The following is a 60,948-nucleotide window of genomic DNA, read 5'->3' as shown; positions in this document are numbered from 1 at the left end:
ACTCCAATTCCCAAAATGCCCATGTGCTGTAAATTCTATGAAAATGCATCCAAGCTCAGGAGAATCTTGCAGTTGCAGAACCCAAGAAGAACCATCAAGGATTTCGTTTTAATCCATTAATAATCAAGTGTTAGGTGGTGTTTCAGAGATTTCCATGGAGACACCCTGTGAAAGGAGTTAAACCCAGTAGTGCTTCAGTTACTGTACATTGACATTTTGGGGATTAGAGAGACAGAGAGGAGAGGAGCAGCAGCTGTTAATGAAAGTTAAGAATTTTAAGGTTACACTGACTTGAGCAGTGGCCACTGCCCACTGCCCCCAGACCCCAGTAAAGCTTTGGGATTTGGGACCAGACCCCACGTACCAACTAATCTTCCACTGCGCGTGGGGTCCACTTAAGTGCATTGGGAGCTGGATAAGGCGTGTTTTGGGTGACGTGGCGTTCCGTGCAAGAATCCTGGTTGCATGGACTAGGAGTCCGGGACCATGGAGTGGAGTTGGTGGGGGGTTTTGGTATTTTAGAAAAAGAGCTCAACGACATCTCTGAACCCTCCGATAAACCCCCCACTTCTCTCTCTCTCTCTCTCTCTCTCCACAGTCACAGGTCTACCCACATCACATCGTGTCATCCTCTACCCACCTTCCAAATGTCACCCACCCTATTTCTCAGAAGACTCCTTCCTTTCTTGCCCAACAAAAACCAGATTTAACTAATCTACTTTCACACTTGCGCCAAACAAAAAGAAAAAAAAAAAAAAGGAGGAGAGCTTTAGCTGTAGCTCGGTTTTGCAAATTTGCGATGCAATCAGGAGGTGCCCAAGCAGTAGTTACCTGCCATTCCCAATTCTCTGCAATGCTTAGTGTCATCAATCGTAGGCTCCGGCGCTTCTGCTCAAAACTACGGTGGCCAATCCGGCGGCGTTCCAAGCACAAAGTTCTCATCAGGAGGTTCGGAAAGTCAAACCCAAAACTTCAGCCCAAGGATGAGACCAACGCCAATGGGTCAATGATCCATGCAAATGGTCAGGTCGGTGGTTCTAAATCTGAAAGGCCAATTCGGATTGCGACATTCAATGCTGCTATGTTCTCCATGGCTCCTGCTGTCCCCAAGGTTGAGAATACGGTTGTGCTTGATTATGGAGGGGAAGGTTATGTGAAGGTCAGGCATGATGTGGAGGCTGATATTCGAGCAAAGTCTGTCAACGATCGCCCCAAGAGTATACTCAAGCAATCTCCCCTGTATCCCACTTCCCTGACTAGTCCTGAACATCTGTCTAGGCAAAAGAAGTTTGCAAAATCAAAATTAAGGGTCTCTATTAATCTCCCTGATAATGAAATCTCTTTAAAGCGCAGTAGACAGTTAAGTTTTGATGAAGAGGACAGAAAGGGGTCTTCAAGCAATAGTACAATCAGGAACCAGAGAGGCAAAGCCCCACTAAAGTCCAGTTTCAGCCTACCTAGCAGTATAAGAACTGGTGGAGATGGTGAGAACTTCAGAAGCAGTAGAACCATTCTGGAAGTGCTAAGAGAGGTGGATGCTGATATCTTGGCTCTGCAAGATGTGAAGGCAGAAGAAGAGAAGGGAATGAAACCTCTGTCTGATTTGGCTAATGCCTTAGGCATGAGGTATGTTTTTGCCGAGAGCTGGGCTCCTGAGTATGGGAATGCTGTCCTGTCCAAGTGGCCAATTAAAAGGTGGCATGTTCAGAAAATCTACGACGATACAGATTTCAGGTGCACATCCTTTTTCACTATCCATAAAATACAAAATTAGTTTGCAATTTCTAACTAGTCCTCGAGGTTCTCTGTTTTGTTGGTTCCATTTCTTTGAGGACCACCTGCTCGAGGAAAGTAAAATAATAAGCTTTAGATGGAGAACATTAGTTCTTAGTTTTGATCGCTAGATCTTCTTGGTTGAGCCTGCTACTCTGTTTGATGGTCTATTGTGTCATTATCACAGAATTCTCCTTTTCTTCTTGTAGGCCAGTGTAAAAAGAACAGAGAAAGTAAAATTCAAAAACTTGTGGATTACTGAACACCAAATCCAGATCCTTTTTCTACTCAATTTTCACCAAGTGACTAACTGAGGAGACATTTTGCGTTACTTTATTATCAAGGGAAAATTAAACCCAATAATGAATTTCTTGAATTTAATCCTGCTCCTGCCTGGACATTTTGCAATGGTTATTAACAAACAGCTCAAGAAGTGAGGAGAAGAGGAAGGCTACTTTTCTTGATATCTACCTTTGACTGGGTGGTAGCCATATGCAAGTATTATGCAACCAAGCTCCATCAGTCCCGTCAGATTTCCATTTGCAATTTGTACTGGCCAAGCACTGTTTGAAAATTAATTTGGATAGTTGTTTCTGGAACAGTCTACTGGAATAGAATCACTTGTGCATCTACTGGAGCAGTCTGTTACTGGAGTCCAATCATTTGATACTGCTCATTCATCTCATTTTATATTCATGAAAGGGGGCATTACCCAGTTTGGGTCCAGAGATCTTGGGAAGGATGGACAGAATATGGACCTAATCTTTGGCATTGGCCATCCTCGGATTCAAACCCACGTTCTCATTAATCGTTAGCCCATGATTTTACTGTTGCACCAAACAATGTCTCAGTTCATTTCATATTAGTCTATTGTTCTTTTAAAAATGAATTCACCATTAATACTTATTTCAAACACCTTATGCTTGAGAAAGTCTGCCACTGAGATTTTGATTGCTGATTCAAAAACTGCTCCCATCTGTCATTATCACTTCAACCCTGTCCTAACTATTTTAAGTTCAATATTCTACTTTCTGTTCCAGCATTCTAAAATTGTAGACCATAAATATAGTAAAACTTGTAATCAGCAAATGCATGAAACCCAGAAAAATATGGACAAGTTTAGTTTACTTCCATTAAAAAAAAAAACAAGAAAACTGAAAATTTCTGTCTTATGCTCCAATGAAGTTTAGAACAATTTCTATTTTTTGAAATTTATTTGTGATTTCTTGATATGGAATATAGGAATGTGCTGAAAGCCACAGTCGATGTGCCCCAAGCAGGAGAAGTGAACTTCAATTGCACCCATCTTGATCATTTGGATGAGAATTGGAGGATGAAGCAGATAAATGCAATAATTCAATCAAATGATGGGCCCCACATCTTGGCCGGGGGTCTCAATTCTCTTGATGAAACAGATTATTCAGCAGAGAGGTGGATGGATATTGTGAAGGTAAAAGTAGTATGATTGCTGAATTTTTTTGTTCAATTATTAAAAACAGGACTACTACTAATTACAATTAGAAATTCTATATATTGCAGTACTACGAGGAAATAGGAAAGCCAACCCCAAAGGTTGAAGTAATGAAGTTCTTGAAAGGGAAGCAGTATGTAGATGCCAAGGACTATTCAGGGGAATGCGAATCTGTGGTCATGATTGCCAAAGGCCAAAGTACAAACCAGCCTGGCTCAACCATTATAATGTTCTCACTTCAATTATATTACCTTATAATTTAATTTAATTGTTGAATTTCCTTCTGCAGATGTGCAGGGGACTTGCAAGTACGGGACGAGAGTGGATTACATATTGACATCATCTGGCTCTCCATATAAGTTCGTCCCAGGGTCATACTCAGTCATTTCATCAAAAGGGACTTCTGATCACCATATTGTTAAAGTTGATATCATAAAGGTAGACAGTAACACTCAAGAAAATGTTGCAATGCGTCGGAGACAACCAAAACAGAAAGTGTTAGGGATAAACCCTTCTTCTTCAAGGGGTATATGGAGGACAAATACATGAGGAAACCTTTCTTTTTCAATTTTTATATCTTAATTTTGGTCTATTTTTTCTGTACATGGGAGTGATTGGTGTGGGAAGTCTCAACTTACTGTGTCTGTAAATTATCATATAAACATTTGTTCAATGACACTTAATTTGAAAGAGACTATGCAAAGAAACATATTCTTCTGTACATTCTTTCTATTTGCAGTTGCAGTTAAGAAGGGGAGAGATTTCTGGAGTTACTGTTTGGTCTACTTTCTAGATATGGTAATTGACTGGATTAGGGAAATCTGGATGAATTTCAACCTGTTTCCTTTTTCCCTGGAATTAGTAAATGCACCTCTTGCAGAAATGATAACTTATTTTGAAAGCCCAAACAAAGAAAAGAGATTGTTTGTACCTCCTTTCCACTGCAGTTATTGTTAGGAAGGGAGATGTTTGATTGTTTGTAATGTTATGGTTCTTGCTTTCCTTCTGTTTGTTTCTGAACTGACGTTTGTAGGGTATATTCACCTTATACCCAAATGCATATCTATATGACGATAGTTCCCTTTTATTATTTCATAATATTGGGGGGGTGGGGGGGGGGTGTGAAATAAGGCACCCCAAAGTTTTAAAACTTTTAAAATATCTGTCTATCAGTGTATTCATGCATATCTAGGTGTACTGATATTGATATTGTATCAATATTTTGATCCTTGCTGGTATAATTTGTGGGAGGGCAGAGGAGTATGCATATGGAAGAGAGAAGCATAAACTGTGATGCAACAATTACTGTAGACCACAGAAAACTTCATTCTAACGCCTGGTAAAGTTATATTTGTCTGATTAAATCCTATTTTATCTCCAGTCATCTTTAATATTATGTACTTGGCATTATTAGACTTCATATTCATAGAACAATGCTTCAACAGAGAAGAATGCTGTCTAGAAAAAGATTATGCTTGCAGAGGAGAAATACCATCTTGCCATTTTCATCCGGAGACTCGAGCTTTCCAAATTTTGGGGACACAAGTAGAGAAAGAGATTAACAAGTAGAAATGCTCTGTTCATTTGCCGGTACCTCACGGGGTGTAACCAATTTCCCTATGTTCTTACACTGCTACAATGAGCCCCATGGTAAGTGAGTTTTCTAGGCCTTGTTTGTTTGTAACATTGTAACTTATGGGTAAGTGCACTTACCCAATTAAATGTTACCCGGGAAGCATTTATCTAGGTAAGTGCACTTACCCCTGTTATTTTGATTTTTAGGATTTCCAGTTAAATAATAAAGTGACATTTCTACTCACAAAAAGTAACTATTAAAATGGGTAAAATGGTCCCATCATATTTTATAAAAATTTCTCCCAACTGAGACAGTTACTTATCTGGGAGATGGGTAAGTTTTACCCACGAAAATAAAGGTAACTTTATTGTGGAGCCCATTGTTTAATGTAAAAAGAATATAAGAAAGTTGGTCAGTAGGAAAAAATTATTCATTGACCAAATTTGCCATGCATGTTTACCTGCAAAGAACTGGGCCTAAAGAATATCGGTTACCCTCTCATCTGGGGTGGATAAGTTGCTTACCTGCCTATTAAACGCATCAATCCCTTAAATTATTCAGGTAACTTTTTCCCAGGAAGAACGCTGGCATCAAAGTTATTCAGGGAACACTTGCCCAGTGCGTACGGGCCAAAGTAGTAAGCAATACAGGGGGAAGTCACGGTGTGATGCTTGAATACAACAGCATGGAAAAGTAGGAAATTGCGTAAGATGTTGAGATTTGTGTCAGGGTCTTAAATTCAGTGCAATTTATGTCAGACGATTGCAATGAGATGAGGTGAGTTTATTTGTCTATTGTGAAATGTCCAAGTTTTCCTTCTGTTACTGATTTTGGCAAGAACAGTTAATTCCTTCACGTCTACTATCTGCTGATTGATTATATACAAGATCATGGAGAACAGACAGTATTTACTCTGTACAAATTGTACAAATAAAACTCAATTTCTTTTCAGGAGAAAGAGTGGGAAAGGATCACGACTCACAGAAGAGACAAGACCATGCAGAGGCAGACAGGCACCAGCTCAACCCCTCTAGGAAACAGTAATTCCTTGGAGGGTAATTTCTGTGATATTAACGAACTGCAGCTGTTTTGTCTCCTGGTTGTCACTTTTCGGGGAGTGACGCGACCACCCACCCAACAGGCCAAAACAACAGATCTATTCGAATTCTAGCACCTTTAGCAATTGGTGAACTCTGTTCAATTTCAGCGGAGGCCTCATGGACTCATGGTTTTCCTTTTTTTTTCCCGATGAATTTAGCAGAAAGGTAATTCGATTGATGGTTGCCTCTTGCATTGCTTCAAATCACATGGTGGTGACACAGTGGCGGCTCCAGAGTGGCCGCACCTGATGGTGGTGGTGCTGATGGTAGCTACTCTCTTCGTTGCACCGCAGGAAACCGTCTCCACTCGTGAACGGAAACCTCCATTGCCGAAGCTCAATTCTCCCACTCTCCCCTCCTTTTTCTCTTTGAATCTCCTTCATGTCTTGTTTTTGTTCTTGTTCTTCCTTCTCCTCGTGTCTGTGTCTGGGTAATAATACATTTGCTTGTTTCCGCTCCCCTACTTGGAGTTGTACCTCCTCTTCCATTTCTCGAGACAACTCCTTTTCTTTGTCTTCTTCTTCATTCTCCTCCTGGTCGATGGTCAATACATTCTCCTGTTCCTGTTCTTTTACCTGGACCTCCTCTTCTTCCTCTTCTTCTTGTCTGATGGGTTCTGATTTGATTTGATGCAATATCAACCGACCATCCTGGCGGGTAGCTCTGAGAATATGGGGACTATCGATCCTGACCATGGTGAGCTCCAACCTCCCATTATTCCTCACCGGCTTGAGAAAGAAGGTGGGGCGGCCGTTGTCGTCCAACGACGTCAACGGTGGCGGGAATTTCATATCCCTCCGCCTCAACCGTGTGGACGACGACGTCGAATAAGACATGGGAGGCTCCCTCATATCATTCTCCTCGTCGTCCATTCTTCCTCTTTCGTCCAAGCTCTCGAACCGTTGACTCTCCGTGAATGGCGTGAACCCACCCACACCTCCATTTATATCGGCAAACTTTTCATTGCCTTGGGCAGGGGTGGCCGTGGGTTTCGGCTTTCCCACCATGCCGGGTAAAAGTCGGAGAGCGCCGGCCGATAACGAGAGGCTTCGGCGGTGGGTTGGGAAGTCTCTACTCGGTTCCCCTTCGGAAAGAGAAGAGAAGTTCAGAAAAGAGTGAACAGTCTTCTTGCAAAAACTTAGCATTTTGTCCGTTTTGATCCCTTTTTTTTCCTTCTCAGAAGCATAAGAGAGAAGAAGGAAAGGCGAGAAAACGAATGGATTCTGGTTCTGGCCTTGGAGGAGAGAGGGATGAGAGATTTGAATATATAATCTATACGTAGAGGAGGAAGGGGGAGAGGGAGAGAGAAACGAATTAACCAGAAATGGTGGGAGTCATCTGTCACGGCAAACATGAGAAAGGGTTGGAATTGGAAAGAAAAAGACAAAAGAAAGACAGGAGAAAAATGCTAGGTGTGTTGCGTGGTCACACAGCTATTGACTGTGGGCACCATCGCTGGATGAGCTGTGTTTGGTTTGATTAGCCGTTAGCCTTCCACATCAATTGACCCACTGGCCCCACTCTACTCCTCTGTCCCTACCAAAGCAAAAAAAAAAAATTATTTGGGACCAAGTGTTCAAAGGAGAGAGAGGGAGAGGGAGAGAGAGAAACACAACAGCTTAGCTCAATCCCTAGCTTCCCGCCAGATATTTGATTTGTTCCTTTTTCTACTCCACCTCTCGTGTCATCTCATCTCTGTCTCTGGGCCTCTCTCCCTCCCTCTTCTCTCTCAGTACAAAACGAAAGACGCATTTATCATTGTGCTATGAATTATGATGCGCTGGGCTGCATCTCTCTTTGTTTGCAGATGTCGTTGGTGCTGGATTCACCTGATTTCTCGTTCTCGCTTCTCACTATTTTGGCCAAGTGACAAGGGCTTCTCCCGTTTGACTAGGCTTGCAAATGGTTCGGAGTAGTTGAATCGGATCCAAATTTAACTCGTTTTTATTGGAATTCGAATTAATTGAATTAAAAAAAAAAAAGCCTTTGAAATTGTCATATTGTATTTGACGAATAAAATGAAAGAGTAAGTGGACTGAGAGACACCTACCTCACAACCACACCCCACCGTTTTATTGGGAACATCTGGCATGAATAATAAATACAAATATAAGAGATATTTCCGATGTATGATGAGGATATGTTCTGAGGGCGGTGTAAGGCACGTTATGTGAGGAGCTAGGGGTGTCCATGAAAAACTAAAACATCAAACTGAACTGAAAAAAATAAACCAGAAAATGCAGTTAATTAAATTGATCGGTTTGATTTTGGTTTAATATTTTTGAAAAACTGAAGGATCGGTTTAATTTTTGGTTATTCTAAAAAAAGCAATGGTTAACTGAACCAACCGATATATATTTATATGTATATTTTTTTATATATTTTAAATATATCTCATATATTTTCTATATATTATATATAAATATATTATATATTTTTATAATATTTATAATATATTATAGATCATTTATTATTTATAATATGATATTATATATATATATATATTTATATAATATATATTATGAATATAAAAACCGAAAAATAGAAGAATCGAATCGGTCAAAAACCAAAACTGATGGACCGGTTAACTAGTGGTACTGGTTCGGTTTCGGTTTGAAAAAAAATAAAAAACCAGGACTGATTCGGTTTGTAAAAAGTGTCCATGGTTCAGTTAACCGAACCGTGGACACCCCTATGAGGAGCAGATTTGGTCTCCATAATCAAAGTTTTAAAAACAAACAAAAAATTGTTGAATGGATCGAATAAGTCAATGATTCAACCACTTAAGTTTGTGGATTATTGACTAAATTAACAGTTTTTGTCCAATAACCGGATTGAAGGTGAAATGGACCCAATTGCTTATATACTTTCCAGTCCAAACGGTCTGACCGTCTGGACCAGCGGCAGTTCAACACAACAGTTCATTATGATGGAAACAAGTCCGTGGGCTTCTCAAAGAGCTGAAACTACGACACATGGATTCCAACCATCTCAGATAGTACAGCAATACGGTCATAATTAGCAAGTTAAGGCGGCTGAATTGCTGAATGGTGACAACTCCTGGAATCATCAATCAAGGGATGATACACCGGCTATTTATTGATCCCCTGTTTGTGTCCAACTAGAGGTATCAATTGGACTGGGATTGGTCCGATCCCATTCAATTCAATATGAGCCCATTACAGATGGACTATGTCTAATCCATTTACACCTGTATTCTTGTCTTCTATCAATGAATAAGATATTAATTCAATATAACCCAATTCAATATAAATCTATTACAGATGGATTAGGTCCAATTCAATTCCATAAGTACTTTGGACTATTTAAGTCTGGACTGGCTCAATTTAATGTCTTATGGGTCCATCCAATTTGTACAGTTCCAACTCAAAACCGGTCCATTGAAGAAGCCTATAAAAAAGAAACCTGTAAGTTGACTTCAGTCTATCACTGAAATGGTAATGTCCCTCCCCAGTCCCCACCACTTACTTCGTCACCTCCTTTCAACCGAAAGTTTCTATCTTAGACAAATGTTCCTCCTTAGATTTCAGTTGTTATTTGAAAACTCTTTGGGATGGTATTCTTACCAAACACAAATATGCTCCATGGGACGGGGAAGCTTGCATACGTTAATTATTAAATAAGAAGAAGAAAGGGGTTTTCAGTTCACCATTCAGTCCACCCCTAGGTGGAGCTACTAGTAGACTAGGCGTGGACTGAATCCTATCCATGGATTAATGTCAAATTCATGGGTAGGATGCAGTTTATAGGGGGGTATTAGAAGACTAGGAGGGGGCTGTAAATTAAATTTTTGAGGAGGATTGCAGTCCAAAAATCCCAAGAAAAAAACTTGTAGCTTCTTCATATGAAACTGATTTTACTTCACCCAGTTTCTTAGAACTTCCAAAAACTGTCTAATAGGTCTCTGTCATTAATAGCCCGTGCCTCCCGTGAAGTTCAGGGATTGACCTTGCCGGCCATGCCTCCTCTGAAGTTTCGGACCCTTGCCGAAATCTCTCTTGAAGTTTGTTAACTGCAATGAATTCCCCTAAACTTTTTAATACAGTTGCAAGTAGACCCCTTCTGTTATAATCTTCTAACAAAATTCACTAAAATGTCTAAAATACCTATGCAATTATTATTGAGGCTGTTTTCTACAAAAAGAAAAAAAAATACAAACTTTATAAACAACAAAAGGAAAAAAAAAAGGAGAATTTCAAGTTGTTGTTTTACCTTTGAGTTACTAATATGAAGGGAAAAAATGGAAAATAAATTCATTTCAGAAAAGTGATGAAAGGGTTTGGACTAGCTATTTATACAAAGAAAAAATTTGGAAAATAAACATTTTGGTCAAAAATAGCCACATGCAACTATGTTAAAAAGTTTAAGAGAGGTGATTGCAATTACCAAACTTCAGAGAATGCTTTAGCAATAACCAGAAACTTCAGGGGAGGTTTTAACAATTTACCCCAGACTTTATTTGAATAATTCCCTTAAAATTGGTCGTGGAGATTGAAATTTGGAACAATTAATTTCTAAGGCTCGGTTTGGAGAGGGTGTAAATATAAATATGTACAATATAAATATAAGTTTAGAAATATATATATATATATATATATATATATATATATATATATATATATGTGTGTGTGTGTGTGTGTGTGTGTGTGTGTGTCTATGTATGTATGTATATATATGGTTTTGCACTAAACATGTTTGTATATATTTGCATTCTTCCCATTACACTGAACATCACATATTTGTATATTTGCACCGGAACACCATATACAAGATTTTGCATTGACCATAATTTACAAATTCACCTAAAATTCTCCGGTTTAATCCAACATTTTGACAAGGCTCCGCTCTGTTTGGGTGTGGCTCCTTAATTCTTATATTCCCATGCGTTTTTGCTTTCAGCTCAGTTAGTTTTGTACTTTTGTTAACAAGTTTCGGAATCCAGCAATTTGCCCTTTCCCTTGGCATTCTGTTAGGCTCCGTTTGGTTTGTGGGAAATTTTGTGTGGGATGGGATGGGATGGAAAAGTGTAAAAATTTACTCTTCCATTGTTTGGTTTTATATATGGGAAAACAATGAGAAAAACACTATGACAATAGGAAAGCAAAGATGATGAACAGTGCTTTGTTTCACCAAGAGAAAGACAAACAGTAGTTTGCCGGCGGAAAGCGAAGACAATGAACAATGGGGTGCTCTATTTCAGCAAGAGGAAGACGAACAGTAGTTCGCCAGTGGCAAGGGAAAATGATGAGCAATGCCGCCAGAGACAGTAGTTCGCTGGTGGAAAGCGAAGACGATGAATGGAGAGGTACTAGAGGGTAAATGATCATGGTCACCGTCGCTGGTATTTCATGTGTTCGTTGTCAAGAAGACGATGAATAATGGTTTTTTTTTTGGGTGAAAAACGGAAGAAGAAGAAACAGACGAAGAGAGGAGACAGGGAGGAAGGGAGTGGCTGAGAAGGGGTGTCAGTGTCGTTGCTCTATTTCTGGGTTCGAACGGGGAAGGGGAGGTAGCAAATCGCCGATGGTAATGGGGAAGGCACCGGTTCTCTCCCTCCTTTGTTCGTCGTCGCTGGTTCTCCACAGTGGTTCCTCAAAGTTTTCCATCGGAGTCGCATGGTTTTGGTGTGACCCCAAATCCATGATTTTAGGATCTGACATCCCACACTTTTCTCGTCCCATCCTTTTATTTCCCTCAAAATAAATGAGAGAAAAAGGAATATTTTTGGAATATTTCCTTTTTCTCATCCCCATCCCACAAACCAAATGGAGCCTTAGTCAATTCTGTGCCTTTAAACATTTTTAAAACCCCAAACTACAACCATTCTACTTGGTTATGTTTATTTTTGTCATTTTTATACTGGGTAAAATACAAAAACCTCCCCCGAATTTTCTAATAATAATAAAAACTTCCTCTATAGTTTAACTTTAGCAAAAACCTCCTTTCTAGTTTAAAAAAAAATGGTAAAAACCTCCCTTCCGTCAATGACCAAGACAAAAAACGTTAAACGGATGATAATTTTTTTTCAAAATACCTATTTTACCCCTACCCCTATACGAGTTATTGTATACCTATGTTTACTAAAATACCCCTGGACGAGTTATTGTACACCAATCAATGGCTAAAAGTTGTTTGGTGTAAAAGCCAACTCCAAAGAGGCAGAGCCCATTGACTGGCGAGGTGGGTCATCTCCTCTGATTGGTGTATATTCATTCGATCCTAACAGATAAACCAAAAAAAAAGATTGAACAAATCATGTTGAAAGAAGCTGCCCAATATGTCGTCATTGCAAACTGAAGCTTCTCCCTCTCAAGAGGCCCCTTCTCGTGGTCCACAATCTTGCTTTCCCAGTTCATTCCATCTGTGATGCTCTTGATCTCCAACAGAACATCCACATCATCTCTGAAGATTACAGTGCCTTCTGGCCTAAGAATTCTGTCCATCTCCAATAGAATATCTTCCATTTCACATCAAACAAACTACTGAGAAATCTCTCTGTAATGATAAATCACCTGCCCTTGTAAAGGCTAAAAACTGAATCAGCGTGAAGGAGATCATATGTCCTAAGATACGTAGACATGGCTTCACACCTTCAATAAGAAAAGCAGATTAATAACAATATACACGATTAGCGACAAACTCCATATTTTGAATGAATTAAATACGAGTTCTGAGTAGAGCACAAAGCTTAATTACCAGTTGTGATATGTTCCAATCAGTCCACACTCATAATTGCTCAAGTGTGTTGAGCTTTGCCTCTGTAGGGACTACATTCACGACCCAAACCAGATCATCGATGGCAACAGCTGCAAATTCACCCAGGTGAGCATTCATATCCAGCAAATTCCGATACCTCCCCTTCTGTGTCCCAGTTGATTGTTCACACTCTTGTAATAATCCATTCTCCTCCTCCTCCACAACTCTGTATCCTCCCGAAGGACTCCGTTGTAATTCCCTCTAGACTTCCGCTACTAATTCTGGGTAGGACTGAATATAACCTCTCAGGCTTTGGTTTCTAATTATCACCTGGTCTAAATCGTTCTTCCTGGCTTCGTCATTCCTCTGTTCGTTCCTCTCCAATGGGACCGAAATCCTTCTTCCAAGGTTCGTCGTTCCTCTCCAGTTGCCCCCCTTCTTGGTTCGTTCTTTCCTCTTCAGTTGCTACTCTTCAGCTGTTACTCTTCCTGGTTCGCTCTCCAGTTGCCCCTCTTCATTGTTTGTTCCTCACAACCAGGATAATAAAGAGGGCAAAGGATATTTTAGTAAACATAGGTATACAATAACTCGTATAAGGGTAAAATAGGTATTTAAAAAAAGTATCATCGATTTAACGTTTTTCCGTAAGGGAGGCTTTTGTCAATTTTTTTAAAACTAAAAGGGATGTTTTTACTAAAGTTAAACTATAATGGAGGTTTTTGTTTTTTACCCTGATATTTGATGATGTGAGTCCTTGGAATCTCATATTGATAATTTAATAATTTTACTTTTACAAGTTCAGGGGGACGGTTCACCCATAATCCCCAACCAAAATATCTAGTGCAACCAGTAAGACCTTAGCAACTAGACAGATGTTTAAAGTAATATAATAATGTATTAGCACCGACCCGTGCAATGTACAGGTTGCTATTTAAAAATATAATTTCAAACAAAAAATGGAGTGACTATAGGGGTGGTAATTTTTCAGCCAATCCGCATAATCCACCCAACCTGCCCATTTAGTTGGCGGGTTGGAAATGGGTTGATCACCCATTGAGTTAATTTAAATGGGTTAGGTTAGGGATAACTCTAAAGATATTCCTTAGCTATCTTTATTTTAGTTTTTTTTATTTGAATGAAATAATTTATAATTAATGCATTAATTTTCTATTAATTATTGACTAAAATTAGTTTTGTCTTGAATCAACACACTTCACCCAAATCGACATAAATCCAAATCAATTTGACCCGATTTTTGACCAACTCAATTTGGTCTAAATATGAACAGACCCAATCACCTTAGTTCAGTTCATTAGGGTCGGACAACCTAGTCTGAACCCGACCCAAATCTGGAACGGATCATGGCAGGATCGTTCGGCCCGAACCGACCCAAAATCTGCTCCGCTTTCTTTGCCCGGTTTAGATCATCTGGTTCGGCCTGTATCCACACAACACAACACGACCCAAATCTAGACCGGTTCGATTTAATTCTGTTGGCCCACTTCGGGCCAATCGATTTGGTCCCAAACTCATGCACAAACCTAATATGGGCTGGTCCAAGTCAATCCACCATTGACTAAACCGGTTCGGTTTGGTTCGATCGAACTTACCTAGATCTAAACGGTTCAACCACCCTTTATGTGATTAGCTCGAAGACAATCCAATTAGATAGTACAAGTTGGTCTGACCGTTTGAACCTAAGTGGTTCGGTCAAACCCAAAACCCGAATATAGTCAAATGGCTTCGCTGCTTGTGTAAAAATAACATGCATGTAATGTGCTTTGAACCTTCACCACTTATGTAAATAGCAACTACTATTACCACCAAGCTATGACCAACTTATTTGTCAAGAAAGAGTTTTTTTTTTTTTAAGTACATAAATATAAGATTAATGGATTTGGGTGGGTTGGATTGGGTTAAAGTGGGTTTGGGTTGAACTTGACCCATTTAATTTTATATAATTGGGTCATTAATGGGTTGGCGGGTTAGGTGGGTTAGGTTGAAGCTCAACCCAAACCAAACCCAACCCAACCCACCCAATTGCCACTGCTAAGTAATAGTGATTGAGCTTCAAACTTATTCCTTTTTATATAGATTATATATCATGAAAAGCATACAAATCAACTGCTTAGCATGAGAACCAATTGATGGTGGCTTAATTGCTAGGTTCTTTGGCTAGTTGTAGTGGAGACCTAAGATTAATCCAATTGCCATTAGGGTTGGGGTTAAGGGTTTGGGGTATAGGCTATCCCTCCTTCCTGGCCGCATGGTTGTATAGCCCTATGAAGCATAAAAATGTGCTTAGCATGATATCAACAAATAACCAAGTTAAAAAAAAAAAACAATTAAAAATTGAAATAATAAAGATAACCAAAGGAAAGAAAAACCTGATGACATATGGAAAGGAGCAATAGTTTCTTTAGACTTTAATAGAAGAAGAAGATTGGTCCACCGCATGTAATAGGTGGGCAAATTTGGGATATGACATTAGATTGGTTCCAAGCTAAGGTTCATATTTAGGATTGACCCTTAATCTAATCTAATCCATCTAATTTGCACCCCTACTTTATTAGAGAGAGTCAAAAGGGTTTAAAATATATTTAAAAGAAAATTAGGGATTTAATGGGGAGGGGAGATGTTACGATCATTGACTATTAAGAGAGAGAGAGAGAGAGAGAGAGAGATTTAAGAATGATCTTATTAAAAAATAAATATGGATTTTATGAGATATAATGAGGACACTCGAGAGTTTTAATTTTAATGATTTAATTTAAAAATAAATATTTAATTTTAATGATTTAATTTAAAAATAAATATGCACATGTGAGAAAGAATAAGAGAATAAGATGTATGAGCTCTGTGATTAGAAAACCTCTCACTTCCCCTTTTCCCTCTTTCTATTATACATATAGATTATATAATATAATTCGAGTTTCTTTTGGCAATAAATGCATTCCTGTTTATTATATATAATTATATAAATTTGATAATTAATAAATTCAATATTTTTTGCACTTGTGTAAATTTATCAAAATAAAATAAAAATAACTTTTAAATCTTAAATGTTTATTTCAATGATAATAAATCTAATAGATAACATCCGAATGGATTTTGGATTGGATAATATATAGTTATTTAATCGAGAAAGCATTTCTTTGTTACCATGCATGTTGCATGTAACCCCTCATGAAATGTGAACGAAGCAAGAAAAACTTTCCTGCAATCATATTGCAACTCGCATGCAAACCCAATCAAATGTGAAGACACTTGAAATATAAAATCAATTGATGCGATGTCTTAAATTTATTACAAAATGCTAACACGTTTGCATTTTAGGCTCGGTTTGGAACATAATACAAAATATAAGGTTTTACACTCTACATATTTGTATATATATTTATATTCCTCCTTATATTCAGTTTAGGAGTAGAAATACAAATATGTATAGTATAAATATATACAAAGTACAAGATTTTTCCCTCTGCCTATACATATTTGCATTTATACTCTTTTAAAACTGATCCTAATGCTGTATTTGATTGCAATGCAAATTTATTTACATTAATGCAAAACCATGGAAGTGCAAATGATTTCAATGTAAACTATGATTTTTTTTATTTTAAAATTTACCTTATTTTGTTTTGATTGGTGTTCAAATGAAGTAAAGTTAGACTTGAAGCAGAATAAATTAAAACCCAAAACAAAATTAAACCAGAATTTGCATTATTTTCATTTGCCCTCTCAATCATTTGTACTAGTGCAAATAAAATTATACTGCAACCAAATACAGCCTTATATTTATACTCTTCCCAAATTAAGCCCTACAAACCACTTTTGCTACAACAATGTAGAGAGCAAAATAACTAGATCGAAGCCTTTGATGTGGCTTGACCCCATTTAAATGAGATGAATTAATGTCTTGATGGCAAGCCACAGCAATATATCTAAAGCCATGATTGTTAGTTTTTAATTGGGATATGCTCCTCACACAGGGTGCCTCACAGCGACCTAACAGGCACATCAAACCGTGCATTGGGAACATCTCCCGTAAATAATAACTCATAAATACAGGAGATATTTTGAATGCATGGTGAGATGTGCCTATGAGGTTGGTGTGAGGCGCCATCTGTGATGACCAGATCCAGTGGTCTCGTTAGTTTTAGGCCTCCACTACCACATTTGTGAACCTTTGAGGGGTGTGGAGGTGGCGGTAAGTGCGAACTCTTTGTCAATGTCATGGTATGGTTCTATTTGAAATCCTGTCCCGTCAAATCAACAGTAGGCTCAATTTGAAAAGAGTATGAATATATACAAAATATAAGGTTTTACGCTATATATCTGCATTTGTACTCTTAAATTGAGCATAACTCAGTTTAGAAGGAGTACAAATACAAATTTATAGAGTGCAAAACCTTATCAGCACTGGTCTAAGTGGGTAATCTGGTGGTAGCCATTGCTAATTGCTTTAAGAGAGAGAGTTCATTGTTAATGTGATAATACCATCGACAGAAGCATGAATCATTAATCAAACACTTACGGTAATTGACAAAAGAATCAAGGCATATATATAGTGACATGCATACACAGACAAGAAAATAATTCAACCACTCCAACCCCTCCAATCTTCACAATTGAACAAGCACATCTGTAAGTATTCAGCAGGCTAGGCTTAAGAGTTAAGACTCTGGGGCGCGCTAGGGCTAAGACCCTAGCTAGCTTGAAGGGTACCCTATGCCATGACGCTTGTTGGGAAAGATGACAAACACCGAGCTGGAGAGGGCACCCACAATGGGAGGCAGTATCTTGAGCAACAGCTCCTGGTTGGAGTTGAAGGAGGGATAGTAGCACTCCACCGTGTTAGGGTCCAGCAGAACCACCACCATGAACACAATCAGCGAGAAGAAGGCATGAACAAAGTCCCCCATTTGAAGCTTGTAGCTTGATACATCCACCGACTCCGAGTCTGCAGGGGAAGGCCAGAGGCCATCCTTGGTTGCGATCCCATAGTGAGTGCTTCCATTCCTATCTCTGTAGCTGTCTGTAAAGCATGAAAAGCAGCAAGAGAAGCCACAGCAACTCAGCAGAATACCAGTCAAGTACTTGTTAATGGTGTGGCACTGCCCATTGTTGCTTAGGACTGGACTCAGGAATTGGAACAAAAACACAGTTCCAGTGGGGAGAAGCTTAATCAGGTTGCCTATCCCAGTCAGTGCTTTGTCTTGGACGATTTGTAGAGCCCTCACAGTTGAGTTTGGGTATGTCTTCCTGCTGCCACCCATTTGGATATCTCTAGTCTTCTCTGTGTTAATGGCTCTCTCTCTGATCTAGCTACTCTTCTTAATTTTTTGTTACAGACAACATGTTTTAACATGAAATGGAATTAATATATATATACACAGAGAGAGAGAGAGGGAGAGGAGGGGAGGGCTTGCTTGTACGTAAAAATGGATTGAGTAAGAAAATGTTTGCTTGTACTCCTAGGAATGTGACCCTTTGTTTCCAATCCAAGGTTTGAGAATTCCTTGTAGCCAATCCCAACTCCCAATTGAATTTGATACAACGACAGTTAACGCTGTTGGTCCTATATATATATTGGCATGCATATATAAATAATAATAATAATAATAATTAATAACATTTCTATTATTCCAAGCAAAGCCTTAAAATTTTATTAATTTGTATGGATTATAGGATATGAACTTTTGGATTTAATTTAATTGTCAATGAAGCTATAGTTTCTTACAATAATCAATCAGTTTTTTAATATTATCTCTTATGGTATGACCCTCGGCAACTCGTTCATATTCCTTCTTAGGTTGGTGAAGGAATATGTGTTTGTTTTTTGTGTTATATCTATATACATAAACATGATACTGAAAGGGATTTGGCCAATCAAATGCCCTTCCATGAATTTTGATAAAATCCACCTGATTGATTGCCATTAATGGTGCATTTGTTTTTCGGTAAATGGAGGACTGTAAGTTGGTGGGTCCATAAAAAAATAAAGGGATTTTTTATCTGCAATCCTCCTCAGAAATTAAATTTGCAGCCCCCTTGTAGTCTATTAGTAGCCCCCCCCCCCCCTATAAACTACATCTTGTCCGTGAATTTGGCATCAATCCAGGGCAAGATTCAGTCCACCCCTAGTCTAGTAGTAGCTCTACCCAGGGGTGGATTGAATGGTAAAAACCCTAAAAATAATTTGCATTTGCATTTTGATAGTAACAAGTCTCACAAAATACAATGATTCCTGAGACTTGGGATCGTTTAACTAGATAAGTAATATCTTCTTGAGACTTGGGTAAATCATTTTTATGCCTCTGTAAAAAATTGCTTTGGCACATTGTTGTTTTTTCAATAACGACAGCTTTTATGGATAAAATGGTTATTGTATAATTTTACTCGAGAAACAAAAAAAAAAAACGTAAATATTCATTCAAGTAACACATTTACCCAAATAAATGACTTATTGTTTAACGAACAAAGCTTAAGTATGTGCTTGGTTCCATGGGCATTTATGGGTAGGGCGTTTATTTGCAATTTTTCTACTTTAAATGTTTATTTATACTTTTTCACTTTAAATGTTTCTTGTTTTTGTTGTTTAGTTGAACTTTACTTTAAACATTTTTTACTCTCCATCTAAGATTAATACCCATTAAAATGTGTCACATCAACATTTGGTTTCAAGAAACGCTGGGGCATTGGGGGAAATAAGAATTTGACATTTCCCCAAATGCCCCATGCACAAAAATCAAAGCGTTTCAATTTTCTACCATTTATTTGATAAAATGTGAAACCAAACAATTGTTTCATTTTACTTCATCTGCAATAAACGCCAACGCTTATGTAGCACTAATGTAACATCGTTTTTTTCAATAAACGCCAACGAAACCAAACATCCCCTAAATTTTTCCAATATCATGTCCTTCTTAACTTTATAAATCATACCTTTTTTTTTTTTAAGCGTTAAAGGTGAAGTTCCATAATTTTGTTATAGATCATACTCTTGATTCTTGAATGCAACCTGAAAATATATGCAATACTAGCCAAATACAATAATTTTGTTATTACTTAGCGAAGATGGACAAATTTAGAGTATGGGTGGAGTCCTGATATGATGATCTAGACTTGGAATGAATTTTGTTAAGTCATGTCGTTCAACGTCAAACGCTAAGTCCTAAATCCCTTAAGCAGAAATACCAGAACAATACTTAGATGAGTTACATCAATCAGTATCCTTTCATTAACATTTATCAGCCAATAAAGCCAAGCCTTACCCAATTCTAAGCATCTTTCTCAAGCAAGCCCACAGCCCAGCCAACATTTTCACCAAGCTAGGGGCCTTTTTTCCAATTCCTCGACAGCCCAATAAGGGCCCATTTTTCGCTTAATTCAGACTCAAGCCCACCCTTCTAGCACAGGATGGAGAGCGATCGATGATGATCAAGATGCCTTCTTTCTACTATTTCCATTATTATATTGATTATAGGCATTTGGAGAGAGAATCCTTCTCCGACGGCTGGGGTGTGTAATGACCAATTAAACCATTCAAAGGTCAAATGAAAAGTCTATGACAATATCTCCCCAACTGCAGGGTACTTTAGTCCATTCATACATAAAATTAAATTTCTCGCAATTTTCGTTTTTCAGACAAGAAGGGCGGTTTTCTGGAATTCTTCGAGCGGTATCGTCTTCCTGCCAACGCTCCGGCCTCCGAGACTCGATCTGCGCGATTGCAGTGAGTGCGTCACCACCATATCCTTCCCTACCTAATCACCTCTTTCCTTCTTGTTAGGCCATCGGCGATGACCGACGAAGAGATACTACGGAAGCTGGAGGACTGCACCCGGGAAGCGCCTCGTCTGCAACTCGAGACCCTTCAGACAATTCTCGAACACAATGGGGGCGTAAGTTATCTGCGGCCCTATCTTCAAAATGCTCCCATCGACGACAAAACCTTTCGCCGCCTCGTACCCATTTCCTCTTACGTCGACTACGCCCCTCTCATCAATCGCATGGCCGACGGCGCCGATGATCATCCCTCCCTTCTCTCCGTTGATCCTCTAATCTGCTTCTTCTACAGGTCTCTCTCTTCCTCTCGAGTTTGAATCTTTCTGTTTGATTAATGTTTGATCCCTGTGATTTCTATTTAATCTATCAGTAGGTTTTCTCTTGACAAGCTTTGGGTTGTGATAGGAGTGGTTCTTAATTTGAGAAAACAATTAGGATTGTTCTGATCTCATGATTTAGTTTGCTTTCACTTTGAAACAATTCAATTCTGATAAGATTGTTCCTTCTCTATCGTTCATTTTAATGTTTTGGAAAATTGAAGAGCATTCTTGTTTTCCCACAGCTCTGGAACAAGTTCTATGAAGCCAAAAATGATCCCTCAGTTTAATTCAACACACTCAAGAGCTGCCTCTTTCTTGGCTCACCAGGGTAGCTCTGCACTTCTTCGAAGGTAACAGATTTGTGGGTCTTTCATACTTCTTTCAGATTTTCTTCTTGAGTCATGGATTGATTTGATCAGAAGATGTTCTTAAAGGATGGTGGGTGGAATTCCTTGATTTCTTCTTTAGGTTGTTTCCTCCAGGGCCTTCAGTCAATAAGGTTCTATGGTTTCTTTATGCTGGCAATGTTACAGTGACTAAAGGGGGATTTAAGGTAATGGCTGCCTCTGCATACCCTCTACATAGCAATAGCAGCAGCCCTTCTCCAATGCTGTCCATGTGCGTGAGTCCCCGAGAAGTCATCTTGGGATTGGACCTTCAGCAGCAAATGTACTGCCACGTTCTCTGTGGATTGAGAAACCCAAACTCGGTTGATGGTATTCGAGCTCCATATGCAGCAGGTCTGGTGAGAGCATTTCGTCTCCTGGAATCCAAGTGGGAGGAGCTCTGCAATGATCTTGAAAACGGGTCTGTGAGTTCGATGATCACCGATGTTTCAATGAGGGATGCTGTTGCAGAGCTACTTGGTGGTCCACAACCAGAACTGTCAAAGACAATTCGAGCTGCTCCTGATGGCCGACAGTTTGGTGGGATTTTAGGCAAGCTATGGCCTAATTTGAGGTATGTTACTTGTGTGAGTACTGGAACTATGGAGCAGTATTATCCATTAATCAAGTATTACGCAGGGGAGATCCCTGTTCTGGGTGGTGATTACTTTGCTTCTGAATGCTGTATTGGTATTAATTTGGATCGAACCCAACCACCAGAACAGACCAGATACGTTCTGCTACCTACTGCTGCTTATTTTGAGTTCCTTCCTTTTGATTTGGCCGGCAACCATGGCGCTGCTGAAGAAACTGTGGATATCTCTGGGGTGGAAATAGGGAAGATGTATGAAGTGGTTGTTACTACTTACAGAGGACTGTACCGATTCCGTCTGGGTGATATTGTGAGAGTTTTGGGCTTCCATAATTTGTCTCCAGAATTGGAATATGTCATGAGAGCTCCAAAAGCTGCTGGTGAGGTTTTCACAGAAAGAGATTTAATGTCCACCATGGAAAGATTGCAAGTCATGTTGCGAGATGAAGCAATGGTAGAAGTTACAGAATTGACAAGCTACTCGGACATGGAGTCAAAACCAAATCGGGTGACAATTTTTGTGGAAGTCATGGATGGGTGTTTTTTTCTGCAGAATGATAAGGTGGAGGAATCAACTCTTGTCCTCAGAAAATGTTGTTCCTCTGTTGAGGAATGCTTGGGAGGTCTATATAATGTGCAGAGGAGAAGAGGAGATCTTGGTCCTCTGGTATTTTCTATCGTGAAGCCTGGTAGTTTCGATAGATTGATACAAGTAGCGATGGAGAACGGAGCAACAGCCAGTCAATATAAGCCACCCAAGATTATAAGAAACAGTGAGATTGTAAATTTGATGGAAGCATCTGTGATTATGACTGTACATTCTACTGCCTATCCCGAAGGGTGACCGATGGTTTGATTACTTGCAATACTTACTTCTCTATTGTTGACTGTACATTCTCCCACAGGCCACAGGCGAACCCGAATTCAAATTAGAATATGATCTCATGTAGGGTGATTTGAGATTTTGAGCTCAATCCGTTTATAATTGAATTAAATATGGATCCAGCCCTATCCAGTTAGATTAATTCCATATATATAATCATATACAAAAATTTGTATAGTACATCTATACAATTAAGTTCATTTTGGTGCAAATCATAAAATTTAAATTTAATTCATTTTGGTGCAAATCATAAAATTTAAATTTAATTCATTTTGGTGCAAATCATAAAATTTAAATTTAATAAGATAATACTAATTTATATCTTTACGTTTGCTTGCATATAGGGATGTTAATGGATCAGGTTAAATGATAAACCCAGGTTAGAGTCAATATATTTGGCTTTAGGGTTGGATTAGGGTTTTGATTATTCAATTTGAGTCAGGTCTGAGTTCGGGTTTTGGCTGACCCTCCCCTCTGGGTCATGATACCCTGCACATATACAAAGTATTCTTTTATCTTTTTGACTTCTAACTCTATAGCTTTAAAGTTTAAGATTTATTTACATGTTTTTTATTTTTTTCTTTTTTTTTTAAATGGGAAAATTAACATCTTAGATTCTATAAAACAAATTCTTAATTTAAATTAATGGATTTTAGGTCTTCAAAACATGTTAAAAAATACAATTGAAATGCTACGAGTTAGGTCGGGTTCAGAAATTATGTATTTTAAGGAGAGTCGAGTCAAGTTTGAGTTGAGGCACTGTAGGGTCAGGTTAGGGTTGAGGCAAACCCGTGCCAAACCTGACTCATTGACATAAGGCATAGCACATGCCCTAGCATTAGTATTAAACAGGGGTGAGCAAGAAAGCCCGAAAAATCGAACAAGACCAAAATGAACCAAACGGTTTGGTTTCGATTAACCTTTTAAAAAAACCAACGGTTAATCGAATCGACCAGTTTATATATACAGCAATATATATTTATGTATTATATATAATATATTATTGTATTATATAATTTATTTTTATTTTTTTAAATTAAAATAAACCCACTGTCATTTGATTTTTTGAGTTTTCCCCCTTTATACTTCTTCGATACCTAACGGTCTGCTTGGTTGTTGAGAAAGAATGGGATGAGAAGGAAAATTTTATTTTCTCATTTTGGCATTATGGTGTTTGATTGATGAGAAGGAAAATTTACAACAACTTCATCTCGTCATCGTAGGCTACGCCAGCTTTTTGAGATATGGTCCGCTTATATCTCTACAACTCGATTCCAAACCAGCACTGGTGGTTTCTTCGACAAGAATAGCAATGAGAAGGGAATGCTTGAGGGAGATGGGGAAGATATCTGTTACTGAACTCTTCAGCACCAAGAGGGTCCAGTCCTTTCAGTCCATAAGAGAGGAGGAGATTTTTCAATCGATCAAGTCGATTTCTCGATCGATCAAGATCTCTCTCCTCTTTTTCCTCCTCTTCCTCTTTCTTTTTTTTTTCCTCTTCTTCTTCATCTTTTTCTTCGCTTGTCTCTGCTACTTAAACCAGAGGCAAGCAACCGTTTTGAGTACGCCTCCACAAGACCTCTGATGTCATCGACGATCTGACGACACCACTACTATTTCAATGCAACTATTTCAATGTGCCTCCACCGGACCTCTTTTTTCACATGTGGTTTCCTTTCTCTCATTCCAAGTTTTGAGACACTTCATCTCACTGTTTCTCGGTCCATCTCGCAAAACAAACGAATGAAAATGGGAATCTAAGGAGAGTATTCCCATTTTCTCTTCTCGGTCGCACCAACCAAACAGACTATAAAGGCTAATACCAACATTGAAAACCCTTGCTTTACTCTTGTTCGTCTTCCTCCCCAATTCCCCTTTCTTTCCTCCAGTGTCGGTCATCATCTTCCGTCATTTGATGCCGGCATCGGTCGACGGTCTTCGTCCGACAACTTCTCCTCTCCCCTTCTCTATTACGGCCGCGCCAAAAGGCTCAAACAAAACTCTTTCCCTCTCTCTCTCTCTCTCTTGTCATCTCTTTCACTGCTCTGCGCCAACCGCCAAGTGGCAATGCTGGTCGCCGGCAAGCACCAAGACACCAAAGCCATGCGCCAACTACTCCCTCTCTGGCGACACCTATCATCTCCGCCACCTCTCACTTGAGGTTCAGGCGACAACAACTAATCCGACACCGGAAAATTGGCCACCACTTTAGTGTTCATTGACCAAGTTCAACTTTAGGCCTTCAACTTGTTTAAGGTCCCTTTTTTATTTTTTTACATAAATATTATTTATAGTGTATTTTTTTGCACAAATATACATCTACCATACTATATTTTCAACTTCATTTTTACTAAATTTTGATAAGTTCAAGTTTTATATAAATAATTTTCCATTAATTTTATTCATAAAATATGTTAGATGGATAAGTTCATATTCGACTTCAAATATAAACTTATTATACCAATTTGATTTGATCCGATTATTGCCCAGACCAAAATCATAGTGCAGTAACGAGGAGGGGCAAAATGTTAGATGGTAAATTTGCACTCGTATAAATGCAAGGGAGTGCAAATAAAAAAAGATGTAAATTCTCATTTTATTTTATTTTGGGTTTTACTTTATTTTGCTTCATGCCTTAATTTACTTCTTTTGTATTATCAAATAAAATAAGTTAAAATTTGAAATAGAAATAGGTCAGCATTTACACTCAAATCACTTGCACTTCCATAGTCTTGCTCCTCACAAAGTCCCCCTTGAACCAACCTTATATTGCTTTCAGTCGTTCGCTAGGAACATCTCCCATATTGCTGCACTGCAGTGTGATGTGAGGTTTGTAATTTTGTGTTCTCAATGAATACTGGCATCGGATCAATCCATTATACATGTTAATTTCCAATTAATTCCTCAGGCTTAGTTTGGAAAGAGTATAAATACAAATATGCGTAGTGCAAATATATATAATAATACAAAACACAAATTTTGCACTCTACATATTTGTATTTATATTTCTTCCAAATTGAGCATCAATGTCAAATTGATATTATGTAATTATTCCCGAGTTCCCATAAGGTTCCTTTTACTACGTCATAATTGTTGATTGAATTTTACTCTAGACAATTTATTGATATATTACAAAAACCCCTTTACTATGGGTTCAATGACAAATGCCCCTAAACCTTTATATCAAGGTTTTTAAAACCGACCTGGAAAATGAACCGGTCAAGGGACCAGTTCCCAGGTCAAATGGTCGGACCATTCTAACAAAAAAAAATAAAAAATGGTTAAAACCGCCAAATGGTTCAACTGCCTGAGTCAGCGGTTTGCTGACCAAATCAACTTTTTTTTTTTTTTTTTGCAAATATCTATTCTTGGGGAAAAATGGAACCAGTCACACCCCCTGAAAAACACCAACAAGAGTACAAGACCTAACAGAGCCCCGAACCAACAAGTCCTCCATCCTAATTTTCTCAATCATCAGTCTGGATTGTTCAAGAGCCAAGTTGGGCTGATCCTCAAACCCACGATTTGCAAGAGCGTCTACAAGCATGTTAGCTTCTTGGAAGGTGTACTTGAAAATGAAGCTCCTCTGCTTGGATCTAATTACCCCCTTGATGAGATTGGCTTCAGTCGGTGCAAGGATAGTTTAAACAGCCTTTATAGCCTTGCATTGGGAACATCTCCATACTTTTGTACTTTAATTCATGGGAGATATTCCCCATGCAAGGCTAGGTGTTTAAATGGACTTTGCACTGACTGAATCTGGTTTCCTCCTTGGTATTGAAAATGGTGTTACTTGAAGATCAAAGAGTAGGTTCATCATTGATGCAATGAATAGTGAATAGAGAGTCCCCCTCAATGATCACCTCCTCGCACCACAGATCCACCACACCATGAACTACTTCCCTCGCCGCCCATGCCTCTACTGTGTTGATGGAGTTTTACCTATAGATAAGAAAGAGAATTTCAGAATTCCGCCATGACAATCCCTAGCAACCCAAGAAATTGCAGCAGTCCCTTCGTGAGACATTGAATCATCAAACTTTATTTTGATTTGTTGGGTTTGAGGGGTCCAACGAATTAGGACTTGCTTTTGGGGTCCATCACTTCCCCTCCAAAATTAGGCTTTCACTATACATCTGTAGTTCCAAGGCAACATCTTCGACAATCTCAATTGGGCTCATCTTCTTGTTTTCAGAAATGCAAAGATTTCTTTTTTTTTTTTCAAATATTCCACAAAATGTATGCCACCTTCCTCCCATCTTCTTTAGGCTTTAGGCCTAACCTTGATTTTTAGAAGCCATTCCTCAATATTTTCTCTATTTGTATGGTCCAAATGACGATCTATAATGTACCAAATTTGTTTTGTGATCGGATCGGGCTAGAAGGTGGATTAGTGATTCTTGTTGTCTTCAAAGTAGGGGCAAGTTGGGTTGATATTGCAGCCTGTCTTTTAGTATGTCTTTGGTTCTGTGGGCATTTATGGATAGGCTGTTTATTTGTACTTTTTCATTTTAAGCGTTTATTTATAATTTTTCACTTTAAACCTTTTTTTTTTTTTGTTTTTGTTGTTTCGTTAAGTTTCACTTTAAACATTTTTTACTCTCCACCTCAGATTAATACCCATTAAAGTGTGTCACATCAATATTTGGTTTCAAGAAACATTGGGGCATTGGGGGAAACAAGAATTTGACATTTCCTCAAATGCCCCATGCACAAAAATTAAAGTATTTCAATTTTTTACCATTTATTTAATAAACGGTAAAATCAAACAGTTGTTTCATTTTACTTCATTTGCAATAAAAATCAACGCTTATGTAACGTTGATGTGGCAGCATTTTTTCAATAAGCACCCAAGGAACCAAACACAACCTTAGTCTCTTTTTGGTTGGTAGCTTTTCCATGCAAATATGCCACATAAATATTCTTCAGAATTCCCATTAGTTTGCATCCAAGTGGCTAATTTGATACTGAATTCTCCCCTGCTATTCGGTTCCCACCACACTTTATCTTCTTGCTATTTAATTGGGATGTGCACACTTTTGATACTATCCACAATCAATAGATTTAAGAAGGATAGTTTATCACTTTAGTTTAGGTTTCTTTCCTCTTGATATTTATATAGAGGTCTCCTACATGTCCAATTAACTACCAAGAATAGAGATTTGGTGCCTTTTCCAATGGTCCACCTCATCCCAATTTTTAAGAATACCTTTTCAATTTTTATTTTTTCTTGGTGAACAAGAAGTTGCTATAGACCATAGAGAAGGCACAACATAAAAAACAGAACAGAAAAAAAACAAACAAACAAACAAACAAACAAACAAAACAAAACAATCAAAAAACACTGCAGTATGAAATCACCAGCATCTACAACAATTTTTCGAGCCTACCTTGGGACTTCAGCTTCAAAATATGGCACCTCAGAACAATTAGGTGACAACTGAAACCACTTTGGCAACAACTTGCCTTAGCTAAGTTGATGGTGTCCCACCTGGAGGCCTGGCACAGGCATGACCTGGCGGCCTGACCCTGGCGCGACCTGGCACAGGCACGAGCTGGCACAAGCGCGACCTGGCACAGGCACGAGCTGGCACAGGTGCGACCTAGCACAGGCACGACTTGGCATAGGCGCGACCTGGCACAAGCACGACCTAGCATAGGCGCAACCTGGCACAAGCACGACCTGGCATAGGCGCGACCTGGCACAGGTGTGACCTAGCACAGGCACGAGCTAGCACAGGCGTGACTTGGCACAGACACGACCTGCCATAGGCGCGACTTGGCACAGGCGTGACCTGGCATAGGCACGAGCTGGCACAGGCACGACCTTGCACAAGCACGACCTGGCATAGGCGCGACCTGGCACAAGCACGAGCTGGCACAGGTGTGACCTAGCACAGGCACGAGCTAGCACAGGCGTGACTTGGCACAGACACGACCTGCCATAGGCGCGACTTGGCACAGGCGTGACCTGGCATAGGCACGAGCTGACACAGGCACGACCTGGTACAGGCACGACCTGGCACAGACGCAACCTGGCACAAACACGAGCTGGCAACCTGGCCCAGGCACCAACCTGGCGACTTACAAGACGTGCTTACCGACAAATTCAGCATGCATATCCTAACATTCCTACGATATTTGGAAAAGAACAAAGAAAAACTATGTTAATTTTTTCTTCTAACAAGGAACTCTAAAGTCAAGTTTACCTTTCTCTCTTTTCTTTTTATATTTCCATAAAAACATAGGCATTAACATATTATTGTCATAAACAAATAAATCCGGTGTACCTAAAACAACCGAGCTTTTTGTATGTAAACAGAGAGTCACCTGGTTGCAGATATCCAAATCAGCTAGTTGTTCCACTGGTTCGGGAGGAGAGGAGCCCAAATCACTATCATCTTCCTCCATGAATGCGTCCCAGTCTAAGTCCACATTCAGATACTCATTTTATTTTTGAAGTGCGACTATTTCCTCTATCCGGAGTGCCACAGTGTTGGTCGATTTGGGATTAGTTCCTTCACTTCTTCTATCAGTTGAGCATTTGTTGCTCTTAGAAGGAGTCCTCGTCTTCAATTTGTCCTTTTCAATTTAAGGACAGTTATTTTCTTTCTTGGAATAGCTTAGAAGAAGGAATCCTCTTTAGGCTCTTATTTGATATTAGTTGAAACCAAAGGTTTTTATGATCTGTAATAATTTTCCATCCAAGTTTAGCCATGCAAGCCTTGTTTACTTTCTCAACTTCTCTCATACCAAGCCCCCTCCTCCCACCTGTATGGCTTGCAAATGTTTTTCCATTTGGTCCAAGCAAATCTCCTTTTCTATTCCGTCTCCCCAAAAGAAATTTCTTTGAATAATGGCATAGCACTTGCGACTGATTTTATTAGTGCAAGTTTGCCCACTTTGGATAGGGTGCTTGCTTTCCAACCCTTAATTCTACATTTCAGGTTTTGAGTAATGGTTTGGAAGTATTCCTTACTTCACCATTTTGCAATGATGGAAGCCCCTAGGTATTTTTATTTTTCAGAGGTTTTAGGAATTTTTAATTTTCTTGAGACAAATTAGGAGCCTAGGAGGAAGATTGCCCCAGAAGAAAACTTTGGATTTATTAAAATTAACATTTTGTCTTGAAGTTTTCTCATTGGTTTAGGATCTCCAAGATTTCACTACATTCATTTAGTGCGGCCCTACAATATATCATGCAATCATCCACAAATTGAAGTATAGGGTTTCGGGAAACACTTTCCCCAAAGGGGAAGCCAATATCTAATTTCCTATCTTCCATCTATTTGCTCAGTTTCCTTAATAGGGATTTAGCACATAAGACAAGAATGGTGAAAGGGAGTCACCTTGTCTACTCTCTCTACTTGCCTCAAATTTCTGTCCCAAGATACCATTGACAATGAACCTATATGACACAGAGGAGACGCACTGCATCACCCAGTTTATCCAAGTTTTGTTGAAACCTAGTTTTTGGATGCACTTCAATAAATTTTCATTCAAACCTATCATTGGCTTTTTCCATGTCTAATTTACACCTCATGGACTTCCACGTCTAATTTACATCCAAGTTTCGTTGAAACCAACTTTTTGGAAACATTTTCATCCAAACCTATCATTGGCTACAGTCTACAAGAATGTAATCATTGATTTGCCTCTTGGAAACATATGTGCTTTGATAGGGCAAAATGATCTTTTCCAGTAGAGGTCGTCGAACTCTATTCACTAGAATTCTTGCGATAATTTTATGACACATTTCATAGACTTGTATGGGTTTCCTATTTTGGGTATTCTGTTAGGGTTTGATTTGTCTCGCTGATCATCATACACTTCCAATTAATCCATGCCTCCCAAATTTCTTCAGAGCTATCAGAAAATATTCCCTTTTGACTGTTTTTGAGTTTTTATCATGGCCTTAATCAGAAAGAAGGCATAACTTGATAGTTTAGCAGTTTTAAACGGTAAGAGAGTCTTCGGTTTTCGTCGCAAATGCAAGTAATAAAGTGGGCAGAGTTCTTGTGAGCAGGAGATCCAGAGTCCACCCAACTCATCTGTAAAGAAATCATTCTTGGCAACCCTGAAAGAGTCCACCCAACTCATCTACGATCACCTAGCTTCCTACTCGTCTCAGATTCAGGAGTAATCAATTTTGTTCTCAAATCTCGAGGCAAAGCCATCCCCTCTGTTAGAGAACTGATAAACCAAAAAGAAGAGATAAATGAAAATAAGCAGGCAAACCATGGCAACAACCATATTCTAAAATTTCATTATTACAACTTGGTTTCCTACCTTCTAACACCCTATCAGATGCTTCCTCCATCCTCTTTATACAAGTTGAGATTACAAAGGACAAAAGAATAGAAAACTACTAAAACCATTCTGTCAGACATTACAGACTCGAGGATTAACCCATTAAAACCACTGAGTGCACACAAGGGGAAGAGAAACCAGCAATTAACCTGCAAATTTCTTCCCCCCTTTTCATTATAATACAGCAGACGAAGGACGAGGCGGAGGAGGTGGTGGACGGGGTTTACTTACATACCCTAACAGCAGAGCAGAAGATTCACATCTCATATCCTCTCCCCTAACTGGAAAAAGAAGGAAAAAAAAAATCTATAAATTCAAGAAAATACATCCCAGCTTTTTCTGCCCCAGAACAAACCCTAACGCTAATCCATCACTCCTCAAGGAGATTAAGCTATATATAGATAGTAAGGTAACGTGGTAGATTATACCATCTCTGCTTCGCTCTGACTTTTGCCCTCACATTTCAAATCCTCGTCCCGTTTAAAAAAAAGCACGAGAAGTCACAGATCTGAAGAACATGAGAGACAAGATCAAGACGAAACGGAGAAAGTGTATCTTGATCTTGATCCATATCACGAACTTAGATCCAGGTCCAGATCTAGATGCCTGTTTAATCCTGTGACAATAAGTTAATTAATCAAGTCGAAGCAGACGCCTCAGATCTTTTGTTGCCGAATCGTCGACGATCGCAGGGCCGTCTTTTTTCTTCGAAAAATTTGGTAACGGAAGAGCACTGGGAGAAGGGGAGAGTGAACACACAGATCCGGCGTACACATCGGACCGCACTGCAGCAGGAGGCAAAACCGATTTCAGGTCCCCGATCCAGATCTGCTTAGAGATCATTTCTGGCTCCGGTCCCAACCGCTGCGTGCCACGCACAACCAAATCCCCTCTCGAAACTACGGTCTTGTTAGCGGAATATTCGTTCCTTCTCTTGGATTCAAGAGTCTCGCCACGTTTTAAGATGGTCACCTGTCCCATAACCAAACCCTTCGACGACGAGGACGAGGACGAGGACGACGGTCTCGAATCATCAGAGCTTGCGGTCGATTTCTTTGAAATCGAGGGCTCTGCTTGGGGGAAGCGTTTTCTAGGTTCAGGCCGGATGGCCTGTCTCCGGCAAGATCTGGAGTTACCGGCGTAAGGCTTACGGCAAGGCAAGGCCACCGGACATACTCCCATGCGTTCGATTAAACAGTCTTGAGGGCGTAAAATCTCCGTCCCCATCTGGTAGTAATTCTCGTAATTAAGAAACGAAACAAAAAGAGAACAAAAGAAAACCAAGAAATTCTGATACGACGTCAGTGTACAAAAATATCAGGCAATATAAAGAGAAGAAGAAGCAAAGAAAGAGAGGGGTTTCTTCGTCGTAGCTTCGTAATCTCTCCACCCTACTTCTTCCTCCTTGCCGGGAGGAATATTTTTATTTTTGTTTTTCCTTCTTTTCTTTTCCTGCTCTGCTGTTCGAGTTTTTGCGTGGTTTCGAGGTCTTTATAGAGAGAGAGAGGGGAGGTGGTTGGCTCTGCATCGTATGCACCGGCCTTCTCTGTTCTCTCTCACTCATTTCTCAATGGAGAGAGAAAGAGGAGAAAGAGAGAGAGAGTGGGGCCCGAGGCCGCCTCATTTGATTGCGATTGCGATCGGGGATGGACATTTGGCTGACCTGCCTGGGTCTTCGTGTGCGTCTTTTTCCACGCGCTGCCACCCACCCTCTTGCTTCATTGGTCCTACGTATTTATTGTTGACGGAAAACGTTAATTCGTTCCCCTGCCTTCGTTTGTTAAAAGCCCGTTTTTTTCAATTCTGGTGACGGCGTCAATGTCCCTGCCGTTATTTTTGTCTTCTAGTCAGTGGAAATGTGCCCGGAACCCGATGAAAGAGTCTGACTCGACTCGACAGCTCGACTCAAGTGTGGAAATGCTAAAACATGGCCTACATGGTTAATGCTCTCAAATCGTACACTTGGACGATCCAGATCGAATCACGCGCAACAGTATATCGGACGGACGTATGATTACACGCTGTTGCCCTTGATCTTGACTCAATTTTGATCGCCTCTTTTAATTTGACACGCCTCGCGTTCGCCCAAATTTGACTCTGTTCGAATTGATGCATTGCCCGGAAATGCATGATAACGAAAAAGGCTTTGGCCGATCAAAACCTTCGAAATTTTGTCTAAAACCCACTTTATATTTGTTATAAGTTTTTCGGGTATCATGTCTTTTCGTTATCATACTTGAATTTCAATATTTTCAACGAAGAAAAATAAATATAATATAAACTAATTTGATTATATGGGTGGTGTTTCAACTGTTTTTGTTTTTATTTAGAAAAATTAAAATTATTGAGAATTTTCGTCTAAAATAGGAATGGCAAGATAAGGAGGAATAAAGCTTTCGTAAGTTATAGACGTTTATACTGCATTCCTGTCACCTATTTGGTTGCAATGCAATTTTATTTGCATTAGTACAAATTTTGTTTTAAATTTATTTCAGATCTTATTTTATCCTGTGTTTGGCCTTATTATTTCCAATCAAATAAAGTAAAGTAAATTTTGGAAAAAAATAGAATTTGAGCCTTAATCATTTTCACTATCTTAATTTTGTATTAGTGAAAATAAATTTGCACGGCCACTAAATCCAACATTAGAAAAAATTAAAAGATGCTAATTATTATAATTATTCTGGTCTTTTTTGTGCAAAATTATTGGTTGGTAAGGATAGGCAGGGCAGTGAGCACTGCATGTATAATGTATTACCTTTTATATTTAATTGTTAAAATATAAATATTTTGGTAGGTATATATATATTATAAAGGAAAAGAAAAACCAGGGGTGTGGAGAAAAGGGATTTGTTGGGATCACTGGTAGAGTTTGTTCAAACCAACAGGAGCATCAGACAAACCAGTGGTGTTTCCTGGGTTGTAAACAGTTGGCATGGCCAAATACTTGAGACTATTTCTTGAATCTTCACCTTGTGAAGCGACCTAGATCAAATGATTGGCTATTTGGACATATTCAATGTCCATGCTAGACTATTCCTGTGTTAAGGGTGCAACTTGGGCGGATCGGGTTGGATCGGGTAACCTGATCGACCTCGGGTATAAGGGCTTTGACCAATTAAAATTCCTCTGTGAATCTGATAAATAATTAGTGATTGGTTATCATTTTTATAATATGGGTTGATTGGGTACAGGTTTTACCGTTAGTCAATTAATTATCTAAAATTTAAAGACAAATATTCCCCAAAATAGCACAAGTATTTGTAAAATCACCATAACTTTGTCCCTCATCAACACGATGTGTGATTGGTTATAGTACAAACCTATTTGAATCGATGCAAAATTGTGAAAGTACAAATGATTTTAATGCAAATTCTGATTTATTATTTGTTTAAAAAATTTACCTTGTTTTGCTTCATTACAATACAAATAAAAGAAAATAAAATTATAACAGAATTTACATTCTTTTCATTTACACTCCCACCCATGCATTTTAAAATAATCCAAAAAAAAAAAAGAGAGAGACCATTTTAACCAACCCGAAGTCACCCAAATCGGGTGTTGAATTCAATAGGTTTGGTTGCCCAACCTTATCAGGTACCCTGTTTCTCATGTGAAATGATTGAAGGTAGTGAAAGTTTTAATATTGTATTTCTAAACAAAACCAGAGACAGAGACAGAGAAAAAAAAAAAAAAAAAAGGTGGAATGCGATGTTTGATGAGCTGTTGCTGAGTTAACTTTTAAATGAAGTTACTTGAGGTGAGACATGCAATCCCAATTATATTGTTTTATAAGCCCGAAGCTCTACTTATACGTACCTAAACATGGACAAACAAAGCTTACAATATTAATTCCATCTAACACAAAATTGCAAGTTGTTTGCAAATTGCTTTTCTTTCTATTCAACCTTAAAAGGAGATATGGATGGACCACGTACATCCACTTTAGCTAACTGGGACCTAATCTATAAGTAAAGGTGCCTATAATAAAGTAAACAATAGGGAAAACCCCAGAGTCTCTCTCTCTCTTATTGTTTTAATACTATTATCGGCCCACGGAGAGAAGACTGAAAAGGAGGAGAGGGAAGGAATTTGAAAAACTTTTGTAAAGCAAGCCCGGGGTCTAAGATCTTTTGATTGTAAGTAGGCTTGTTCATGGGTCGGGTAGGGTGATGGCCTGGCCCGCATTTCGGTCAGGCCAGATCATGTAATTAGGCCCACGTGCCTAATGCAGTAAGTCCGATTGTATTTCAGGCCGGACCTGGAATTTGTCAAAAAAGTTTGGTCCAAGCCCAGCCCGGCCCGATTCAATATTATATATTTTATAAAATATATAAATAATGTAATATTTAATGAAATATATATTTATAATTTAATATATAATTTTTATTTTTTTTATAAATTCTCTCTCTCTCTCTCTCTCTCTCTCTCTCTCTCTCTCTCTATTCAGCCGCTTCAGCAGTAGTAATAGTGTAGACTCAATTTTGGGCTCGGGCCTAGACCTGGGCTTCAAGCTTTTTAGTCGAATCGGGCTCGGGCTCGAGCCTTAGAAAAATCTGTTAATACTGAGTGAAAGCCTGGTCCGGCCTGGCCTGGCCCATGAACAGATCTAATTGTAAGGAAGCAAGTAATAATTCTCTCTCTCTCCTATCCTCTTTTTTCTTATTGTTTATCACCGGAGAGGGAAGCAAAACATCTACTTTAGGCTATGTTTGTTTGTGATACAAAAGTCAAACCGAGATATTTATATATCCTGATTCGTTTTTGCGAGCATTTATTTGATATATAAAATGTAATGATTAAAACAAGAGAACAAATCAGGCCTCAATTTCTTGAGAGAATAAGAATGTTAAAAAGCTTTAGCCTTTATATGTATGTTGAGATTCCAGAACTATTTGGGCTAGGTTCCATCTGTCTAACTTTCACAGTATAAAGAATTCTAATATTCAAAGGCAGTCCAATTATTTAAGGCTGTGTTTGGTTTGGAGGAAAAAATAGGGAAAGGAAGGAAAAGGTAAGAAAACCTTGTATACATTTTCCTACTTTTTCCTTTAAACCAAACATAGCCTAAATGATCATGATGAGTCATAACTGTTCACACTCGGATCAAATCTTCGGCTAAATGGCCGGGGTTAATCACCATGGTCCAAGGAATAGGGACCGTCTTGTTATTTCTAAATTCTAACGAGACATCACAATTCTGGTCATCTAATGCCTTGATGATATCCAATTCTGATCATCTGATTATTGAAAATTTGAATCTGAATATGATCCGAAATCCTATAATTGGATTTGAAGGCTTTGGATTCAAATTCAAATCCTAAAGAACTCAGATCAGATTTAGATTTAATCTGCCTCTATTTTAATTTTTTTAAAGACAAAAAACTAAAAAAGTTAATTACTTTTCAACTTTTATACATAATAGATTAATGTAATATATATATATATATATATATATATATATATATATATATTCATATATAACATAATATATAAAAATACTTTTTTATAATTTTAAATATAATTAAAAAAACTTATATATTAAAATCTATAAATACTATGATCCGATTAGATAAATATATCCAAATTCAAAATAATTGAATCATAGATCTATAGATTTTTGGTTATCATTGACGGGCCTAATTGTACGTAATATCAGCAATAGCTCTTGTTTTCTTCAGCCCTTACAGAGTTGGAGGGTTTCATTTTGATCCCAACCAGCCAACATGAGCTGGGTCAGCTGAACTTTTGCCAAATTTTGAATGGACAAACCCAAGCCCGAAAAAGTGTAAAGCTGAGCCGACGGGCTGCCCTTGAAGAGGTCCTTTAATCAAGAAAAGCAGAAAGCCAGAAACCTTTCAACAAAGAGAGAGAGAGATGGACCATGATGTCCAAAATCTGCACAACAAAGCATGGATGAATCTGCAGGAGTAGGAGATTTGTATTTGGGGGACCGGCCGGGGGTAAACGACAAGGCATAGCTCCTGGCCTAAGCTAGGTACATTACATATGGACCTCTCTCTCTCTCAATATTTTTTCAGTGTTTGAAAAACTGACTTAAAGGTTGAACCTTTTTTGTTTTAGGTTGGAATCAGCAGCTAAACTGTTCGGATCAGATTGAATGGGTCAGAAATAGGGGATGTTTGGTTTCATTGATGTTTATTGAAAAAAACCTGCCACATCAGCACTATATAGGTATTGGCATTTATTATAGACGAAGGAAAATGAAACAATTGTTTGGTTTAACTCTATCAAATAAATGGTAAAAAACTTAAATACTTTGATTTTGTGCATGGGATATTTGGGAAAACGTTAAATTCTAATTCTCTCCAATGGCCCAACGTTTTATTGAAACCAAATGCTGATGTGGAACACTTTAATGGGTATTAATCTGATGTGGAAAGTAAAAAACATTTAAAGTGAAGTTCAACCAAACAACAAAAGTAGGAAACATTTAAAGTAAAAAACGTTGAAAATGAAAAAGTATAAATCAACGTTTAAAGTGAAGAAGTGCAAATAAATGCCCTAGCTATAAACGCGCATGGATCCAAACACATACAACGTATAGATATTTAAATTAAAAAAAAAAAAAAAAGTAACGGAAAGTATAGATAAAAAGCAAAGACAATTCCTATGAAATAAAAATGAGAAAAAAAACTTTCCATATGTTACATTGGAATAAGGGTTATATGAATAAGAAAATGGAGGATGGAGAATGAAAAATCTCGAATAGGTAAATTGAGGTTAGTGTGGCAAAACTTGGTTAGAAGATTTTAATCCAATGGAACAACTTTTGAGTTAAAATAATTAAAAGAAATACCTAAATAAAAATTCCTTTTGGGGTTGAACTAATGAAGAATAATTCCTGGGTATGGTGAGGAATTCTAAAACAAAAGAGAAATATTAAAAAAAGAAAAATGTCTAATCTGTATAATATTGAAAAGGGAGAAACAACTAAATTTTGAGAAGAAAAATGGGTTGGTGAGAGACTAATTGGTGAGTTAGTAGCCCGAACCCAAAGAGAAGAAAGATCTTACCATCAAGCACCACATAGATGAAGAGAACCATGAGTGGAATAAAGATAAAATTTTACAGGTGGTACTGATTAATGTTTGGGAAATGGTTTTCAAACCGCCGTTAATCTTGGTGAATCGTTTCAAACCTTGCTTAGATAATATTATATTCCTATTTTAGAGTGCTTATGTGCCAAATAAACATATCATTGGCAATATTCTCATTGATATGGAGAAAGCTTATGATATGCTAAAATGATATTCTATTGAGAGGGTGTTGGCCAAATTTGAATTCCATACCCAATGGATTAAGTGGGTTATAGAGAGCATCAGAACACTTTTTTTTTTTTTCAAAATTTGATTAATAGCTCTCCTATTAGAGAGTTTTATCCCATTAGAGGCATTAGAGTATTAGAGAGGGGGATACTCTTTCGCTATATGTTTTTGTTTTGTGTGTGGAAGCCTTCTCCAAGAGGCTTGAAAAGGAATCTATTTCTGGGGAAAATTTGATGGGATATAAAGTATCTCATGGAGATCCTATCATTCTTATCCTTCAGTTTGCTAACACTTGTATAAATGCGTGCCTTAAAATCAAAGAGATTCTAGATACTTTTTCCAAAGCATCAGGGCAATGTCCTAATTTTTCAAAGTTTGTGCTATGTTTTTCTAAGAACATTCAAGCCCTAACCAAGAGGCTTGAATTCAAAAAGGACTTATACTTGGGTGCTCCTCTCCTCTTATTCTTATTGATGGTAGAGTGAGTGTCTAAAGAAATTTTCAAAAATTTCAAGGAGATGATGGAGAGGAAACTGGTTAGGTGGAAAATGAATTCCCTCAATTCTACCACTGACATGATACATCAATTCATTATGACATCTTTTCAAAATTCTCAGGAAGGTGATTGACGAGCTTGATAAGACCCATAGAAACTTTATTTGGTCCGAGTCAAACAAAAGAAAACCAATTTGCCTGATCAACTATAATGTGTTTGATTGGGGCGGCCTTAAGATAAAATTTTTCAAATAGATGAAAAATGCCTGTTTTGCAAAATTGGGCTGGCATATTTTGACAAATCAAGAAAATTTGTGGGTGAGAGTGGTAGCATCAAATAAACATCTCAAAAGACAAAATATGTAAACTACAAATGTTAGAAAGGGTATTTCTTAGGCTTAGGCTTGGAGAGGTATCCTCTCTACGAGGAATGTGATTAAGAGGGGTATTAGTTGGATCATTGGTGATGGAAAAAAGACAAACTTTTGGACTGTTGTTTGAGCCGATAACACCCCTCTTATCAATGAGATGGACCAACAAGATTACATTGAGAATTACATCTTATGGTCAATGACTGTATTGTTAATGATAAAAACTATTGGAATGAACGACTGATTCATTCTTTGGTGCCAAGGTTGGCTTGGTAGAGGGTCAAGCCTATTATTCTTCCTTGTATATTCCTATGGAAGACAAAATGATTTGGAGGCTTACTTCTAATGGCAAGTTCAGGGTGAAATCTGCCTACGGAATCTGGAAACTCTTGCGCCAAATAATTATCACAAAAGTGTTGGGAAAATCACAGTGCTTGATGGCAGGGGTCGGGTATATTGGATCTGTGAGTGGGTTTAGTGGATCTGGATCTGAAATCACAGTGCTTGATGGCAGGGGCAGGGTGCACCGTGAATGCTGGCTGTTACTCGGTGGTTGATGCGGAGCTAAGAGCAGTTTGCCTCGGATTCGGATGTCCCAGAGGCTGGGGTATGACCTGGTGATAATCGCATCAGACTCGTGGTAAGCAATTTTCTCATTCTGTCCATTTCTATCCATTCTATTCATTCTAAGTTTCCAGTTTCCACTCTTACACAACACTGTCAAGTTTCAATGACACCCAACAGCTGACCCAGACCCAGATGTGTAGGGGGAGTAAAGTTTTTTGCATGTGGGCCGTAGTGTAAACTCTTTGGCCCATAGTGTAGCCCATGCAGCCTCACTCGGGGTAGTTGCCCATAAAGTGCAGTCGGCCTTATTTATTATTTAGTGGGTGGGATCTCCTTCTCCTACACTTTATTATTTAACTAATTTTCAGGGGCAGAGAAACAAGGTTTTTAATCATGTTGATATGATATATAGCTTATTTCAATCATCTAGGGGACTCTGGTGAAAATTAGAACAATATATGGGACTTTACCTGCAAGTGAATAGAGTTGTATCATCAATTCATTCATTTTGCTTGCTTTAAATGATTTTGTTAAAAAGGAAAATAATAAGTGAATATACTGAATAATTATATTGCTTACAGTATTTGAAATTTGAAATTACCGGTTAAAAGCAGTGTTTGCCTTAAAATACCTGATTCCCGTTTGTTTGTCGGTATCTCGTAGGAATAAGTTGGTCTACCGGCTAATTGACTATAACCCTTCATGCTCTTATGCCACTCGTTGGAGTAAGTTGGCCAACCGGGTGGGGTAATTGACTATAACCCATGGTTTTCAAAACCGGACCGGAAAAACCGGTAACCGTTCAGCCCCTAGGTCCGGTTATACTGTAAACCGTTATTTATTAAAAAAAACATTGAAAAAGTCAAAAAACTGCTGACTCGGGCGATCGAACCATTAAACCGTCGAGTCGGGTAACAGTTCACGGGTAGCAAAATTCATTTTCGCTCATTTAAAAAAAATGCTATTCGTGTTCCCAGTCCCCCGATTCCAGCCTTACGTTAGGGTTAGAACAAAAACGAACTCACCCTCGCTACTACTCGTCGAATCCCCGCATCATCCCCGTTCGGCATCACATGAAGTTCCCGTCTATAGACGTCATCTCTATTCCGATTCGTTTCGTGTCGGAGGAGAAATGACCGGCTGATGCTTTGAAGATTCAGAGTTGTTTTTGGGGATTCATGGTTAGAAAGAGCGTGAAGAAAATTGTTGAGATTAAGAAAGAGGTAGATGAAGTTGAACAGCGGATTTCGAGGAGGGAGGCAGTGGATTTGATTTGTACGAATGCGAAGGAGCAGTTGAGAGTGAATGAGACTCTAATGGCTTTGCTTTTTTGACTGGATTCAGTCCGAGGCATTGATTCTAGGGTTAGGGAGTGTCGGAAGAAGGTTATCAGAAAGGCTATTGCTTTGCAAGAGAAGGTGGATGCCATTGTTGCCGATGACCAGGCTGCCACTGTGGTGGATGGTGTTGGTTCCAATGGTCAGATTCTAGGAGGGGACGACGGCGTCGATTCTTCTTCAGGTACATCCGAAACTTTTGCTAGCGATGGTGATCGATCCCTGGACCTCAGAGAATCAACTGATTCTTTTGACCGATATGAAGCCCCTGTTTCTCAATTATTTCTCATTTGCAGATTTTCATTTATAAATATATATTTTATTTTTGATTTATTTATGATGTTACGGGTCAAACCATTCAACCTGAACGATTGAACCGCTTAATTGGAAACCGGTCCGCTGGCCGGTTCTGTTTCTGGTTGGTTTTTAAAAACCTTGCTATAACCCTCCATGCTCTTATGCCACCATACTGGGTCCTACAGAAAGTGCATTTTCCTAAAAGTATTAGTTATCCAGGTAAGCGACCACCAAAAACGCTAATCCCCTCCCGCCTCTCTCTATACTTGAGTAAATGTAAACACACAGTGACGCAGGCAACAAACTTTGTCGGGCAACTTTGGCCCGGATAAACTTGCTTACTCAGGTCAGCTTAGTGAAAATGAACAGACGGGCCCTAGTGTGAAGGCTACCAATATCCCGATGACTATGAAGGCCTCAAGAATTGATAGTTACCTGACCGAATTTTCTCTTCAATTACTATGTCAAGTCAATACTAAGTTTTTTCTACCTGATTTGCCGTTCCAACGGTTAGTTGAAACTTGAAGGGGGCTTTATTCCGAGTCTTCTGACCATGTTTCAAGTGTTTGGTCGTTCGCAACATGTCAGTCTTGGTTGGGTTGCCTGAAAGGCTAAACTCAAGCCCAAAGGGCAGCAGCCGGGTTTTGGTATTCGGTTGGCCTCATCCAAGTGGAGCAGCTATCAAGAATTCAAGATTGTCCGCAGCAGCCCATGTCGTGAACTCGTGATGGAATCGAGTTTAGGTTTTGATGATGCAGAAATTAGAGATGTATTTTGTTAATTTTGTACTTGGGAATTGGGATGACTTGCCAATGACCACTTGTGTTGTCGACAAGGCATTGACTGAATGGGGTATCACATCACACGTTTGGGGAATGCACCTTTTCCTTTTACTTTTCCTTTGTTACGCTAGGTTGAGATCAATTCAGCCCCCACAATGTCTTATAGCACATCCCTGTCGTGTATTAAGAACGCTACGTTGAGATGTTCCTGATACACGGCGGGGATGTGTTGTGGGACCTTCGCGGGGGCTGAAGTTATTGAAAACGAGACTGATGGGATCTCCCAAAAGCCCACTCATCTATCTACGTGTGCATCATAATAATATAGCCCTGATTTTGACAATACCTCATCATCAAAGATTTGACCTCACCTGTCAAGATACATTATAAAACGGCGCCATTGAGGGCTCTTATACAAACCGAAACAAACATTTATTTGATAAATGAAGTAACGCCATTTTTCAGATAAATGACAACAGAACCACACACCATCCTACTCCTACTATGAATGACCATGAGGTGGAGTGATGGCTCTCTTGTACGAGTATGCCCACCTTATATCCCAATAGTCTAGATGCAGTGGCGATTCAAATGGAACAACAAGGTCTTTTCCCTTGAATTGGGTACCTTTGAAGCTTTCACAATTAGTTCACACTCCTGTAAGCTAATAAAAATCTCACTAAGAATTCCGGTTTGAAATGAAACCATCTAACCAAAGTCTATATTGGTTGGCAGAAATTTGTCAATACGTCTCAAAGATTATTTAGTAACATCAACATAGGCGATCAGGACACCCAGAAATCTAAGCAATATTCAACAAAAAACAAGATTCGCGCATACAGAATCCTCTAATTCCTCATGATTAACCAAAAAATTCTCAACTTTCAAGATGACAAGCTCAACAACTTATCTTTACCTTGGTAGTTGGTAGAGCACACCATTAACAAACTCAGTCATAGAACCGCCGTAATTTCTTCACTTATCAGTTATCACATGAGTATCTAATTTTTTGAGATTCTCAAGCACCATTGCTCCGATTGAACCAACCTTCACTCAGTGTACATATAGCTAATTGGATACCATAAGCCAAATCCATTCTATAAAATTTCCACCCAAAATCTTTCATGCTTTCACAAAACATCAAAACAGAGCACCACAGAATGAAGAATGATAAATTTGAATGAACTGAGATAGTCCAATTAAGAGGGAAGCAAATCGAAATTTAAGAACAATAGGTACTCTGAGAAAGGAAAACGGCATTCTTTTGTCCAGATTTAAACAGCTCTGCCAATTTCAATCAACACTTGGACCAGTCAACATGAGAATTAATAGGGGAAGAACGTAAGAATAGTTATTTTAGCAACATCGCCACTCCTAACAACTTCAAAGAAGCTGAAAACTATAGACTACATTTTTCGCTTGACAATGAAGGTTTCAGAGAGAATAGGGAAAATGGGGTCACTGAAGCAAAGAGAGAAAGCAGCTTCCACAAACAGTAGCAAGCTTGAAGCTGTACAGGTCTGTTTGCCTTGCAATAAATAATCCAAGATCAAAAGAGCATACCCTGTCAGGAAACTGTTATAAAAGCATTTGCTCTTCGAATCATGGCATCCCCACTTGAATTTGTTTCCACAAACAGTACAATGGACTTACTTGTGAATCTTTTATGCTATATCTTCCATATGAAACGCAGATTGCAACATAAGACAGCATAAAGTTTGATTTTAGTCCTCTAAAACATTTGACATGGCAATGGTGTCCAAGCTGCAAAATCCCACATACAGATCGGATAATAGAAAAGAGGACCTTGGAGTATGAAGATGTACATAAATAATATACATTCCCCTGTTTGCTTATAATTCATAAGAATCAGAGCTTTTTATCTTTACAAAAGTAATCACTAAACAGGTCCCCAATTTCAGGAACCAGAAAATATAAAGCAACAAATGAAATGATTTTGGCATACCAAAGGTGGAAAAGGCACTCTTGGGACTTTAATCGATCACTTGGCATCAGACCATCCATTTCACATGGCAATTTCCACAGACCACAGTGGTGGGGTTTTCTTCTACTTCAACATCAGAACGTCAATGATCCCTCTCGAAGGTATACGGTTGATAGCCAACAGGAGTAGACAAGGGACCTGAGCCACTACTGCTCATGGATCTCTCAATGTCGTCAATTTCAGCTACAAGAGAAATGGGGCGTTCTGGGATGGAGGGAACCGGCAGGTCAGTTTCCAGTATCTTCACAATCTGATCCATCGTTGGCCTGGCATATAACTGGGGATGAGAACACAGAACAGCTAGCAGTACATACTTCTCTATGACTTCCGGTGAGCCCAACTCAGGCATACCTTCTTCAATAACATCCAGTGCTCTCCCTTTCCTGACCAACGACCAAGCCCAATCCGTCACAAGGGAGGTCTGCCGGTCAGCAGTAGAAACAAGAGCCTTCTTCCCACTCAAAAGCTCAAGAAGCACAACCCCAAAACTGTAAACATCACTTCTCTCTGTTAACTGCCCATAGAGAGCATACTCAGGGGCGACATAACCCAGAGTTCCAGCCACCCTGGTGCTCAGGTGAGTCATGCCGTCCGGTGCAAACTTTGCCAGGCCAAAATCAGCCACTTTGGGCTCAAACCTCTCGTCCAGAAGTATATTACTAGCCTTGATATCCCGGTGGATGATGGCCGGCTGTGCCCCGTAGTGCAAGTAAGCCAACCCCCTTGCCGTGCCAAGAGCAATCTTCTGACGGATAGGCCAACTGAGCTTCTTTTCCACTGATCCGAACAGATGATCGTGGAGGCTTCCATTGCACATCAGGTCGCACACAATTATCCTCTGGTGGCCCTCCAAGGTGGTGGTGGCGGTGCAGTAACCTCTCAAAGCAACAAGGTTGACATGCCTAACACTCGCAATCACCTCCACCTCATGAGCGAAATTTGCATCCCCAGCAGCAGAGCAGTTCTTAAATCTCTTCACTGCGACCTCCGTCCCATCCGGCAGACTACCCTTGTAGACATTCCCGTAGCCTCCTTTACCGATTATATTATCCCTAGAGAAATTCCGGGTAGCCTTTTTGATTTCCTCAAATGTAAACTTAATCAGGGTCGTGCTCCCACTCATCGACTCCAACCCCGAGAAGGAACTCGTCTGAGCTCTAAGCAGCTTCCGCTTCTTTTCCCTCCTCCGCCTCTTGCGCCTTCTCCAAAGGAGATAGAACCCTAATATTGCCCCCAGCAAGCCAACTCCGCCGCCGATCACAACCCCATAAATCAGACTCTTGCGTCTCTTGCCGCTGCTTGAAGCCGCCGCCGCAGAGAAATCAATGGAGAACAAGCAAATAGCGGTACCTCGGTCGGTGGGTCCAAGCTGGTTAACGATGGCAGCAGCATAGATGAAGGGGTAGGCGGTACAGTCAGAGACATTCCCAACTTCAGGCCCAGGTAGGTAAGAAGCCTGGAGCCTTGATAAGCTCGTCGTGCAGGAAGCACAGGGAGCGCTGTTCCCGAGCGGCTGATTGCACCAGCGCTGGAGGTCCTGCAATGTGGAATTGGGAACAAGGGCTTCGAATTGGGAGCGAGACGTGATGTTCATACAACCTTCAGAAAGCCAGCTGGTCTGGAAGCCGCAAGCGGATCGGATGTCGAAATTAGGAATGAAATCATTAACCAAGGACTGGTAGGCATCCCAACAAGGTGCAGAAGCATTCAAGGGAGGGAGGAAGAGCCCAGTAGTCTGGAGATAGACGGATTGAACCAGATGAATTCCTTGGAGTATGTATCGACATTGAGTGGATGTATCGAGAAGCGGAGGTCGCTTGGAGCGTTGGACGAGATTCCGGAGAGCATCGAAGTTCAAGGGGCATGAAGCGTCGGCGAGACTTCTTTCTGGGACACGACCGCCCAAAACGAGAGAAGAGTCGAGACCCGAAAACCCCAGGGCTAGAGCCAGAAAGAAGAAGATGGAGCAGAGGAGGGACATTTTGAGAGGTCTAGGGTTTCACGGAACTCTCCAACTGCAGTCTGCAAGTTTGCATCTTCGTTACTTTCCATCGATTGACAGACAAGCACTACTATCAAAATTTGAGTTTGACTTTTTTTCTTGGTGACAAGAGTATTTGGCCATTTGCGAATTGGGATCAATCTCTGACGTTGGTTCACGGGGCCAGTCGGCCCAGTCTGAGTCCCCATCGTTGACGACTCCAGCAGCCGCTTTGACACTGTAAACTGTAAAATCAGGGGCAGCTTCTGGGAACTACGGAACTTTCGTGTTTTTTTTTTTATAAACCCTAACCCTTTTTTATATCATAACTAGTGGGACCCGTGCGATGCACGGAAAAATCCAATATCTAATTTGCTGGTAAAAATGATCAAAATGATATATTAAATGTCGGCTTTGATAAACTTTTAAAGATATATATATTAAATTATTGATTTTTAAAATATATTAATAATTTATTTTCTTTTTTAAATATATTATTTAAAAATTTACACTAATATCTTTTATTTTTCAATATAAGTTAATTAATAATTTCCTTTTCTAAAATTTTCCAATATTATACTAATTTATATTAATAACAGAAATAATTTGTGTAATTATTGGTGCAAATTAACACTTTCCTTTACCAATACTAATTTATCTTTAATAATTTAAAATGAAAATCACACAATTTTTAAATAATTTTCCAAAATCCATCAAATGTAATAAAAATTCTCAAATTTCCAAAATATTCCAATAATTTTCAATAATTATTTACTACATTTTAAAGAAATTTTCCAAAATTACATTAATATATATTTTTATTTTCTTCTTCAAAAATTTCCAAAATTATGATATTTTGTTTTCCAATTTGCAAGCTTGACCAACTCTTTCCTAGAGCTATAATTGTTAAATTTATTTTTCAATTTTATAAATTTTAGTTAATTTTAAATGACATTTATAAAGAAATTATTGGTTGAAAATTTTGTATATATTCATTGATTTCTAGTAATTTTTCTGGAAAATAACACAATTTAATTGTTAGTGTAATAAAATTAATTTTAAGAAATTGTAACTATAGTAAAACATTTATTATAATGATTACTCTATTTAATTACTACAACAAAATTCCAATAATAATTATTTTGAAAAACTAATTAATTTAATTATTGGAATTACAGTTATTTCAAAATTAGTGTAATTACAGTATTTTGAAAATAACAAATTTTATTATAATAATTAGTGTAACTTGATAACTATTATTATACTAATAATAAAATTACATTACTAAAATTCTGAAAATGTAATAAGATGGAAATATATTTTAATGACAGGCCTATAAATGGAAGAATGAAATCAGGGTTGTTTGAGATAACATTTAGCCATTCTTATTTTTATTAATGGGTAAGACAATGGCATTAATCAATGATGAAGGCTTTTCTCAAAATAAAATAAAAAAACAGTCACAGTCACAATTCACGAAATAGTTTTCGCTGAATTAAACATATGATTAATGATGAATGATGGTGTGGCTTAAAAGATGAAAAACCATTTTTTATTCAAACATCCATTCAAAAACAACTTGGTGGATCATTCTCATCTAGGTTCATTGTTGGCCTTACTCCCTTTTTCTAATAACCCATGAGCTACGGTGGGACAGGTTGTGCAAGGTCCCAACTCCCAACCCTAATTCAACCTGAAATTCACAGTTTTCAACCCTAACCCAAACACCGATCCAACAACTTTTTCAATTAGGATTTTGACTATCCTAACGACCCAAATTGTAATCAAATTGAAATTGAAATTGGCAAATTGCTCTCGTCTGAACTCAAAAACAGTTTGGTTTGGTCTGAAAATTTCTCATTTCATAATTTTTTATTTGGTCTGATTTTTTTGAATTTTAGAAATCAAATTAAACCATAAATAGAATTCCCGTTTAAGGTTTTAAAAGGTCAAAGGCATAATGGCCCAAAAAGTTGAAGCGTAAGCCTAAAAGATTAAGGAAAAAGTTAATTTAAGTTTGTAAATTGATAAAAATAATATATAATATATCTAATTAAAATGATAGAAAGTACACATATCCATAAATTAAAAACTTATAAGCAATAAATTTGGACACTTAAGCATAATAAATAAATAATAATAATAATAATAATAATAATATGCATCTTTTGAAAGCTTTAACTGATAACGACTTGACAAGTTGCTTTCCAAAAGAATAGGAAAACATAAATATATTTATTAGCAATCACAAGATATAGTATAGTGAACGAACTAAAAGATTTGTTTTCTAAGGGGCTGGTCCAAGTTCAAAACGTCAACATTGCATATGGTATTAGGAAGCTTGGATAAAAATATAATTACACTGGAAAGATATGGCATCCGTGTTTTGATCATGGTTTCCACAGCATTAAAGTTGAAAGTGATAATTTAATTTTAATTGGCATCATGAAAGGTACAATCACCCCCTTGGTTTGTTTATTGTATAATGAAGAGGATCCAACGCTTGATTAACCAAATGGACATTTCTTTCTCTCACACCTTGCCCTTGTACACTTCTGCGGATTTATTGGGTAATAAAGGGATAAATGAGAGCTCTTTTGTTTTTTTACTGCTACTTGCTCCCCCAAGACTAAGGGTGTAAGTGGATCAAATTCGAATTCCAATCTGATTAGAAAATTTGATTTGATATCTAACGGATATTGAAAATTAATATTCGATTAAATATTTGAATTTAAATTTGATTATATATTCAAATATTTGATTTGATTCAAATTCAACCAATTAATTATTTTAGGTAATTGATAAATATTTTATTTATATAAAATATATAAATTATTTATATAATTTAAATATTTTATACATAAATTATATAAAAACATTTAAATATTTTATATATTATATATAAGAATTAAATAATCGATGGGATTCAGATATTTATCTAATTGAATCAAGTCATATCCAAATTTGGATCCGATTAACTATTTGATATGAATAGGATATCCGAATTCGACCGATTAGATATTTGAATTATTTGAATTCGATTCGATTGTGCCGAATTTCGAATTCAAAATCAGATTTTCAAATACGATTGATACCCTTACCCAAGACCTTTTGACAACTATTCATGAGGATATTATTAACATTTCATCACTTTGCATTCATTATTGATTTTTTTTTTTCTTTTTTTCATTGTGTAGTGGAGGGTTTGAGAGAGTTAGGGAGAGATCTTTGTATCTATGTCTAGGGTAAAGTGGCCTATGTCCTCCCTTGTTTCCTGTGATTTTTTAGATTATTTAATAAAATTTTATGTGGGTGCCCCTCCACTTGGAATAAATTTTGGAGCTAAAAAAATATGTATACATTTGAAGATAATAGTGAAATTCTTACAAATCACACAAATACATCGATAACACTAAATTTAATGTTGAAATAATTGGATAAAATATAATCACATAATAAATGCATATTTTAATAATTGATATAAAGAAATACATTACAGTCAATAATATCAGGAATTTAAAACACATAGATATCATGCATAAACTTTACTAATAATACATCAAACAATACTTGAGCTTACTATCTATGATAGAACACATAGATACCTGCGCGAACTGTGCACGGCCTGCGCGAGCTGCGTGCGGCCTGCACGACCTGGCCGATTTAGACCAGCCTAGCGCATGATCCGGCCAAGCCGCCCATAAGGCACCCATTGACAAACCTGGCCTAGGCACTGACCCGCCGACTGACATAGGCGCCAGCTTGACGACCTGGTCTAGATACTGACCCGCCGACTGACACAGGCGCCGACCTGACGACCTGGCCTAGACACTGACCCGCCGACTGACGCAGGTGCCCCCCTGACAACCCGGCCCAGGCGCCGACCTGGCCGCCTGACACAAGCGCCAGCCTGACGACCTCGAGGAGTTCACCACTGTACCCCGGTTCTGACAGGATGCGACGAGTCTTACCGTTTGGAGGCTTTTCACCCACCTAACCCGCGAGGACTCCGGTATATAAAGACCTCACCACCCAAAGGGGAGGGGGATGAAAAAAGGGAAGTAACCCTGCTCTCTAGCTCTCTCATATTATCTTCAAAGCTCTCTACAAGAGGTCCTTCATCTCCCGCCGCCTACAAAGAGGAGGAAAAGATGGAGTTCTCGGAGGTCCCTCAGCTCCCACCACCTACAAAGAGGAGGAAAAGATGGAGTTCTCGCAGGTCCCTCAGCTCCCACCACCTACAAAGAGGAGGAAAAGGTGAAGTTCTCGCAGGTCCCTCAACTCCCGCTGCCTACAAAGGAAAGAAGACCACCTCATGCTGAGGGCAGTCGGATTGCGCCGCACTAGGGAGCTCCAGCATTCTCTAAGTCACCGGTCGCCTAGTAGGCAGTTCGCCACCAGACAATTCACCACCGGGCAGTTCGCCACCAGGCAGTTCGCCCCCAGGCAGTTCTCCACCGAGCAGTTCGCCAATAGGCAGTTCACCACCAAGTAGCTCATCACTAAGGCACGCCACCACCGGGTCAAATAACGAGGTACTTAGCCAAAAAATTTTACATCACAAAACATTGCTACGTGGCTGTTTTTGTTTCCTGTATTTTATACATAGATTTCCTTTAGGGGCTAGTAGTTGTTGTGTTGCTTTAAGGTGTTGTAGCTGTAGTTTTAGTTTTGTGTTCTTGGTTAGGTTGTTTAGTGGAGCCGAGGTAAGATTAGACACCTTTTATGTGGTTTAGCATTTGGTTATCCTGTTTTGGATCATTGTTACTTCTTTGAAGTGGTTTCCTCAGGTCTTCATTCCCTTCTACTATCGATCAATCTGAATTCTTTGATATTTTGTCCTCTTTAGTTCCAGTTGTTTCTCTTCTGGGGAAGTATGGGTGTATCCAAAATTTAGTTGAGAAGCAAAGACTCAACTCCATGACTAAGGGAGTGGCGGTGGTTAAACCTTTGGCAAATGAAGTGCCCTCTACAAAACTCAAATGGTGATATCCACTTGAGATACCCACTACCCAAGGGGGGAGTCTAGAGCCATATCAAAGTATTCTATGAAAATATTTGTGCCCACCTTTACATCAGCTATGGATGGAGAGGTCATAAATTAAATAAATATTGTGAGTGCTCAAAAAAATAAAAGAAACAAGCCAGATGATGGTTGCAAGACTCTAGTTCAAGGTAGAACGAGGCTCCATCCCCTCAAGATGAATGATGAATGATGAATGCTATCAGAATGGGAGTCTTCGAAAAAAAAAATAAAAAATAAAGAAAGACCTTGGAGGAAAGACCAATGGACCCAGGCCAAAATGTTTAGAGTGAAATTGGATAGAGGCGTTGAAGATGAGATTTATCAACACCAGTCATGCAACTATAGGACTGACTAAAATCAAGCCTGCCCAAGCTAGTTGGATCTAGAAATACAATGTTGGAGAATAAGGGGTCACTGTAATTTTGGAGAAGAAGCTCTGAGGCGCGTCTGAAGACACTGTCTTTAGAACGTTATTTGCCCCCACTTAGTTTTACTGAGTTGGTTGTTGGGTTACAAGCAAATTCGTTCCCAGAATACAACAAAGCCTTGGGCGAGAATCTGCAACCAACAAAGTTGAAGAGTCTCCAAAGAAACCTTCTGTGAGACTGTAGCAGACTGGACAGAGAGAGAGAAAGAGAGTGAATTTCGAAATTGTGTGATTTGGAGTCTGATTCATGCTCCTTAAATAATTTGTGAAGAGGTATGAAGAAAAGGTAGGTGTTGGTTTAGAGAAGGCACCTTGAATAGTCACAATTTCAAACATTGTGACTGTTTAAAAATTAGTTAACAGTTGGTGACTGTTAACTTTGAATTGTGCCTCTTGATCACACCTTATCAAATCGTGACCGTTGATCTCATCAACGGTGATCAACGGTCATCGACGCACTAAAACCAGAGCCGTCCATCGTGAGCCACGCGGGTGCGAGCAAAGTGCGCCTCTAAAGTGCCTCATTGCATGGTATTGAATCCCCATACTCTCCTCTACTAATTCTAAGGAGTGTAAATCAGATCCTGTTGAAATACTGAAAAACAAACCTTATAATTATCCAATGTGGGACAAGTTCAAAAATGGGTTTTTTGTAAGAGAAAAACTGATTTTTTCAAACAAGTGTGCAGGTGCAGTTTCTCATGTAGTTGACCAATCAAACCCATTGGATTTAATCTCTTATGAGATTAAAATCCAACATACAATGCATCGGAATCAAAACAAAATGGCAAAAATGCTTATAGCAACTTGTCGGGTATGTTAACTGATAATTCCATTTTACAGGGTATGAAGGAAAACCAAGGAAATGATATCCTGTACGGTAAGGATGAAAGTGATGGAAGAGATTTCAACAAGGAGGTTGAAGAAGGAAAAGACTATGAAATGGCAGACAAGTGGAATGATCAACAAAATGAAGGGGTTAACATGCTCGATGATGAGGAAGGAAAAGAATTGATGGATATAATTAAATGATATCAATGATGAAATTGCCAAAATTATATTGAAGAGGACAACATGGGCCCTAAGAAAGCAATCATGGACCATGCAAATAGTTAGAATGTGAAGGGGGGGGGGGTAGGCATACCTTGCTTCCAACAACAGGTCATGGATCTCATCAAGACACATAAGTTAGGTGTTTGTTTTCTAATGGAAACAAGAGTTAAGCTTGAAAGAGCTAGGAAATTTGCTAAATCTCTATATTTTGATAACTTTTGGATAGTTGATTTTATAGGATCATTTGGAGGTTTATGGATATTATGGAACAAACACATATGTAACCTGTTAGACAGTGTATGCCCTTAGCTCCAATCATATTGATGTACAACTACATTTATGAATAAAAGTACATTATTGTTTCATGTTGATATTGGTATGTTTCTGTGCATTTATCCCTTAAACTGGACACTTATGCGATTCGTGTTAATTTAGAATGTTCTCAGCCATTGGATAGACTTGGGGAGTTTATCCTGCCAAGGCTGACACTGATGTGCTACCAAAAAAGTTAGGGCAGATTGTCTCAGCAGCTAGGGTTAGATCCAAAGCACACATAGTGTGTGTTTAGATCATTTTCCAGTTATGCTTTGGACCTTAGAGTTTGGTGGGAAAAACTTGTAAGTTACACATAGCCCCTAGACTTGATTATGGTATTACATTAGGTGCTGGATTGGGATGTCTTTGATATACCAATCAATAATATCCATTAAGGGTCAAAACCTGAGTATGGTGGGGTAATATGAGAATTTACTTGACTGGGTGATCATAATGATAGGATCAGCCCCTTTGTCGAACAAAGTGAATGATAGGGTTTACACTCTCTCTAATGGAAACCTAAACCGCCGACAGTGGATTTCAATTGTGTTTGAGATTTGATTTTGCAAAATACATTTATATTAATGTTTTATGAAAAATGTTTAAAAAATGTTTTGATTCTCTAGATCCATTCGAGCAGAGAATGTGACACTGTACCTTGTACCTAAGGGAGATGTCCTTCCCTGTCGGGCAGTGTTGGGATCATTATGGGCCAAGAGGTTAAATATAAGAAACCATTACAGGGTTGATTACCTAATAGGCTTCATAGGATGGCTTATCCTTAGGTCTTCATAAGATGGTTGAATTCAATGATCATTTAAGTGTAAATATTGGGCCCATATTGAGCTCATAGTGATGTGCTCAGGGATTTATCGTGTTTAGTAGTGAACTTGGCCAAACTTTTTCACAGAGATTGGGTCAAACCCATGTGGATTTATATGAGGTCATTGTGGGGTCCCATGCCATACAAATTAGGCCTAAGTTGGCCATGCAACACCTTGGATTGTGAGTCTTTGAAGCAAATGGGCCAAAGGCCCATAATTAGTAAGATTAAGTAAGTTGTCACATAACAACTTTAGTTGTCATGTGCTCTGGATCAAATTTGGGTTTGGAAATGAGTAAGGAGCACTCATCCTCTTAAGAGGATAAGGCTTATCTCTTAATAGAGTCTAGATCCAAATTAGATTTGGATATAATCACCTAATTTGATTAAGAGAAGTGCTTCATAAAGAGATAAAAAGAAGAAAAGGGCAAACCAAACTAAAACACCACTCTTTCTTGTTCTTTCTTCTTTTCTTTTGTCTTCCAAGAAACCCTATCATGACCTAGGCTTTCAAGGACTGATAGAAATCGGTTTTCTTCTGATTTTTGCAAGAAATTTTCAAAGGAATTTCAGGCTCATCTTGCCCAACTCGGTCCAAGCAGTTGGGTTGCAATTTTGTTGAATCAGCTTCACCTACACACTACGCCATCTTCAATGGAGGCTGGTTTTATGACTAATTTGGGTGTGAACTTCTACCTTGGGATCTACATTTGTGGTATCCATATTAGGTATAAATATCCCTCTTTGATTGGTTTTAAATCTAGTTTAGTTCAGTGTAAGATCAATCTTGAAAAATGCAATTTTTTAAAATATAAGGAATTTGATTCCCAAAAGGATTAGGAAATTTTTGAAAATTTGATTGCCTAACCTTCTAGCATGGTTTGGCCATACATATGATGGATCCTAACCCTTCCAACATAACCTCCAAGTTATAACTTCTAATGAAAGATTAGCTCATGTTTGCTTTAATGAAAGTAATTCAAATGCTAATTGGTTTTGCAATTTTATTTATGCGCCCCCTAGTAAAACATAGCAAAAAGTTGTTTGGAATTGGGTTAAGGAGATTGCCAATAACACTAAGGAACATTGGCTTCTTATAGAACATTTCAACAATTTCCGTTCAAGTAAAGATAAAAAAAAAATGTGTTAGGGAAGTTTCTCTTAGTCAAATAAGAGAGTTCAATGACCTTATTTCAAATTATGGCTTATTAGAGTTAGAAATGAAAGGAAACCAGTTTACATGGAAAAATAAGAATAGTTGAGAATGCCTTGACTAGGCTTTAGCTAATGAGAAGTGGGGGGAACTATACCCCAATTCGATGTTGAAGAATATCCCATTTATGGCTTATGATCATACACCTTTAATTCTGTACACTAATTTATATCAGAATAATGGTCCAAACCCATTTAAATTCGAGGCAATGTGGTGCCTTGATCCCTCTGTAAAAGAGGTGGGTAACCAAGTTTGGCAACTTGAATCTACTGGATCAAAGGCAATTCAATTTATCAAAAAGGAAATAATTTAGTTAATAGACTCAAAAGTTGGAACAAACTACATTTTGGAAATATTTTTAAGAGAAAACAAGAAATTTTGGCTTCTCTTAAAAAGGTCCAAGAAACCTTAGCTAAAATTAATAAGGATAGAACACAAGTTAATTTGGAAGTTGCCCTTCAAAAACAACTAAATAAGTTGTTACTTAAGGAGGAAATCTATTGGGCACAAAAAATCGATAGTGAAATAGATCAACTTTGGAGATAGTAATAAAATTTTTTTTCACTTGACATCTATTGTGAGAAAGGCCAGAAACAAAATCAACTTTACCAAGAATAATTTGGGGAAAAAGTTAGAAGACCATACAAGTATATCCAATCATTTTTATGAGTTCAAAAAAAGATTCCAAACTAAGGAGATCAATAGGGTAAATAAGTTCATTTTTGACATAGATAAGTGTGTCTCTGGCTTTGAAATCTTCAAGGCTCTCCAGTCTATTATGGATCTTAAAGCCCTTGGACTTGATGGGCTCAATGCTTTATTTTTTTATTTATTTATTTTTAATTTAGAACATAATTAAAGAATTTTTCTTTAAAGCTTTCTTTCTGAACAAAACAATTATTGCTCGCATTCCAAAATTAGACAACCCTGAGACTATGAACAACTACCAACCTATAAGATTGTGTAATGTTATCTATAAAGTTATTACAATGATTTTGGTGAATAGAATCAAACCTTTTTTAGAAGACTTGATATCCCCTTTCAAAGTGCTTTTGTCCCAAATAGGCAAATCAATGATAATATTCTAATTTTCCATGACTGATTTGAATGGGAGTTCATAGAGAAAGTCCTTATAGAATTTGGTTTTTATGAGAAATTGATTGGGTGGACAATGGAGTGTATTAAAATTGTATCATTCCGACTCTTGATAAATGGTACCCCACTAGAGAATTCTACCCAACTAAAGGTTTAAGATAGGGAGATCTTCTACCCCCCAACTTATTTGTTCTATGTGTTGAAGCTCTCACTAGAAAACTAGAAAGATAATCCTCTAATCTAAAAAACACCATAGGGTGTAAGGTTGCTAGAGGAAGCCCAAAAATTCTTATTCTTCAATTCGTAAATGATTGTCTAATATTTGCATAACCTACTATTCTAGCTTGCCTTAAAAAGTCAAAGAAATTTTGGAAACTTTTACAAATGCTTTTGGGCAACTTCCAAATTTTAAAAACTCAACTATTCAATTCTCAAAAAGTGTCCCAAATAGATTGCAAAAAATTCTAGCTCAGATTTTGAAGATTTCAATTCAAACTAATACAAATTTTTAGTTGGGGGCCCCTTGATTAATACAAGAGTTACAAAAAGTTCATTCTAATATGTGAAGGAAAGAGTTATTAAAAAACTTGCTAGTTGGAAAAGGAATACTCTTTCGCTTGCTAGTAGAACTATCCTATTAAATTCCACTACTGATATGATGCATCAGTTCATCATGAGATCATTTAAATTACCCCAGAACATCATTAAGGATATAGATAGAGCTCAGAAAAACTTTCTTTGGACCAAATTTAGTGACAAAAAGCCATTACATCTTCTTAGTTGGAAAAAAGTCTGTTGCCCTAAAAATTGAGGTGGTCTTGGACCGACTAACTTAAATTGGGTTAATGAGTCTAATTTGGCTAAGTTGGGATAGAAAATTATCAAAGAATGGGTTAAAGTAATTAAAGGTAAATACCTAAGGAGGGAGAGTTTCTTAAATGTTAAATGCAAAAAATAAAATAAAATCTTTGGTTTGGAATATTAAATGTCAACCAAAAATAAAAGTGTTTTTATTCTTGTTTTTGAATTATAAACTTCCTTTGAAAGCTTTTTTGAGAAAAAAGTTGTCTTAATATCAATGAGGGGTGTTGCTTCTATGGAGAAGAGGAAGACAATGAGCATATTTTTAAGAATTGTATTATGACAAAGCAAGTCTAGTCAGTGGTGAGTAGCATTTTAAGTCCCACTGCTTTTGTTAACAATCATAAGGGGCGGTGGTTTAGAACCCATGAGGAAGACTGCAAAAACAATTCACATATGAAGGAGAGATGTGCCTATTTGTTATGACACATTTGGAAGAATAGAAATTATAGAATTTTCTTAAATACTTCAGACCCCCCAATTAATTATTGGTAGAGCAACAAAAGTTTATTCAGAATATTGTGAAATTTATGATGAGTCAAATCTAGGATCAAAAAGTAAGAAGTGGATTGGATCTCACCTAAGAAGGGGTCAATCATGATTAACTTTGACGTGTCTCTTTTGAACAACGGTATGTGTTTGGTTGCAGCTGTCACAAGGAATAATTTAGGGAAAATAATCGATTTCAAAGGGTACTCTTTGGGTATCTCTTCTATCAACAATGCAAGGGCTTGAGCAGCTTGGGAGGCTCACAACCTGGCTGCTAACTTTAGGTTCCGTTTAGTTTGTGGGAAGATTTGGGTGGGATGGGATGGGATGGAAAAGTGTAAAAATTTAACTTTTCATTGTTTGATTTTACATGAGAAAATAGTAGGAAAATTACCCAACACAAAACAGAGACCTCAGAGGTTCAATCCACAAAGATCAATCCGCCCTCATCGCTAGTGAATGCCTACCAAGGATCGTCATCAACGGTGTTACCTCGTGCGAAACTGGAATCACCAGCAACGGCATTACCAATAGCGATGATTACCAGCATATGCATGAGGGAGGATGAAGACGAAACTAGCATCGACAGATCTGGGTTCCTAAAACCATATGTTGTCGGTTTCCTTATGCAGAAGGTAGAAGGGCAGCGGTAGATCTGGGTTCATGAAACGATCAAGTTCAAACTCTCTTCATCCTCATGTATGTGCTTTACCAGCAGCAACAGATCTGGTAAAGGTAGAAGGGCAGAAGGTAGAAGACGAAACTAACAGTGACAGATGCTTTACTAGCAGCGGCAGATCATGTTCCTGAAACCATTTGTTTCCAGTTCCCTTATGCACAAGGTAGAAGAGCAGCGGTGGTCGCGGCAGAAGGTAGAAGGGCAATGACGATTACTGGCAATGGTGATTACCAGCAATAGTGGTGGCAATTACCAGCAGCGGCGATTAACAACAGCGATGAGGATGAAGATGAACTCGAGTTTTCTTGAGTTTTTCCACCAGGGTCGCACAATTTTGGTGCGATCCCGATTACACAATTTTGGGATTTCACATCCCACTTTTTTCTCATCCCATCCCCTATTTCCCTTGAAACAAACGAGAAAAAAAATAAATATTTTTGGAATATTCCCATTTTCTCATCCCCATCCCACAAACCAAATGGTGCCTTAGAGATTCTTAGGTCATAATTGAAGGGGACTCAAAGCTGGTCATTTCTTGCCTCAAGAACCAAACCTCTCCTCCTTGAACCTCAAGAATATGATTCAGGATTGCTAGGGGACTCGAGTGCTAGATCTATTCATCTTAATATTTGTAAACTATAGACACATCTTTTGTAGCGCTTTTTGGTTTTATAAAAAATGATTTATATTACAATCAACAATATCAGTAGTTTAGAACAGTTAAATATCATAAATTAGTTTTACTAATAATACATCTATGATAGGCCATTGTCTCATTGATAGATCCATCTTATTATTCTCTTTTACCATGAAAATTTGTGAGATCAAAGGAAAGGTAGAATAGTTGCATTACTTGAATATGGTTGTTATATAGATTAAGGAAAAACAAACATACTCAACTCAAACTCTGGTTTTTGAATATGGTAGTTACTAATATTTGCATTACTTTAGTAGTTGCATCATGGTTTTTGAACTGCCATTGTTGGACCGTTCGGCCCGGGAACTATCCATCTCTCACTTTAATTTTTTTTTTTTTTAACTTCCCAATTCAATTAAGTTCTTTAATTCTTTTAGCGTTCTTTTAGCTTTTCACACCTCTTGCTCATCTATTGTGATAGTTGTAGTCTTTATTTTTTCTAGTTTAAATCATTAATTCAATCTTTTTCTCATTGTTTACCATTCCATTAGCAGTACTTATGCTCCTTTTAATTGTTAGATTGTTGTATTTTTGTTTATCTTGTTAATTTGGTTTGATACTTACTACTCTCTTGAACCCAAAAATTATAAAAATTTTCCTTGGAACTTTGCTGAAGTAGAGATTGGTTTAACCAGGAATGTGTGGGGTGCTTAACACCTTCTCACACCATGCCTTGGTCCCCAAACCTTAAGAATCTCATCTCCATTGGGCGAATGAGTCACCAAGAGAACATAATTTTTTTTTTCTTGCAAAAATCTTGGGTTTTTCTAAATTTTCAATTCATAAAAATGTAACTTGTAGGTTTGTAGGTATGTATGTTTCAACTTGAACCCTAAAGCCAACCCAGCCAACAATCAACCTGATTTAATATTGGGCCGGGTTAAGGTGAAGAACGACCTTCGGTTGAAGATGGTTTAGGATAATATTTTAAGGACAATATTGAGGTTTTCATGCACCGGTTTCTACTCATAAAAAAAAATAAAAAATAAGGTTGTTTTGGCCCCTATTTGGAAACACTTGGGTGAAAAATAAGTGTTAGAACCACACAATAAATGGAAAATAAGTATTTATTCTTATTTGATAAATAAGTCCCAAACAAATGATTATTTTAAAAATAAGCTAGAATAGGGTGGCTTTTTTAAGTGTTTATTCAATAAGCACTTCTTTCTTTCTTTCTTTCTTTCTATCTTTTTTTTTTTTTTCTGAACAAGAGTGTCCCCAATATTTTATTCATTTTTTAGGGATTGCCGGCCCCCATCTTCAAAAAGCCAATAGAATCCTATCATTCTCTCCATTGAATGTTAACTTGCAGATGCAGACTATCATTTTCTCTCCATTGAACAATATAATATTCATAAATATAATATATATGCATATGTTAAGTTAGAGTTATAATTGTCAATTTATAAATACAAGTATTTATAATGGGACAAGCAGCTTACCAAAGACTGCAAGACAAATAAGTATTTAAATTTGAAAAATGACCTCCCAAACATTAATAAATACTTAAAATTTAACATTTATTGAATAAATACTTATTTGAACAAGCATTTATTTCCCAAACATAGCCTTAATCAAAGCCAATTTGGCCTTAGTTGCTCTCCTACTTAATCCAACTTGATTCTTTTATTTTTTTATGTTAATGACTTTTGGTTGAGTGCATCTTCAGAAAGCCTAATCATGCCTATAATGTAGGTCTAAGCATGCTCAGGAGATTGTTTAGCCTCGTGAAGATTGAGATTATCTCGTGTTGGAATGTTAAATAAATGCTTCAGAATCGCATTAAAAATTTACCAATGGTTTAATGGTTATTGGTTATAGTCTTATAGAACATCGCCTCGATTTTAAGCCAAAATTTAAAACAAACACGCATGTAAAAATGTAAAAAAAAAATAATAATAATAATCGATTATAACGGTTCTTATCTCCCCTAAACTGATTCAGACCTGGAATTGATTATTTTATTAAATATATAATATTTTCTTAATTTTTTTAGAATTTTATCAGATTTTATGTTTGAAATGATAAATTTCATGGATAATAAATAAGATAATATTAATTAAAAATGTTAATTTTATTCACATATAAATTATTTAACATTTTTCTATCATTTTTTATTAAAACTCTATCATCAAATCTTAAAATTTAAATAAATAAATATAATTTTTAGTATAATTGGGTTGGTTGGGTCCAGACCCAACCCGACTATTAAATGGTTCTACCTAGA

General features: G+C 38.0%; 7 protein-coding genes and 1 long non-coding RNA gene across 10 annotated transcripts; 3 read left to right on the top strand and 5 right to left on the bottom strand.

Annotated features, from left to right (window-relative positions):
- Window positions 1-550: 550 nt before the first annotated feature.
- Window positions 551-3,965, top strand: LOC148861727 (uncharacterized). The gene is made up of 4 exons (XM_088986410.1): window positions 551-1,734; window positions 3,016-3,223; window positions 3,313-3,442; window positions 3,534-3,965. The coding sequence occupies exons 1-4, from the start codon at window positions 800-802 to the stop codon at window positions 3,791-3,793; spliced, it is 1,533 nt and encodes a 510-aa protein (XP_088842536.1). The 5' UTR covers window positions 551-799; the 3' UTR covers window positions 3,794-3,965.
- A 1,683-nt stretch (window positions 3,966-5,648) lies between these two features.
- On the bottom strand, window positions 5,649-7,639 carry LOC148861726 (uncharacterized). The gene has a single exon (XM_088986411.1). It carries the CDS (start codon window positions 7,063-7,065, stop codon window positions 6,124-6,126), a length of 942 nt encoding a protein of 313 aa, XP_088842537.1. The 5' UTR covers window positions 7,066-7,639; the 3' UTR covers window positions 5,649-6,123.
- A 4,408-nt stretch (window positions 7,640-12,047) lies between these two features.
- LOC148861725 (uncharacterized) lies at window positions 12,048-13,155 on the bottom strand. The gene is made up of 2 exons (XR_016112285.1): window positions 12,638-13,155; window positions 12,048-12,531 (listed from the first exon to the last, which is right to left on the bottom strand). It is a non-coding gene; the product is annotated as an uncharacterized LOC148861725 (long non-coding RNA).
- Window positions 13,156-17,179: 4,024 nt separating this feature from the next.
- DMP2 (transmembrane protein, putative (DUF679 domain membrane protein 2)) lies at window positions 17,180-17,990 on the bottom strand. Its single transcript, XM_088982153.1, has one exon. The coding sequence runs from the start codon at window positions 17,914-17,916 to the stop codon at window positions 17,350-17,352; it is 567 nt and encodes a 188-aa protein (XP_088838279.1). The 5' UTR covers window positions 17,917-17,990; the 3' UTR covers window positions 17,180-17,349.
- Window positions 17,991-19,968: 1,978 nt separating this feature from the next.
- On the top strand, window positions 19,969-22,745 carry LOC148861723 (putative indole-3-acetic acid-amido synthetase GH3.6). Of its 3 annotated transcripts, XM_088982659.1 has the most exons (5): window positions 19,969-20,191; window positions 20,288-20,321; window positions 20,433-20,720; window positions 20,991-21,098; window positions 21,217-22,745. In XM_088982659.1, the coding sequence occupies exons 3-5, from the start codon at window positions 20,443-20,445 to the stop codon at window positions 22,568-22,570; spliced, it is 1,740 nt and encodes a 579-aa protein (XP_088838785.1). In that variant the 5' UTR covers window positions 19,969-20,191; window positions 20,288-20,321; window positions 20,433-20,442; the 3' UTR covers window positions 22,571-22,745. The 3 variants fall into 3 exon arrangements, with proteins under 3 accessions (XP_088838785.1, XP_088838786.1, XP_088838784.1); XM_088982660.1 differs by lacking the exon at window positions 20,288-20,321 and having other exon boundaries at window positions 19,969-20,232; XM_088982658.1 differs by having other exon boundaries at window positions 19,970-20,191; window positions 20,288-20,720.
- An 8,807-nt stretch (window positions 22,746-31,552) lies between these two features.
- LOC148861722 (uncharacterized) lies at window positions 31,553-32,146 on the bottom strand. The gene has a single exon (XM_088985067.1). The coding sequence runs from the start codon at window positions 32,144-32,146 to the stop codon at window positions 31,553-31,555; it is 594 nt and encodes a 197-aa protein (XP_088841193.1).
- Window positions 32,147-40,819: 8,673 nt separating this feature from the next.
- Window positions 40,820-43,762, top strand: LOC148861721 (uncharacterized). Its single transcript, XM_088985066.1, has 4 exons — window positions 40,820-40,916; window positions 40,986-41,248; window positions 43,489-43,575; window positions 43,751-43,762. Exons 1-4 carry the CDS (start codon window positions 40,820-40,822, stop codon window positions 43,760-43,762), a joined length of 459 nt encoding a protein of 152 aa, XP_088841192.1.
- Window positions 43,763-43,847: 85 nt separating this feature from the next.
- Window positions 43,848-46,325, bottom strand: RKF3 (receptor-like kinase in in flowers 3). The gene has a single exon (XM_088941818.1). It carries the CDS (start codon window positions 46,041-46,043, stop codon window positions 44,145-44,147), a length of 1,899 nt encoding a protein of 632 aa, XP_088797944.1. The 5' UTR covers window positions 46,044-46,325; the 3' UTR covers window positions 43,848-44,144.
- Window positions 46,326-60,948: the final 14,623 nt, after the last annotated feature.

The sequence above is a fragment of the Nelumbo lutea genome, chromosome 4 (genome assembly GCF_056320005.1).
Source record: "Nelumbo lutea isolate HS-2025 chromosome 4, American lotus-T2T, whole genome shotgun sequence".
Classification (NCBI taxonomy): Eukaryota; Viridiplantae; Streptophyta; class Magnoliopsida; order Proteales; family Nelumbonaceae; genus Nelumbo; species Nelumbo lutea.
Note: the sequence above shows the minus strand (reverse complement) of the source record. Positions and strands in the feature narration are given on the sequence as shown.

Bases quoted from the DNA above. Each gene is read 5' to 3' on its own strand.
- LOC148861722 (XM_088985067.1), bottom strand. From the start codon at position 32,146: ATGGGGACGGAGATTTTACGCCCTCAAGACTGTTTAATCGAACGCATG.
- LOC148861727 (XM_088986410.1), top strand. From the start codon at position 800: ATGCAATCAGGAGGTGCCCAAGCAGTAGTTACCTGCCATTCCCAATTC. The intron at 1,735-3,015 runs GTGCACATCCTT...TATGGAATATAG, and splicing joins TACGACGATACAGATTTCAG to GAATGTGCTGAAAGCCACAG. The intron at 3,443-3,533 runs GTACAAACCAGC...TTCCTTCTGCAG, and splicing joins CATGATTGCCAAAGGCCAAA to ATGTGCAGGGGACTTGCAAG.
- RKF3 (XM_088941818.1), bottom strand. From the start codon at position 46,043: ATGTCCCTCCTCTGCTCCATCTTCTTCTTTCTGGCTCTAGCCCTGGGG.
- LOC148861726 (XM_088986411.1), bottom strand. From the start codon at position 7,065: ATGCTAAGTTTTTGCAAGAAGACTGTTCACTCTTTTCTGAACTTCTCT.
- DMP2 (XM_088982153.1), bottom strand. From the start codon at position 17,916: ATGGGTGGCAGCAGGAAGACATACCCAAACTCAACTGTGAGGGCTCTA.
- LOC148861721 (XM_088985066.1), top strand. From the start codon at position 40,820: ATGGTTAGAAAGAGCGTGAAGAAAATTGTTGAGATTAAGAAAGAGGTA. The intron at 40,917-40,985 runs GTACGAATGCGA...GACTGGATTCAG, and splicing joins GGAGGCAGTGGATTTGATTT to TCCGAGGCATTGATTCTAGG. The intron at 41,249-43,488 runs GTTTCTCAATTA...TTGACAATGAAG, and splicing joins TTGACCGATATGAAGCCCCT to GTTTCAGAGAGAATAGGGAA.
- LOC148861723 (XM_088982659.1), top strand. From the start codon at position 20,443: ATGACCGACGAAGAGATACTACGGAAGCTGGAGGACTGCACCCGGGAA. The intron at 20,721-20,990 runs GTCTCTCTCTTC...GTTTTCCCACAG, and splicing joins CTAATCTGCTTCTTCTACAG to CTCTGGAACAAGTTCTATGA. The intron at 21,099-21,216 runs GTAACAGATTTG...TTTCTTCTTTAG, and splicing joins AGCTCTGCACTTCTTCGAAG to GTTGTTTCCTCCAGGGCCTT.